The sequence below is a fragment of the Pseudophryne corroboree genome, chromosome 6, assembly GCF_028390025.1.
Source record: "Pseudophryne corroboree isolate aPseCor3 chromosome 6, aPseCor3.hap2, whole genome shotgun sequence".
Classification (NCBI taxonomy): domain Eukaryota; kingdom Metazoa; phylum Chordata; class Amphibia; order Anura; family Myobatrachidae; genus Pseudophryne; species Pseudophryne corroboree.
The window spans coordinates 595,603,881-595,675,969 of record NC_086449.1 but is presented as its reverse complement, the minus strand read 5'-3'; the positions used below and the strand labels follow the sequence as shown (position 1 = coordinate 595,675,969).

At 42.4% G+C, this 72,089-nt stretch overlaps 1 protein-coding gene across 1 annotated transcript; it reads left to right on the top strand.

Annotated features, from left to right (window-relative positions):
* The first annotated feature begins 12,375 nt into the window (after positions 1 to 12,375).
* On the top strand, positions 12,376 to 54,923 carry LOC134935487 (uncharacterized). Its single transcript, XM_063930531.1, has 10 exons — positions 12,376 to 12,449; positions 13,937 to 13,983; positions 25,160 to 25,225; positions 26,943 to 27,008; positions 27,599 to 27,652; positions 33,130 to 33,162; positions 34,754 to 34,825; positions 46,320 to 46,385; positions 47,838 to 48,242; positions 54,751 to 54,923. Exons 1-9 carry the CDS (start codon positions 12,401 to 12,403, stop codon positions 48,231 to 48,233), a joined length of 849 nt encoding a protein of 282 aa, XP_063786601.1. The 5' UTR covers positions 12,376 to 12,400; the 3' UTR covers positions 48,234 to 48,242; positions 54,751 to 54,923.
* Positions 54,924 to 72,089: the final 17,166 nt, after the last annotated feature.

The following is a 72,089-nucleotide window of genomic DNA, read 5'->3' as shown; positions in this document are numbered from 1 at the left end:
AAACACTGTCATTGAGGATGTAAGTCAGCGCTGAAGCCTGCAGCTGAGCCTGCTCTTGCTGCAGGGGAAAGAGGGGGCCAGGGCAGCGGGAATAACTTGATTATGTTACATCCTGAATAAAGCCCCCCCCCCTAAAAAAAATAAAAAATAAAAAATAAATAAATAAAATAAATAAATAAAAATAGATCAGTGGATACACTCTGGAAAAAGATGAAAAAGAGAAGAAGGGTTACATAAATATATTAGCTAAGTCAAGCAGTCTCCAGGGGGTTTTATGTGTTTCTGGCACTGCTGGGAGCATACTGTGCGGTGTAATGTGAATTTTGGCTCATACCGTGTGGCGTAATGTGAATTTCGGCTCATACTGTGTGGCGTAATATGAATTTTGACTCATACGGTGTGGCATAATGTGAGTTTTGGCACATACTGTGTGGGGTAATGTGAATTTTGGCTCATACTGTGTGGCGTAATATGAATTTTGACTCATACGGTGTGGCATATTGTGAATTTCAGCTCATACTGTGTGGGGATATGTGAATTTCGGCTCATACCTTGTGGGGTAATGTGAATTTGGCTCATACTGTGTGGCGTAATATGAATTTCGGCTCATACTGTGTGGCGTAATATGAATTTTGTCTCATACTGTGTGGCATAATGTGAGTTTTGGCTCATACTGTGTGGGGTAATGTGAATTTGGCTCATACTGTGTGGTGTTATATGAATTTTGGCTCATACTGTGTGGTGTAATGTGAACTTGGCTCATACTGTGTGGGGAAATGTGAATTTTGTCTCATACTGTGTAGTGATGAGCGAGGTTCGGTTTTACTCGGTTTTACTCGGTTTTACTCGGTTCTCAAAACGGCATCTTATTGGCTATCCAAAACACGTGACATCCGTGAGCCAATAAGATGCCGTTTTGAGAACCGAGTAAAACCGAGTAAAACCGAGTAAAACCGAATCCGCTCATCACTAATACTGTGTGGCATAATGTGAGTTTTGGCTCATACTGTGTGGCGTAATGTGAATTTTGGCTCACACTGTGTGGGGAAATGTGAATTTTGGCTCATACTGTGTGGGGTAATGTGAATCTGGCTCATACTGTGTGGCATAATGTGAATTTTGGCTAATATTGTGTGGCGTAATGTGTATTTAGTGCATACTGTGTGGTGTAATGTGAATTTCGGCTCATACTGTGTGGTGTAATGTGAATTTCTGCTCATACTGTGTGGTGTAATGTGAATCTCTGCTCATACTGTGTGGTGTAATGTGAATTTCTGCTCATACTGTGTAATGTAATGTGAATTTCAGCTCATACTGTGTGGCATAATGTGGATCTGGCTCATACTGTGTGGTGTAATGTGAATTTGGCTCATACTGTGTGGTGTAAATGTGAATTTTCGGTTCATACTATGTGGGGTAATTTGAATTTTGTCTCATACTGTGTGGTGTAATGTGAATTTCTGCTCATATTTTGTGGTGTAATGTGAATTTGGCTCATACTGTGTGGTGTAATGTGAATTTCTGCTCATACTGTGTGGTGTAATGTGAATTTTGGCTCATACTGTGTGGTGTAATGTGAATTTCTGCTCATACTGTGTGGTGTAATGTGAATTTCTGCTCATACTGTGTGGTGTAATGTGAATTTCAGCTCATACTGTGTGGCATAATGTGAATCTGGCTCATACTGTGTGGTGTAATGTGAATTTGGCTCATACTGTGTGGGGTAATGTGAATTTGGCTCATACTGTGTGGTGTTATATGAATTTTGGCTCATACTGTGTGGTGTAATGTGAACTTGGCTCATACTGTGTGGGGAAATGTGAATTTTGTCTCATACTGTGTGGCGTAATGTGAATTTTGGCTCACACTGTGTGGGGAAATGTGAATTTTGGCTCATACTGTGTGGGGTAATGTGAATCTGGCTCATACTGTGTGGCGTAATGTGAATTTTGGCTAATATTGTGTGGCGTAATGTGTATTTGGCGCATACTGTGTGGTGTAATGTGAATTTCGGCTCATACTGTGTGGTGTAATGTGAATTTGGCTCATACTATGTGGTGTAATGTGAATTTCTGCTCATACTGTGTGGTGTAATGTGAATTTTGGCTCATACTGTGTGGTGTAATGTGAATATCTGCTCATACTGTGTGGTGTAATGTGAATCTCTGCTCATACTGTGTGGTGTAATGTGAATTTCTGCTCATACTGTGTAATGTAATGTGAATTTTGGCTCATACTGTGTGGCATAATGTGGATCTGGCTCATACTGTGTGGTGTAATGTGAATTTGGCTCATACTGTGTGGTGTAAATGTGAATTTTCGGTTCATACTATGTGGGGTAATTTGAATTTTGTCTCATACTGTGTGGTGTAATGTGAATTTCTGCTCATATTTTGTGGTGTAATGTGAATTTGGCTCATACTGTGTGGTGTAATGTGAATTTCTGCTCATAGTGTGTGGTGTAATGTGAATTTTGGCTCATACTGTGTGGTGTAATGTGAATTTCTGCTCATACTGTGTGGTGTAATGTGAATTTCTGCTCATACTGTGTGGTGTAATGTGAATTTCAGCTCATACTGTGTGGCATAATGTGAATCTGGCTCATACTGTGTGGTGTAATGTGAATTTGGCTCATACTGTGTGGTGTAAATGTGAATTTTCGGCTGATACTGTGTGGGGTAATTTTAATTTTGGCTCATAATGTGTGGGGTAATGTGAATTTTGGCTTATACTGTGAGGGGTAATCTGAATTTCGGCTCATAATGTGTGACGTAAATGTGAATTTTGGCTCATATTATGTGGGGTAATGCTTTGTGTGAATTTGGCTCATATCGTGTGGCATAATGTGAATTTCCACTCATACTGTGTGGCGTAATGTGAATTGTGGCTCATACTGTGTGGCATAATATGCATTTTTGACTCCTACTATATGGTGTTAAGTGAATAAGGGGCATGGGGACATGTATGACAAATGCTGGTGTCCTGAAGAGGAGGGCTCTGATGGCATAGAAAGAGGCAGATGTGGCTCTGATGGCACATGTGTACATTTTAAACTTTACTTGTGTTATATTAAAACTGAAATGTTTAGCCCCCTAAATCTCCTGGCCCACTCAAAATCAGGGTGTAGATGCTGGGGTGCAAGGGGTGGGGTGTGTGTAAGGGGAGGGGAATGCATATGCACCTCGGCCCACCACTCTCTAGTTCCACCACTGGGTCAGGGATAGGTTGGGAAAGTGGAAGCAGCGATAGGGGGAAGCGGCAGCTAGGACTCAGGGTTATGCCGTAGTGGACAGTCAGCACCGGCCGGTGGTCACACCATTATGTTTCATTTAATTTCTCTGAGGTGTATTATATCTACTTTATTAGGAGCTAGGGAGAATTAGATTAAGCCATGTGATTTTACTAAATGTAAAATAGTGCTTGATATGTTCCTGGCCGGGCTAGACATGCCCAAAAGGCGGTGCTAGACATGTCCAAAAGGTGATGCTAGACACGCACCTTCGGCAGTGCACCCCCTAATAAAATTAGCTGCGCACGCCTATGACCACTGGACATATACAGCAGTATCACTGGAATTATATGGCAGTACCACTGGACATATATGGCAGTATCACTGGACTGGATTTATACACCAGTACCACTGGATTTATACGGCAGTACCACCGGGCATATATTGCAGTCTCACTGGATTTATATGGCAGTACCGCTGGACATATATGGCAGTTTCACTGGACTGGATTTATAGCCCATACCACTGGATTTATACAGCATTATCAATGGACATATACGGCAGTATCACTGGAATTATATTGGCAGTACCACTGGACTGGATTTATATGGCAGTATCACTGGACCTATACGGCAGTATCACTGGACTGGATTTATACGCCAGTACCACTGGACATATATGGCAGTATCACTGGATTTATATGGCAGTGCCACTAAACATATATAGCAGTATCACTGGACATATACGGCAATATCACTGGATTTATATGGCAGTACCGATGGACATATACAGCAGTATCACTGGACTGGATTTATACGCCAGTACCACTGGATATATACGGCAGTATCACTGGAATTATATGGCAGTGCCACTAAACATATATGGCAGTATCACTGGAATTATATAGCAGTACCACTGGACATATACGGCAATATCACTGGATTTATATGGCAGTACCCCTGGACATATATGGCATTATCACTGGAATTATATGGCAGTACCACTGGACTGGATTTATACGGCAGTACCGATGGACATATACGCCAGTATCACTGGACTTGATTTATACACCACTACCACTGGACATATACGTCAGTATCACTGGAATTATATGTCAGTGCCACTAAACATATATGGCAGTATCACTTGAATTATATGGCAGTACCAATGGACATACACATCAATATCCCTGGATTTATACGGCAGTACCAATGGACATATACAGCAGTATCACTGGACTGGATTTATACACCAGTACCACTGGATTTATACGGCAGCACCACTGGACATATATTATAGTCTCACTGGACTTATACGGCAGTACCGCTGGACATATACGGCAGTATCACTGGAATTATATGGCAGTACCACTGGACTGGATTTATACGCCAATATCACTGGACTTATACGGCAGTATAACTGGACTGGATTTATACGCTGTACCACTGGATTTATACAGCAGTATCACTGGACATATACGGCAGTATCACTGGATTTATACGGCAGTACCACTGGACATATACGGCAGTATCACTGGAATTATATGGCAGTACCACTGGACATGTACGTCAGTATCACTGGATTTAAATGGCAGTACCACTAGATATATACAGCAGTACCACTGGACTGGATTTATATGCAGTATCACTGGATTTATACACCAGTACCACTGGAATTATACGACAGTACCACTGGACTTATACGGCAGTACCACTGGGCTGGATTTTTACGGCAGTACCACTGTACATATACGCCAGCATCACTGAACAGTATTTATATGCCAGTACCACTGGACATATACAGCAGTGTCTCTAGAATTATATGGCAGTGCCACTAAACATATATGGCAGTATCACTGGAATTATATGGCAGTACCACTGGACATATATGGCAATATCACTGGATTTATACGGCATGTCCGATGGACATAAAGTATACAGCAGTATCACTGGACTAGATTTATACGCCAGTACCACTGGACATATACGGCAGTATCACTGGAATTATATGGCAGTGCCACTAAACATATATGGCAGTATAACTGGAATTATATTGCAGTACCACTGGACATACACAGCAATATCACTGGATTTATACGGCAGTACCGATGGACATATACAGCAGTATCACTGGACTGGATTTATACACCAGTACCACTGGATTTATACGGCAGTACCACTGGACATATATTGTAGTCTCACTGGACTTATACGGCAGTACCGCTGGACATATGCGGCATTTTCACTGGACTGGATTTATACGCCAGTACCACTAGATTTATACAGCAGTACCACTAGACATATACGGGAGTATCACAGGAATTATATGGCAGTACCACTGGACTGGATTTATATGGCAGTATCACTGGACCTATACGGCAGTATCACTGTACTGGATTTATACGCCAGTACCACTGGACATATATGCAAGTATCACTGGAATTATATGGCAGTGCCACTAAACATATATAGCAGTATCACTGGAATTATATGGCAGTACCACTGGACATATACGGCAATATCACTGGATTTATACGGCAGTACCGATGGACATATACAGCAGTATCACTGGACTGGATTTATACGCCAGTACCACTGGACATATACGGCAGTATCACTGGAATTATATGGCAGTGCCACTAAACATATATGGCAGTATCACTGGAATTATATGGCAGTACCACTGGACATAAACGGCAATATCACTGGATTTATACGGCAGTACCGATGGACATATACAGCAGTATCACTGGACTGGATTTATACGCCAGTACCACTGGATATATACGGCAGTATCACTGGAATTATATGGCAGTACCACTGGACTGAATTTATATGGCAGTATCACTGGAATTATATGGCTGTACCACTTGACATATACAGCAGTATCACTGGATTTAAATGGCAGTACCACTGTATATATACAGCATTACCACTGGACTGGATTTATATGCAGTATCACTGGACTTATACACCAGTACCACTGGAATTATACAGCAGTACCACTGGACTTATACGGCAGTATCACTGGACTGGATTTATATGGCAGTAACACTGGACATATACGCCAGTATCACTGGACTGGATTTATACACCACTACCACTGGACATATACGGCAGTATCACTGGAATTATATGGCAGTGCCACTAAACATATATGGCAGTAACACTGGAATTATATTGCAGTACCACTGGACATACACAGCAATATCACTGGATTTATACGGCAGTACCGATGGACATATACAGCAGTATCACTGGCCTGGATTTATACACCAGTACCACTGGATTTATACGGCAGTACCACTGGACATATATTGTAGTCTCACTGGACTTATACGGCAGTACCGCTGGACATATGCGGCATTTTCACTGGACTGGATTTATTTATTTATTTATTTATTTATTAACAGTTTCTTATATAGCGCAGCATATTCCTTTGCGCTTTACAATTGGAACAACAGTAATAGAACAAAACTGGGTAAAAACAGACAGAGAGGTAGGAAGGCCCTGCTCGCAAGCTTACAATCTATAGGGAAATAGGCATAGATACACAAGGATTGATGCTACCTATTGCATAATGGTCCACCAGATTGCTAGGTTCTTAATGGGTTGTATGATGATACCCCACAAAGTTATCCAAGTGTCAGGAGGGTGTGAGACTAAAGGAAGACATGATAAGTGATGTTATGAATACTCTACAGAGGATGTAATTAGATAGGGAAGCACTGAAGGTTATGTGGGTGGGTCTGGAATTTGATAGGCTTGTCTGAAGAGGTGTGTTTTCAGGGAACATTTAAAGGTTTGGAGACTAGAGGCGAGTCTTACTGTGCGTGGGAGGGCATTCCACAGAGTGGGTGAAGCCCGGATAAAGTCCTGTAATTTTGAGTGTGAACAAGTAATGCGTGTGGATGAGAGGCGTAGGTCTTGTGCAGAGCGGAGAGGTCGGGTAGGGAGATATTTTGAGATGAGTGAAGAGATGTATGTTGGTGCAGTTTGGTTAATAGCCTTGTATGTGAGTAAAAGTATTTTATATTTAATACGGTAGAATACCGGTAACCAATGGAGGGACTGACAGAGCGGATCTGCAGACGATGAACGCCTGGCAAGGAAGATTAGCCTCGCAGCTGCATTCAAAATGGATTGTAGTGGTGAGAGCTTATGTTTGGGAAGACCGGTCAGGAGACTATTACAATAATCAATGCGGGAGATAATGAGAGCATGGATTAGAGTTTTTGCTGTGTCTTGTGTAAGATAAGGGCGTATTTTGGATATGTTTCTTAGATGTATGTAACATGATCTTGAGACAGATTGAATGTGGGTAACAAAGGACAGTTCAGAGTCAAGAATGACACCTAGGCAGCGAGCTTGTGGGGTAGGGGTGATTGCAGAGTTCTCAACAGTGATAGATATATCAGGTTGGAAACTACTATTGGCAGGTTTATACGCCAGTACCACTAGATTTATACAGCAGTACCACTAGACATATACGGGAGTATCACAGGAATTATATGGCAGTACCACTGGACTGGATTTATATGGCAGTATCACTGGACCTATACGGCAGTATCACTGTACTGGATTTATACGCCAGTACCACTGGACATATATGCAAGTATCACTGGAATTATATGGCAGTGCCACTAAACATATATAGCAGTATCACTGGAATTATATGGCAGTACCACTGGACATATACGGCAATATCACTGGATTTATACGGCAGTACCGATGGACATATACAGCAGTATCACTGGACTGGATTTATACGCCAGTACCACTGGACATATACGGCAGTATTACTGGAATTATATGGCAGTGCCACTAAACATATATGGCAGTATCACTGGAATTATATGGCAGTACCACTGGACATAAACGGCAATATCACTGGATTTATACGGCAGTACCGATGGACATATACAGCAGTATCACTGGACTGGATTTATACGCCAGTTCCACTGGATATATACGGCAGTATCACTGGAATTATATGGCAGTACCACTGGACTGAATTTATATGGCAGTATCACTGGAATTATATGGCTGTACCACTTGACATATACAGCAGTATCACTGGATTTAAATGGCAGTACCACTGTATATATACAGCATTACCACTGGACTGGATTTATATGCAGTATCACTGGACTTATACACCAGTACCACTGGAATTATACAGCAGTACCACTGGACTTATACGGCAGTATCACTGGACTGGATTTATATGGCAGTAACACTGGACATATACGCCAGTATCACTGGACTGGATTTATACACCACTACCACTGGACATATACGGCAGTATCACTGGAATTATATGGCAGTGCCACTAAACATATATGGCAGTAACACTGGAATTATATTGCAGTACCACTGGACATACACAGCAATATCACTGGATTTATACGGCAGTGCCGATGGACATATACAGCAGTATCACTGGCCTGGATTTATACACCAGTACCACTGGATTTATACGGCAGTACCACTTGACATATATTGTAGTCTCACTGGACTTATACGGCAGTACCGCTGGACATATGCGGCAGTGTCACTGGGCTGGATTTATACGCCAGTACCACTGGATTTATACAGCAGTACCACTGGACATATACGAGAGTATCACTGGAATTATATGGCAGTACCACTGGACTGGATTTATACGGCAGTATCACTGGATTTATACGGCATTATCACTGGACTGGATTTATACGCTGTACCACTGGATTTTTACGGCAGTATCACTGGACATATACGGCAGTATCACTGGTTTTATACGGCAGTACCACTGGACATATACGGCAGTATCACTGGAATTATATGGCAGTACTACTGGTCATTTACGGCAGTATCACTGGACATATATGGCAGTATCACTAGACATATACGGCAGTACCACTGGACTTATACAGTAGCACCAGGACATCACCACTGGACTGATGCAGGACAACACAGCACCACTGCAATGGACTTGGCTTATACAACAGCACTGGACATATGGCAGCAGAATATACCACCCCTGTGACTGGACTGATGCAGCACAAAACACCAACACTGTACTGATACAGCACAACACAGCACCACTGGACTTGACTTATACAGCAGCACTGGACATATGGCAGCAGAGGACACCACCACTGTGACTGGACTGATGCAGCACAAAACACTACCACTATAGTGATGGAGCACAACACAGCACCACTTGACTGGATGTATACAGCAGCACTGGACATATGGCAGAGGAGGACACCACCCCTGTGACTTGACTGATGCAGCACAAGACACCACCACTGGACTGATGCAGCACAACACAGCACCACTGGACTGGACTTATACAGCAGCACTGGACATATAGCAGCAGAGGACACCACCACTGTGACTGGACTGATGCAGCATAAGACACTACCACTGTACTGATGCAGCACAACACAGCACCACTGGACTGGACTTATACAGCAGCAATGGACATATGGCAGCAGAGGACACCACCACTATGACTGGACTGATGCAGAATAAGACACTGCACTGAACTGAGCAGCACAAGACTGCACTGGAATCGTCACCCGACTTTCCTCCCGCACAGACACTGAGGACGGAGACAAGTCCAATCGCTACACTCTCCAATGCCGGAGTGAAAATGGCGGCGTTGCGCGACTCCTTATATGTAATCCAAAACCCACGAGATTCCGACAGCGGGATGATGACATTTTGCCTCATTCTGGTTTCCGAATCAGGCAGGAAAACCCGAGCCTGGCTCGGATTCTGGGTTGAGACGTGAAGTTCTGAGGGGTCCGGTTCTCAGGGAACTGAACCCGCCCATCTCTACTGAAAACGGACATGACACAATTGCATTTCCTCCCCCCCCCCAGCTCTGCGTCACTGCCCTTGGACATCCATTGCCTATCAATTACTATGCAATCACTATACGTGCGCAGACCCTTTGGACATGGCCGTGCATGCGAACAGGTCTGAATAAGGCTCTATGTTAAAAAGCAAATGGAGCAATGGGCCTTATTCAGCTTTAATTGCAAAATTGCAAATCGCCCAATATTCGCGGCTAAAGCATTGCATGTGCACGACCGGCGATTTGCGTTTTTTCTGTGATCACATATTGCCGGAATGCGATCACAGGCTGATAGACTGGAGGCAGGCATTCATGGGAGTACATTTGGCATTACAGGGAGTGGATGAGAAAACAAAGGGATGTCTTGCCCATTTTTGGGGTGTGCATCTGACATCAGCTGGGATTCTTGCGATTTAAAACATAACACCAGGTGCAACTGCATACTCATTATTCTGAATAGCTCTGGGTCATTCATCACTGTCGATGGTGCTCGATTTCTGCGTTTGCATCACAATTAAACGTCTGCATATGCACATTTGCGAATGCATCGTTGGGTGTCTTTTACCTTTCTGGGTGGCTCTTCACATGTGATTTTTAGGAGAAGCAGGGTTGAAAAAATTACAATTTCTGTCTCATTAGCGATCAAACCTGAATAATGCCCTAAACACGTCGTTTGATAGTAAGTAACAGCTGCTTTAGTATGTATTTATGATTACTGCATTTTAAGTATTTTATGTATCTTTCTATGTATATTTCCTTTGAAGACAAAATATAAGGCTTATGTCAGAATATTTATGGGTGTCTTGTAGGATCTGTATTTTTTTTATAACAATACAGGTCTTGTTATCCAGTAAATAATACAACTGAATCATTGAAATACATGTAAAAATGTAGTTCAACAGGGTATACAAAGCCCTCTCCTCTGCTAAGTAGAATAACCCGATGCCCATTAAATTCATTACAAGACCAGTCTCATGTCTATCGTTACAGTCCTGTGCCGAAGAGCGGTGGCGTAACTCCCAGAGACAATGGAGGCATTTGCCGCTGTGCTCCAGCTGTCAGAGGGGCCCTATGAAAGAAAGACCGAGGGGGCTTCTGAACTAGAAAAGATCTCTCTCCACTCATTTCATAGTGATTTGCTGCAGTCACTGCAGACTGCTGTCAAAGCTCACAAACCCCCTTTAAAGACCCCTTCAGCTGAAGAGTCTGGAATGTGTCTGATAACAGATCAAAGTGTGTACAATGAGCTACTGTGCAGCTCTGCTGTTGTGTCTTATATAAGGTATGAAAGGAGAGCAGTAATTGGTTTTAAGAAAATACACAAATTATTATAATAAAACTTTTAGGGGGGGGGGGGTATCAAACCTTGGATAGAGATACAGTGCCAACCATGAAGCTTCTGTCATTTTTCAAACACAGCCAGTAAATTGTAAGGCAGAAGCTGACTGGCTGATATTTTATCTCTCACAATTTTTTTTGCTCTCTGAGCTTTGATTAAACCGCTCCTCTGGGCTCTATTTATTATCATATGCAGCCAGCACCCAAAAATAAAGATTCCTTATCACCACAATTAGCTGCAATAAGGAATCTTTATTCTCCCAGATGTACCATTGGCAAGTCGCTGAAACATCAGCACATATGTAAGTCGGAGACACTGGGGGAGAACCACCTTTTATTTCACCTACCGGCGCCTGACATGAACTAATGCCCCTGCCCAAGAGAATCACATAATCGCTACAAGTATTCTCCAAAACAAGTCTTCTTTTCACATTTGTCACCTTTCGGCTCTTTCTTGTTAGTAGGAGCATCTTATCTGCACATTAGAAAGAATGAGAACTCACTGCTAATGTGAGAAGATTGTTGCTATGAAAGAAGACTGAAGAGGATGTGGTCAGTGGGAATGCTTCAGGTCACAGTGGGGATGTAGGTACGGCACCACACATCACTGGATGGTCGGCAGTCGGCTGCCAGTTGTTCAGCAATAATAATTGTTATATTTTGTTTAAAATGCCAAGCTGCGCAATGAAGGGATAATACAGCCCTGAATCATTTACCTAAGTACTTAACTAAATTATTTTAGAACTTAAATTAAAATTTAAAAAAATGTATCTTCTAATTCACACTGATAAATATTGACATTAAGCAGCACATCCTTGTAATTAAGTGTTGGTTTGATGTCAGTGTTTTACTCCATGCCAATCAACAAATAAGGAAAATGACAAAATCTCCCTCCAGCACTATATTCAGGTATTTAAGGAGAACACTCTTTTCATAGATCTCACACTTGTTATTGCGGTTAAGCAGGTGACAAACCATATTCTCACCATGAAGATTGCCGCTTTCTTCATCGTTATTCTGGGCCTCGCCAATGCTGGTACGTTTGCTTCTTGATCACTTTAACTAATGAATTCTAACACCCATTTTTTTCTGGTAATGCTTTTCTTTATGTGAACGTCTTTTTTCAAAATCCATTTCAAATGAGAAGCAGAAAACTAAAATATAATTGTGCACACATACGTACATACATACATACATACATACATACATACAGGGCATGGTGTTTACTGCAGTAATGGTGGCTTAGTGATCAATTGGGACATCTGTATTACTTTGCAGTGAATAACAAACTGTATGTATCTGTATGACCATATGTATATAATTAAGATAAAAGACAAAATGCAATTTGTTGTTAAATGTATGTTTTAATATAAATAAGTGAAGTACTGGAAATGTTTTAAAGAATGATTCAAGATGGTTCTTAACATTTTAATGTTAATTTTTTTCTTGCTATTTTTTTTAGAAATGTATGTAAAAGATAAAATACTGTATGCAGAGTGTGTTAGAGATGAAATACTGTATACAGAAGTGTGTTAGAGATGAAATAATGTATGCAGAGTGTGTTAGAGATGACATACTGTATGCAGAAGTGTGCTATAGATGAAATACTGTATGCAGAGTGTGTTACAGATGAAATACTGTATGCAGAGTGTGTTAAAGATGAAATACTGTATGCAGTGTGTTAGAGATGAAATACTGTATGCAGAGTGTGTTACAGATGAAATACTGTATGCAGAGTGTGTTAAAGATGAAATACTGTATGCAGAGTGTGTTAGAGATGAAATACTGTATGCAGAAGTGTGTTAGAGATGAAATACTGTATGCAGACTGTGTTAAAGATGAAATACTGTATGCAGAGTGTGTTAGAGATGAAATACTGTATGCAGAAGTGTGTTAGAGATGAAATACTGTATGCAGAGTGTGTTAGAGATGTAATGATGTATACAGAGGTGTGTTAGAGATGAAATACTGTATGCAGAGTGTGTTACAAATGAAATACTGTATGCAGAGTGTGTTAGAGATGATATACTGTATGCAGGGGTGTGTTACAGATGAAATACTGTATGCAGAAGTGTGTTAGAGATGAAATACTGTATGCAGAAGTGTGTTAGAGATGAAATATTGTATGCAGAGTGTGTTACAGATGAAATACTGTATACAGATGTGTGTTAGAGATGTAATACTGTATGCAGAGTGTGTTAGAGATGAAATACTGTATGCAGAGTGTGTTACAGATTAAATACTTTATACAAAAGTGTGTTAGAGATGAGAGGACAATTTTAGTGTATAGTTTTATATCTATGGACTGGACTCAATGATTCAAATAAGGAAATATTCTACTTTTCCCTCTCATAGCTATTTATAATATAAATACTGGAAGCATAAGCTCATGCCATTTATTTAAAAGTCCTACATGTATATGTACAGTATAAATACTGTATAAATAATTTTAACAATACTTGAACTATTGTTTTAATGCATTTATGTTGTTAATTATTTTGTATTTATTTATTTTCTATATAGATGGTGAAGCGGGCACAGCACAGCCTCCGACAGGGAAACCTTTGAGCGTAAGGAACATCTAATGTTTCTGTATAAAACAATAATGACACCACAATAACAAATGTTATTTTTAAACTGACTTTCTGGAATATACTTGTATCACTTGTAAATAAAGTAATTACACAAGTATTAGAATTGTGTGTGTGTGTGTGTGTGTGTGTGTGTGTGTGTGTGTGTGTGTGTGTGTGTGTGTGTTTATGTAATAGATATATACCACTCTTGGGTGTGCAGTCGTGCTCTGATTCAACCACCCAAGGCGTGCGTATATCAGAGAGCGACCGCAAACCCAAGAGTGGTATATCTATCTTATAAAATGGTCCCTGTTGTGACAAAATACTTCTATGTGGAGATAATGTAGGGAGGCACAGATGTTTGCTGATTCTGAAGTATCTGCTTGAATAGAGCATCATTGTACAAGTCATGTGTGATGAGGTCTGATGTGATATCATTTGAGTTATGTGGTAAATTTGGCATTTTGGGAAATGTTTCTGAAATATCAGTCATAGGGTCCACACACGGCGTGATATAGCTGCCGATCCGATGAATTGGAATAATATAGCAGCTGTATCGTTCCATGTGTGGGCATGATATCTTCCATTGTGCGCAGAGCTGGATTAAGGCATCAGGGGGCCCGGGGTACTAAAGACAGGGGGGCCCTAAGGTGTAAATGTAAAATTATTTTATATATATATATATATATATATATATATACACTCTGTATCATTTGAACTAAGGGGAGTATCGGGTAGTTTGGGTTAATTACCTATTTCATATATACATACACACACATATATACCCATACACACACACACACATACATACATACATACATACATACATACATACATACATATGGGTTGGTCTGATATGCCGGCGGTATCCGAATGATGAAAATCCTGACAGGGGCAAGGTAAGTATACTTACCTTTCCACAATGCCCCGCTAACCCTCCCCCACCTCTGCAGCCTAACCATGACCCTCCCCGGGTGTGCCTAAACCTAACCTTCCCTTCATGCAGCCTAAACCTAAACACCCCCCCACACACACAGACCCCACCCGCAGCCTAACCATAGCCCTCCCCGGGGGTGCCTAAACTAAACCTAATCTCACTGTAGCCTAAACCTAGCCACCTCTCCACAGCCTGACCATAACTCTCCCCCCCCCCCCCCCCCACCACCACCACCATGGATTACTTCTCCGGTGGCCCAGCAAACACTCGTTCGGGTTTCCAGTGGTCGGGGTTCCTAGCACTGCCGGGATCCTGACCTGATCCCATACATATATATATACACACACACACATACACACACACACACATATATATACACATACTAACATATATATATATATATATACATATATATATATACACACACACACAGTGGAAAGTTGACCAGCACTCCCTTACCATAGGTTAATTGCCCAGGTGCCATCAAACTGTAATAGAACTAAAGGACAGGTAGCGCCACTCACAGGTCCTGCGAGACCTGCGAGTGCCGTTCCCTGTCATTTAGAGGTTTTAGATAGATAGATAGAACTCAGAGCCTAACATCAAATTTAAAGCCTAACTTAAAAAATAAAAAAATTCTGACTTACAAACATAACAGGAGAGTGGGAGCTTGAATGTTCCTCTCCTTCTCTGTAGTGCACCCCGCCAGCACTAATCCCCACACGCTGCCAGGGAACTTCCTCCTTTCAGCCTGAGGCTGCAGCTTGACTTCCTCCTATTGGGCGGCTGCAGGGGCAAACGCAGGATTTACTGGGGGGTTTCCATGTTGCACACATATGCACATAGCAGACACATACATTGCACACACACACACACACACACACACACACACACACACACACATTGTACACGCATACAAAGCACACCATACTTACTGACTTTCTAGCTGCCCAGACACACATACGTAGTAGTACACCACATATATACACATTGTACACACAGCACACCACACAAATAAACACTGCACACACATAGCACACCACACACAAACACATATTGCAAACACAGGGCGGTATGTACTATCACTGATCACGGGTCATTGACGGTCATCGCAATGATGCTAATCGCATATGTACTAACATATGTGATTAGTATCGCAATGCGATGCCAGGGGTGCCCTGCGGTCAGTGGTAGTCACGAGGGGAAGCCCTGCAGCTCAGCACCCACCGCACCCTGACCTCCTGCAGCATGGAGTACGGTCTGAGACCCCCTGCCGGCACCTGCCCATCTCCCATTATATGCTCCTGCGTCCGGTCGCTACCACCATCAGCACCTGGAACCCCGGCACTACAAGCAGCTGTTTGGCCAGGGCAGGGTGCGGGGCAGCTGCAGGAAGCATGGAGTGCACCGGCTTCCGGAGGACGGGGAGGAGGAATAGGAGGACCCCCACCAGCTGCTGCAGGAGCTCGGAGGCGGGTGAGGATCCTGGAGCAGGCTGCCAGGACACTGGTGAGAGAGGGGTCAGCGTTTGGCGGCGAGTGCGGTGGATTGCGGAAAGAAGCCCATAGGCTTCTATAGGGTATCGCCATAAAAAGATGGCGATACCCTCCGCACCAATATGTGGGTCTAGGGTACATTTCAGAATGCGTAAAACCCCCAAAAACGGGGGTTTTACCGCATTTTTCCCTTAGTACATACCCCCCCAATGCATACCACAAACAAACATAGCACACCATACTCCTACACATTGCACATACACATATCACACTATACACGTACATAGTACACCATACACATTGCACACACAGCACACCACACATACAGTGCACACAAATACATAGCACACCCAACACACACACATATTCTCACCATACGCATTGCACACACGCATACATAGTACAGTACACCACATACACAGCACACATACAAAATAAATTAAGCTGTCATCATTTATTAAAGATCCCCCCCTCCCCCATTCACCTTCCCCCGCAAGACACACACACCTGTCTCCCCAAGGCAGAGCGGCTCCGGAAGACACAACCCAGCAAACCCGGGTCAGCGGGTCTCACACGGAACTGCCTAGGAGGGGCTGACGCTGCAGCTCCCCCTACAGTCAGCCAGCCAGCCTCTTTGTCAGTGTGATTAGCACTGCAGGCAGCTGCACGTTACTGACACAGCTGCCTGCGCTCCACACTGTCTCGTCCCTCTGCTTCCCCAAAAGAATCATCAGTGAGGATGGATCGGCGGGCAGGCCCCTGCGTGCGCTGCACTGAGCCATCGCTCAGTAAGCTCTGCAGTGGGGAGGGGAGCGCAATGCCCGAGGGGAGCGCAATGCCCCGCAGTGCAGTGTCGCTGATCAGATCGGATTAGAGATCTGATCTCCGGCGAGTGGAGGGGGGCCCTTTTCTGACAGGGGGGCCCGGGGTACTTAACCCCGGAGCCCCCCCCGTTAATCCGGCTCTGATTGTGCGCACCCATGGGGTCGTCCACCTGCATCGCTGATCTTTCAGCAGGCAGACGACATCCCCATGCAGGTAGGAGGGCCGGCAAAGCGGGCGGTCGAGCACCGGATCGCCCCGTGTGTGGGGACCCCCCGATATATCAGTCCTTGGACGCTCTGTCAGATCGACTGCACAAGTCGCTTCATCTGTGGGCACCTTTAGTGAAGCAGTGATGTGCTGCTTCCCTGTGAGCAGTGTCTGTGTGAGAGCTGGTTCTGTTTTACACTTGTGGAGTGATACAGCTGTGGCTTTGTGATGAGATTTCAAATTGCAGTTGGAAGTACATCAGGCCTGAGGTGTGTGGTTGTTGGGAAATAATACACTGTCATGTGATCTAATGTGTCCAATCATGTGAAATCTGTCTCAATATACCAATATGCCACAAAATTTTATATATATATATATATATATATATATATATAACCCATAGTTGTGGCAGCACTCCTCAATCACAGTGATTACTTGCCTGGTGCCCTCCTAGGTACCTCAATAGCTGTAAGGTCCAAAATAGCAGATAGACGGGCGGCACTCAGAAATGATGACATGCAACAAGCAGGGTAAAGCAACGTTTCGAAGTGTATTACTTCTTCATCAGGATAACAAATACAGTATAAAACATACCTTATATAAGCTCACCACAGCGTGTCAAACAGCTCCGGCGCGGGACGCGAGTGCAGACGCCCACAGATAACATCATCACCGCTCGCCGCGTAACCGGGGCAACTGTAAGCAAAAGACTTCACAGTTTCAGACAAGATCAGTGGAACACCGATCCGTGAACACAATATACAAACATAGTGCAATAATACATGTACAATTAAAAACATACTGAAGCTAATGGAAACATAGAAGCTGCTACCGAGCATTACTGATAGATTGCAAGGGAAGATGATAATAATTGCATACAAGAACAAAACACAGTGAAAGCCCAGGCATAAATGGCAGACTGATGTTACAACTGTAAAACACCTATAGGAAACAGTGTAATCCCAGGGATTCATTGAGACCACGAGGCACAAGAGTTTGTAATTCATGAATCCACCTGGATTCTTTTTGTAATAATCTACGGGATCTATCGCCTCCGCGAAGCCTCAGTGGTTCATGATCAATAATCATGTATTTTAAACAGGCAACACTATGTTTTGCCTGAAAAAAGTGGCGAGCAACTGGTTGGTCACTGTGGCCAGTTGCAACTGCATTCCTAATGGCTAATCTATGATTGGCAATCCTCTCGCGTAATGTGCGGTCGGTTTTGCCAACATAGTTATAGCCGCATGGACATGTAATCATGTATATGATAAATTTAGTAGTACATGTGACCCTATGCTGAATGTAATGTTTCCTACCACTAAAGGGATTGCAAAATTTTTTACCAGTAGTAAGGGCTCTACAGGTAGTACAATTAAGACACCTGAAGCACCCCTTTTGAAGTGTCAAAAAAGTGTTTTGTTCACTTTGAACGCTATCTAGGCCAGTAATGTCAGTCTTGACCACCCAGTCCCTGATGTTCCTACCTCTAGTGTATGACGACATAATGGAGGTTTCCTGTAGTTGTAGGCTGGTGTCAGTACTGACAATGGGCCATAATTTCTTTGCAGTGTGTGAAATATTGTTACTCAAGGTATTGAAATGATTAATCCAAGGTAATTTCTTATTTTTTATCAAAGGATGTCTCAAGGACAGAAGTGTTTCCCTAGTACAACACATAGCCTTAGATTTTGCCTGTTGGAGAGATTTGTACTCATAGCCCCTTTGAACAAATTTGTCAATCATCCGATCGATCTGGGCACTAGCAGTGTCAGAGTCACTGCAGATCCGTACTGCCCTAAGGAACTGAGAGTACGGCAGGCCAAATTTAAGTGGTTTGGGATGACAACTATCTGAGTGAAGGATCGTATTCCTATCCGTCGGCTTTTGATACAATTCAGTCACTAGATGTCCCTCAACTAAACGGACGAGGACATCTAAGTAACACACACTGTCAGGGCTGATGTTATACGTAAATTGTACGGGGTGTCCAGAAGAATTATGTGCCTCAATGCTCTCAATGAAAGACTCTTGGGTATTATTCCAAATGATAAATAAGTCGTCTATGTATCTAGAAAAAAATACAATAGATTCTGAAAACTGGGGATTGTCAAAGAAAATCTCTTGTTCAGCCAAAAACATGTAGGAATTAGCGTACGATGGGGCCACAGGGGACCCCATCACACAACCAGATGTCTGCAAGTAAAATTTCCCATTAAACATAAAATAATTAAATGTAAGTACCATCTGTAATAAATCAAGGAAAAAGTCTACATCTGGACCCTGATATAAGGGGTTGTTAGTAATCAATTTCCTCACTGCATTCAAGCCCTCACTGTTAGGAATCACCGTATATAAGCTTGAGATATCAATGCTGCACAGAAAGCAGCCTGGAGGTAAATCACCCAGATTTTAAGCTTATTTAAAAAAGAGGTAGTGTCTAGCAAATACCTATCATTAACAGTGATACATGGCTGCAGCATAGCATCAAGAAAAGTAGAAACTCTCTGGAACAATCCATCGCGGGCTGAGATTATTGGAGGCCCGGATGGATGAACCAGTGATTTATGCACCTTAGGCAGGGCATAAAGCACTGGTACAATAGGTGACTCAATGGTTAACGCTTTCATAAGGGTCTCAGAAATCACACCAGTTTGCAAGGCCGACAACAATTTATTATGCAATAGCTTGGAGAATTCACGAGTGGGGTCTCCCGCTAGTGCCCTATAAACACTGGTATCACTTAATTGACGTTCCAACTCAGCTTTATAATCAGAGACATTCTGAATCATGATACCCCCACCCTTATCTGCGGGGCGTATCGTGATATCAGTATAACTAGACAGATCCCTGAGAGCTTGATATTCCTCTCTACTCAAATTATTTCTAGCCACACTGGGCAACCCAGCCACCACCTGTTTAGAAACAGAATCACTTAACATTCTACCATAAGTCTTAATAGAAGAGTTATATGAAACAGGATCAAAGTGGCTGCGTCTCTGTAATCGGGCCAGTTGGGGAGGTAAGGATTCCACAGATGTATAAGTGGTGGTATTTTTAGTCCCATTGAAGTGTTCATGTAGTTTGAGCTGACGGTTCAGCTTGTATTTTTCAATTTCCCATTGATGAGATGAGAACTGTACTGTCGGCACAAATGACAAGCCTCTATTCAAAACACGCACCTCACTGGGGTCAAGGCATGATTAGAAAGATTGAAGATTATTTCCTCCTGGCCAGAGGAGGTCTGCCAACTCGCCCTCTGCCTCGCTCTTTTACACTGGCCACCTCGCCGCGTCCACCTCCTTTTCCGCCGGCAACCCGGCGGATACGAGCCCCTAAAGGGGAATTGGATCCTGAGGCCTGAATATCAAATCTAGTGTCAGAGTCACTGTTGGTGTTCCTATCACCAGATGAGTTTGATTGCCATAACTGTTTATAATTTCTTTGGCGAAATCTTTGTTGTCTTTAATTCCGGGTGCCACATGCCCAAAGATACACACGGTTTTGTTCATAGTCCGCATTAACTTTAGCAAATTTTTGACGTTTAAATTGAATCAATTCTCTTCTATAAGTGGTGATCTGTCCCTCCAATGTTTCCAACCAGTTGGTTTTGGTGTCAGCAGCAAGTGTAGATTTGAATTTGGCTTCAAAGGTAGTTATCTTATCCTGTGCAATGGATAATTCTCTTGATGATTCTTCAATCACCAATAGTAGCAAATCGAAGCTACACTTATTTAAAATCGCTATCCAGCGCTTACAAAACGTGGTATTGAACCTACCGATCGTAGGTGTATTGCGAATACGGAACCCACGCGGTATCCGTTTCTCCTTGTAATAGTCACTTAGTGTAATAGCATGATAACGGTAGTCAACTTCCTTTTGTTTTAAACTGAGCCAATCTCTATATAAAGATTCAGTGGATTGTGCATCTGCCTCATCATTTAAAGCTTGATCAAGAAGGATAGAATCAGCCTCCACCTCAGAGAAGGTAAGCATAGTTCCCTGTGTGAGCAATGCAAGATTAACAGTCTCCACAGATTCCATTATTGCTGCAGTATTCATTTCAGCCATACAATAAGCTGACAGACACACTGATGTAATGAAGCTCCCACTTGAATAAAACAGGGTGCTAGAGCCAAGAATCTTAATCCCTGCAGACCAAGAATTCAACATAAACCATAGTTGTGGCAGCACTCCTCAATCACACTTCAAAAAGGGTGCTTCAGGTGTCTTAATTGTACTACCTGTAGAGCCCTTACTACTGGTAAAAAATTTTGCAATCCCTTTAGTGGTAGGAAACATTACATTCAGCATAGGGTCACATGTACTACTAAATTTATCATATACATGATTACATGTCCATGCGGCTATAACTATGTTGGCAAAACCGACCGCACATTACGCGAGAGGATTGCCAATCATAGATTAGCCATTAGGAATGCAGTTGCAACTGGCCACAGTGACCAACCAGTTGCTCGCCACTTTTTTCAGGCAAAACATAGTGTTGCCTGTTTAAAATACATGATTATTGATCATGAACCACTGAGGCTTCGCGAAGGCGATAGATCCCGTAGATTATTACAAAAAGAATCCAGGTGGATTCATAAATTACAAACTCTTGTGCCTCGTGGTCTCAATGAATCCCTGGGATTACACTGTTTCCTATAGGTGCTTCACAGTTGTAACATCAGTCTGCCATTTATGCCTGGGCTTTCACTATATTTTGTTCTTGTATGCAATTATTATCATCTTCCCTTGCAATCTATCAGTAATGCTCGGTAGCAGCTTCTATGTTTCCATTAGCTTCAGTATGTTTTTAATTGTACAGTACATGTATTATTGCACTATGTTTGTATATTGTGTTCATGGATCGGTGTTCCACTGATCTTGTCTGAAACTGTGAAGTCTTTTGCTTACAGTTGCCCCGGTTACGCGGCGAGCGGTGATGACGTCATCTGTGGGCGTCTGCACTCGCGTCCCGCGCCGGAGCTGTTTGACACGCTGTGGTAGGCTTATATAAGGTATGTTTTATACTGTATTTGTTATCCTGATGAAGAAGTAATACACTTCGAAACGTTGCTTTACCCTGCTTGTTGCATGTCATCATTTCTGAGTGCCGCCCGTCTATCTGCTATATATATATATAAATATATATATATACACTGCTCCAAAAAATAAAGGGTATACTTAAACAACACAATGTAACGCCAAGTCAATCACACTTCTGTGAAATCAAGCTGTCCACTTAGGAAGCAACACTGATTGACAATCAATTTCACATGCTGTTGTGCAAATGGAATAGACAATAGGTGGAAATTATAGGCAAGCAATACACCCCCAATAAAGGAGTTGTTCTGCAGGTGGTGACCACAGACCACTTCTCAGCTCCTATGCTTTCTGGCTGATGTTTTGGTCACTTTTGAAAGCTGGCGGTGTTTTCACTCTAGTGGTAGCATGAGACGGACTCTACAACCGTCACAAGTGGCTCAGGTAGTGCAGCTCATCCAGGATGGCACATCAATGCGAGCTGTGGCAAGAAGGTTTGCTGTGTCTGTCAGCATAGTGTCCAGAGCATGGAGGCGCTACCAGGAGACAGTCCAGTACATCAGGAGACATGGAGGAGGCTGTAGGAGGGCAACAACCCAGCAGCAGGACCGCTACCTCTGCCTTTGTGCAAGGAGGAATAGGAGGAGCACTGCCAGAGCCCTGCAAAATGACCTCCAGCAAGCCAAAAATGTGCATTTGTCTACTCAAACGATCAGAAACAAACTCCATGAGGGTGGTATGAGGGCCCGACGTCCACAGGTGGGGGTTGTGCTTACAGCCCAACACTGTGCAGGACGTTTGGCATTTGCCAGAGAACACCAAGACTGGCAAATTCGCCACTGGCGCCCTGTGCTCTTCACAGATGAAAGCAGGTTCTCACTGAGCACATGTGACAGACGTGACGCGTCTGGAGACGCCAAGGAGAACGTTCTGCTGCCTGCAACATCCTCCAGAATGACCGGTTTGGCAGTGGGTCAGTAATGGTGTGGGGTGGCATTTCTTTGGGGGGGCCGCACAGCCCTCCATGTGCTCACCAGAGGTAACCTGACTGCCATTAGGTACCGAGATGAGATCCTCAGACCCCTTGTGAGACCATATGCTGGTGCGGTTGGCCCTGGGTTCCTCCTAATGCAAGACAATGCTAGACCTCATGTGGCTGGAGTGTGTCAGCAGTTCCTGCAAGATGAAGGCATTGATGCTATGGACTGGCCCGCCCGTTCCCCAGACCTGAATCCAATTGAGCACATCTGGGACATCATGTCTCGCTCCATCCACCAACGCCACGTTGCACCACAGACTGTCCAGGAGTTGGCAGATGCTTTAGTCCAGGTCTGGGAGGAGATCCCTCAGGAGACCATCCGCCACCTCATCAGAAGCATGCCCAGGCATTGTAGGGAGGTCATACAGGTACGTGGAGGCCACACACACTACTGAGCCTAATTTTGGCTTGGTTTAAGGATATTACATCAAAGTTGGATCAGGCTGTAGTGTGTTTTTCCACTTTAATTTTGAGTGTGACTCCAAATCCAGACCTCCATGGGTTAATAAATTTGATTTCCATTGATAATTTTTGTGTGATTTTGTTGTCAGTACATTCAACTATGTAAAGAACAAAGTATTTAATAAGAATATATCATTCATTCAGATCTAGGATGTGTTATTTTAGTGTTCCCTCTATTTCTTTGAGCAGTGTACACACACACACACACACACACACACACACACATATATATATACATACACACAGTATATATATATATATATATATATATATATATATATAAAATGCATTATGTGAGAAAAGTGCAATAAAAACAATGGGAATTACTTTATAACGCAAAACTGCAATTCCTTACTGCCACCACATTTAGTATGCAATTAAACCACTAGTACACCAAATGGGGTAGGTTGGTGGTAGAAGATCATGAACACTTACTGTAGCCCCACCCTTAACACCCAATTGTTTAAGACTACTTCACCAACTCCACAGCAACACAACCATAAAGCAATGTAAACCGACACAAAAAATGGGGTCATCAAGACCTAATTAGGTCTGATGGGTCATCAAGACCTAATATTTTAATAGGTCTTCAGACTTCAACACAGCCTTTTGTTATTCTTCAGCATTAGCAAGTTTAAGAAGATATCACCAAAGTAAAATCTTGGCAACCTTGAGTTTAAACGTTTTTATTATATACACATTTAGTATCATAACTTTACCCTAAATGTTTATTTTATCATGCACCAGCAATGCAAAATGTTATTCTTAGCAACTTGTAGGAATCACATAGATTTCGGGTCTAATATTTGAATACTCCTTTATCAGTGCCGAAATTACTAGCAGTGCAGCCGGTGGAATAAAGCGACCCACAGCCAGGGGCATTATAATGAGTAAGACTGACTCTTTACGTGCCACCCACCACTGCCGGTCTGGCCACTAGTCGTTCCATCCTGATCCAAGTAACATAGAATTTACTGCGCATGTGGACCGACTAGATTAGGGGACCCTATCCTAGAGTATAAGCGCACAATGAAAAGCTTCAGGAATTTGCTGATTATACATTTGATACAGGTTACATATATGCTTGGATGCTTTGACTCTATACTATACTATACTCTACTATATACTATATTATACTCATATCATTTTATTTTGTTTCAGAGTGACAAAGCTAACGGTTGTGCCTATCTATTCAGTTCCTGCAATCATTTTTACAATATCTATAAGGTAAATATCACACAGAATATTAAGGTGCATCCTGATATCTACTATGATACAAAAACATCATCTTAAACACAGATGGTCATTTGTGAAATCATTATTATGTAATATATTTTTATAAACTCGTAATAAATTAGTTGTTATTACTACTGCATAAAATGTGGAAATTATGCAACCTCTATGCTCAAATTAGTTTACCGTATACACCTAAAAGTACGCTGCAAAAAGCATCAAACCTAGGGCCTAAATCAGACCTGATCGTTGCTGTGCGTTTTCGCACAGCAGTCAATCAGGTCTAAACTGCGCATGCGCCGGCGCATGCCAGACAGCCGACGCCCGTCTCAGCCCTGCGATCGCCTCTGCCTGATTGACAGGCAGGGGATGTCGCTGGGTGGTAGGGGGCGGTGCAGCGGTGCATGGCCGCCATTTTAGGGGCGCAGTCTGGGCAACGCAGGCTTGCCCAGACCATGCAGGGGGCGGGCCACGGTGGCTGAGTGACATCACACGCAGCCACTGCGACCCGGAGAGCGACGGGTAGATCCCTGGCAGTGCGCAGGAGCTGCGCTGGTAGGGAGCTACTCTTCAAGTACAAAAGCATAGCCGCTCTGCAATGCTTTTGTACTTGTGTGGCGGGATAGGGCCTGACATGCGGGGCAGACTAGCCCTGTGCTGGGCGTCCCCCCACATGTCAGGGACACTGATCTTAGGTGTGCTAAATTTAGCACATCGATGATTAGGTCTAAATTAGACCCCTGGAGCGGGACACATCTGTAATTGATCTATTTGTTTTCAATTTGTTGTTCATTTCAGCATATTGTACCTACTGTATTCATACATTTTGGAAAGAAACAAAACATCTTGTTGGATTTGCTTTGAACTATCTTATTTGTAATATAACGATTATTTTGGAATTACATGGATGGAGGGTGGGGAAGTTCGGCCCAGAGGCAGAGTACCCACTGGGTGTGGAGCTGTGGATAATGTGGGTGGAGATACAGTGGGGGATGGACATCAGTAAGTTGTCATAGGTTGTGCTGTGGGGGTGGGTGTTATTATTATAACATGTCAATCTATCATATAAATGATACAATACCCTACCCTCCATCACACATATACCCTCTAACATACTCACACCCCCCAACTACCTCCCTCTGACAAACATATACCCATCCCTGCCCCAGCTACATCCCTCTCACACACACACACATATACCCCAAGTACCTACCTACCGTTCACACATATATGCTCCTGTCCCAGCCATCCCACTCTCAAACATTTAGATACCCTAGCCCATCTCAGCCACCTACCTCTCACACGTATAAACACAGCCCTGAGTTGAGTACATTTCTATACAGATATCCTCATTTGCAGCTGCCAGGGTGGCAGTCTCGGCAGCCCCCAATGCCAATTCTTTTTAGTAGTACAGTACTTATTTATTTACTAACAGTTTTTTATATAGCGCACACATATTCTGCAGTGCTTTACAGAAAATATTTGGCCAGTAGAGTTTACAATCTATATTATATTCCCTACCATATGTACATGCACACACATTCACACTAGGGTTAAGTTTAGTTTGGTGTCAATTAACCTACCAGTATATTTTTGGTTTGTGGGAGTAAACCAGAGTACCGAGAGGAAATCCATGCAAGTACGAGGAGAATATACAAAGAATATACAAACTCCGCACAGTTTATATAAATGCTTTTTATTACATTTGCAGGCCAGTCCTCAAAATGAGAAACCGGAAAAAATGAAATGTGTTGTTGACATATTGCTGCAAATAGTGGTAATTATATACTTTTTGTCTCTGTAATATGTGAGAAATACAGGAATATTTAATCATATTCATTTAAGTACTTAACTGGCCAAGATTATTTTTCCAAAATTGAAAATTTTTAAATGATAAAATTATGTAAATAAATGCTTTTTAAATCCATTTCAGCATAACTGTATTAAGAAATATACAGGTTTGTTTATAAAATCATAGTGAATAAGTGTTAAATAGCTCTTATTTACTTAATTTGATAGTTTAGAAAATCAAGAAGTTTGGGTATCTTAATAAAATTATACTTCCACTTCTTGCAGGACTTCACAGTGCCAGATGCGACAATGTCAGGGAAATCCCAGCCTGACGTGGTTGCATTAGATACAACTGTGGTAGAGTAGGTCATATTTGCATATTAGAAAATATTACTATTTTAACAGAATTTCTAATTTCCATATTTTCCCTAATTATAATTCATTGGAGCAATTAATAGCAATTTACATTGCATTTGATTAAAATTGCTTTACATGCTGATGAAAATTTACCTCAAAATTGTAAATGTATTAATGCAGATTATCATTCTCTAATTTTTTTTTTCTTGTCCTTTCCAGGGTGCGTTAGCCTCACACATTAATATTTCAGTACCAGATTTTTTATCATGTATGGTGAGTCTGTTTGTCATTTTTAATATGTTGTACAGCATTTACTCGCACGTAAAAACATTCTCTGTAATTTTCTAAAATATTGGCGTCAAATGGAGTCGTAATGCTTTTTTTTGTCATACTGCAGATTTTAATATTCATTTTTAAATAGTTTTATATATCTTTATATACAGTATGTAGTTTTTATTATTGTTGTTAGCATTACTTAGTGCCAGTATATTATTCTCTGCTGTAAAATCACAGAATACTTGCTTATTCACTTCATTTAACAATTTTTACACACACATTGTGTAATTATTTCATCATTTTCATAACACACAAATGAAGTTCAACAATTGACTGATAAGATAATTTCCACAGGATGCAGTATTAGCACAAATGTCTCCATTAGAAATGTAATGGTCGTTTCATCTTCATAAGGTATTCGTATGATCAGTCCCCTAGTGTGCATTTAGATAGTGTCTTGACTCAACAGGCTGACACAGGGGAATATATAATAAGGTACAGGTTTATAGAAGTGGAGATGGTGCATGTTTCTGATAGCAACCAATCAGATTCCAGCTATTATCTTCTAGAATTGCTAGATAAATGATAAGTAGAAACTTATTGGTTGCTATGGGAAACAACTCCACTTCTATAAACCTGCAACTCAGTTAATATAGTCCACTGTATCTAAAGTAAGTAAAACTACTCAGATGTTGCAGGATTTTAAGTATTATACATTCCTGGCAGCTGACACAAATTAACAGCTGATGGTGCGAGACTCACCTTGTCCTTAGATGCCCTTGCTTTGTTTTAGCTGAGTTTAGCTCTTCAATAGCCCAATACAAGGAAGGTAATTCAGCAGTAAAGTTTCAGAAAGACATTTTTCTTACCTGTGAAATTTTAGGTAATATTTTAGAGTTTTAGAAGTAATATTTAATAAAATTAAAGGAATTTGCCTCCTTATATTAAATTTCTTTTCAACAGATTTTTGTAGTAAACCATTAATGTATATTCACCTGAAAGGGAGTGTAGGTAGATGCTGGTATATTTTGTTTCTGGGAGAATACAGAGACAGCATTCCACAGTACTGTACAAAAAGAGAACAATACTTGTAAAATATCTTATCTAACTGGATAAGAAAAGTGAGAGACCAGGTGACAGAGAGTGCTGGTCAAGAAACTAAAGGGGTGTACACACGGAGAGATTTGTGCTTATTTTATAAGCTGCTATGTATATATGTGTATGTATGTGTATGCCCCATAGTGATAGTGATGCGCGGCCCCATGCGGCGCTATCGCTGGCTCAGATCTTGACTGCATGTAGTCATGATCTGGCTAGATCACAAGGCTCTCATTGAGCCTTGCGGTCTACAGTAGTTAGGGTCGGGCTAGCACACATTGCAGCGTGTGTACAGACAATCACAGTGATGTATGCTGAACCCACATCCGTCTCAGCACACATTGTGCTGAGCCTGAATCGGGCCGTGTGTACCCATATTAAGGATCATACCCCAAAACAAACAAGTGCCACCTTTGATTTACACCCCTAAACCACAGTCAATATTATTTATCTTACATAAGTAATTGATGTGTTGGCAGAGAATAAAGGAGCGTACTTCAGTTTGAGATGGTCCAGTGTCCATTCTTCTAGTATCTGTATATGTACTGAAACAGTACACCTGTGTCATCTCAATTACTTATCTAGTTATTAAATTTGCATATGCAAAAGCTCTTATAGACTTTTTTCCCCTTATTCCTAGCTGTCTAAATAAAGAGTAGAAAGACCACAGGGCTAGGTGCACATGCGTGTATAAAGCTCACATGTCATTCAGGGGCATATTGGTATGGGAAACCAACCCAGGAAATTTCTTAAAGCAGCCCTAAAGGGGCAGGGTCTATTGAGGGGTGGGGTTTGTGGATGGGGGCGGGATACCGTCTCATAGGGCCTGATACTGAGTTGGCCGCAGTTGCAGCCTTCCTTGCATCTTTTGCTGTAGTTGCATCTGTGACTTTATGCTAATGTTGCTACAAATCCCTTTCCTGGTATACATCTGTGCATCTGAATATGCAAGTACTGAAACACCCGCAGTGTCTACAGATGCTGTAATCATGCTTTGTGCATCTTTAGACACCACCAGCAGTCGCACCATTGAAACTTTCTCCAGCCCTATGCTAGGTGCAGATCATCTGTCTGAGTATGGCCTCCAATGTGAGCAATTCAGCATCTCTGTATGCAGTAACTATCAGTAACATGCCCATGTGAACCCAATAACACACCCATACTATGTTAGATCTGCATCTGATCAGCCAACTCCCTGTAACTGCACAGGTAAACCAAACACATCTAATAAACTTCTTGGTGCATGCGTCTGACCCTGTACTGCATCTCTACAAACACCAGTGAGATATATGTGCAGTGCAGATGCAGATAAGAAATATTACTCCACTACTGTACTGTATGTCTGACATCATTGCTGCAGACAAGCCTGTTGGAAGCTGGTTCCTGGTTTAAAATGGACTCTAACTAATAACAGACTTGATTGGCAAAGATATGCCAGTTTTAACTTTCTGATAACGTGTAATTAATCCCAAGTTAACCCCTCTGCTTTCACTACACTATGGGGGTAATTCTGAGTTGAGCGCAGCAGGAATTTTGTTAGCAGTTGGGCAAAACCATGTGCACTGCAGGGGAGGCAGATATAACATGTGCAGAGAGAGTTAGATTTGGGAGTGGTGTGTTCAATCTGCAATCTAAATTGCAATGTACAAATAAAGCAGCCAGTATTTACCCTGCACAGAAACAAAATAACCCACCCAAATCTAACTCTCTCTGCACGTTATATCTGCCTCCCCTGCAGTGCACATGGTTTTGCCCAACTGCTAACAAAATTCCTGCTGCGATCAACTCAGAATTACCCCCTATGTGCATCAACCTGCTTATTTTTATTTTTAATATATACAGATGTAGCCAGTGCCACGCTCATCCAGCCTGCAGTGTGGCTTATTCGTAGCAATGAAGGCACGGCAAGTATGCCCATGACTAGGATGCGTGAGTGAATCTATGTGCGCATGCCCATTGGAATGCATACAGTAGGCGGCGTACTCAGACGCAGCTTAATGTGTTTAGGTGCACCACTACACCTAGGTGCGGCATGTGTTCCCGTGCGGCCGAGTCGCAGGCTGGATGAGCGTGGCTACATTACATCTGTACACAAGGTGATGATTTTTCAAAGCCTACAGGTCTTTTCATCAGGTCATGCAATGTGATACAAACAGAAAATGCAGCATCACGTTGCTTGACCTGATGAAAAGGCCTATGCAACATTAAATGCCATCATTAAAGCATGTTATGCTGTAATTGAATAATATACCCCTAACATCAGTCTGCGGACTGCCGCCTTGTTTCTTCAGAGAAGTGCACTGCTCTTTCTTACGAGGAATTCCTCTCTATATGTCTATAGAGAGCTCAACAACACCCCCCCCACACACACAATACCTTTCATTGTATACACAGTGCCTTACACCATACTATTCCTCAGTATCCATAGTGCCCACCATAGTATTCCCCAGTACACACAGAACCCCCATATATGACACCCAGTTTATACAGCACCCACACATATAACACCTAGTATATACAGCTCCCCCACATTACCCCCCAATTCACAGTGCCCCCTTATTAGCTCCAATGCACACAGCACACTTGTATTACCCTTCAGTACAAAGGGCACCCCCAGCCCACATAGGTCCCCCCTATTACCCTCCAGTACATACAGTGTGAGAATATTGCCCCCAATTTGCCCATTTTACCCCCTCAGTTCATTTAGCTCACCATTACCACCAGTACATTAAACTACCCCATGTTGCCGCTGCACAACTCAGTCACCAGACATCTCCAGCGGCGGCCCCTACCTCCACTACCACTTCACATATGGTCACAGGCACAGCTCAGTGTGCTGTGCCCTAAGCTTGGTGGCAGCCCTGTCACTATGTGACAGCGTCTGCTGATGAGAGAGGGGGGTTGGCCCAGCGGTAAGTGGTCCTGGTCTCTAGGTGTCCCAATCCACCCCTGCATGTCATTCCACACAACCGGCATAGCAAGATTTTTATAGGATGAGAAGCAAATAAAGGAAAAATAGCTGCCCCAATATTTCAATGTATAAAATCCAGCAACCACTGCAGAGACGGAGGGTCATTCACACAGATAATCGGTTGCAGGTTATTGGCTACCCTACCTGACTGTGGCTTCTAGACCTAAACCATAACCTGCAGCCACCCAATATAGTTACCAGCCAAGTGGTAGCTTCTGCTCTTTTACCTGCATCAATCAAAAATAAGATCTGAAACTCAGCCAGGTACAAGTACCAAGAGCTTAGCACAGCAGGTTTTCGACCAAGTAGGACCAAGAGTAAAAAGTCCCATTGGTGACCCCCCTGCCCTTAAAAAAAAATAAAAAAATTCCCAACACATTATTGTTTTTAGTGTGTACATAATACAATGATAACCTGGACTATGGGGGTAATTCTGAGTTGATCGCAGCAGGAACTTTGTTAGCAGTTGGGCAAACCCATGTGCACTGCAGGGGAGGCAGTTATAACATGTGCAGAGAGAGTTAGATTTGGGTGGGTTATTTTGTTTCTGTGCAGGGTAAATACTGGCTGCTTTATTTTTACACTGCAATTTAGATTGCAGATTGAACACACCACACCCAAATCTAACTCTCTCTGCACATGTTATATCTGCCTCCCCTGCAGTGCACATGGTTTTGCCCAAATGCTAACAAAATTGCTGCTGCGCTCAACTCAGAATTACCCCCTCTATGGTGATTTCTCTGCAGTGGGGAATCTCTTGAGAAATTGATCCTCATTAGGCAGACAGTCTTTTATTCATTATTCGTGGACAAGTGGATATGATCCAGAAGACACCTGTTTGAATGGAAATATAACCACCAAACTACCTAGATTCAACCAGACAATACATAAAATAATTAATATTAAGTTTTTGATCAGGGCAAAATGGGAACTTTTTTGTACCTATAATGCCACCACCACGTCACTGCCAGTTGTGTGCCCCCTTTCTGCTCCTCTTCACAGCTGCTCCTCCCTTTGGCAGTGTGCCATCATGATGTAAAGTGCCTAGTGCTGCACAGCTCCACACCCCTGGCAGAAAACACCATGACCTGGATCAGAAGCAGCCATGGCCCTGCAGAGAGCACCACTGCCCACATCATCCACTGTGCTGGGTGGTACACAGGAGGCACCTTATGCCCCCTGCATCCAGCTCCTACAGTAAACCTTTTTTACAGTTTATCAGCAGGGGTTGTTGGCCCTTGTACCCCTCCTAATTATACCACTATTCCTCACAATTAGATAAGGGCTACAAATAATATAAAGTATCAAGTCACATAAGGATTTTATTTTTTAAAATACAGTTTATGACATTTTGTTTTATATTTATTTCATTTATTTATTTCTGATTTTTACGTTTTTTGTGTAGGGTATTTCATCTACAGCTGTTAATGCATATAAGGTAAGTCTTTTACAGTAATTATTATTATTATTATTATTATTATTATAGGACACTACAAGGTATCTGCAGTGCCATACATTGACAATGAAATTCCTTAATTATTGCAAGAATACATACAGTAGGACTTTTATAAATACATTTGAAAAACTAAAAACAGTGGGGATGCGTGGAGTAGAGGGTAGGATAGAGACACTTGCTAAAGCTTGAGAGAGGAAGCAATGATGGGTTGCACATTAGGGGAGTAGGGAGCAAACAGCACTGAAAGAGCGTGTAAGCAACTAAGTGTATGGACAGACAGGATAAGAGTTCAATGGTGTGAAAAATGTAAACAGGGGAACATATGCAAATAGGTGACTAGGATAGTGCTAGGAGAAGAGAACAAAGGAAAAGGGCCCTGCCCTTGACAGCTTCCAGTGGAATGGTAGCAACAAGGATGGTGAAATTACTGACTGGCTCACATGAAGGATTGCTTCTTGAGAGTCAGAAATGTAGGAGAAAGTAGAATAATTGAGGAATGTTTAGTGACAGTGACTTTTAACTTTTGTATTCTGTGTTGGATTGGAGAGCTAGTGAAGCAATGTGTAGTGGAGGAGGATGACATAGAGTGGCATTAGAGGCAAAGGAGATGGGCAGCAGCATTAATGATAGTCTGCACTGAAATAAGTTGAGTGAGAGGAAGGCCAAAGTGGAAGAGATACAGTAGCTGTAATATAGTAGTGGACGATGAGTGCATGAATGAGATATAGGTCTTATCCTTATGACGAGGGAATTGGGGGCCGGTCGGCGGCGTTTTCAGGTCAGCTGCATGATGTCACATGTAGCCGCTCTGATAGGAAAAATGGGGGCTGTCTTGCTGTGGCTGCAGGGGGTCATTCACAATTGCTGCGACCACAATCGGATTGCGTTCACATCGCAATCGGATTGCGGTTGCAGCTGCGTGGCGGGAATTAGCATGCTGGGCGGCCTTGCCCTGAGATGAGCGGCCCCCAGCATGCTACAGAAGGGATTGCAGATTCTGCTTTTTAGTAGAATCTGCAGTCAGTGCTGAATAGGGTCCACTAGCCATTAAATTATTGTAATTTTCTTTCTTATACATTACATTCTTCTTTTAATGGGCTCTAACTGAAAATCAATTGACCAAAAACGGTCATGAAATAATTACGTACAGTATGTCATATTCTTTGGGTGTAGTATGGTATGCCGGCGGCCGGGATCCTGGCGGCCAGCATACCGGCACCGGAATCCCGACCACCGGCATACCAACAGCTGGGCAAGCGCAAATGAGCCCTTGCAGGCTCGCTGCGCTCGCCACGCTGTGGGCACGGTTGCGCGCTATGCATGTCACACTATTTATTCTCCCTCCAGGTGGGTCGAGGAACCTCAAGAGGGAGAATAGTTGTCGGTATGCCGGGTGTCGGGATTCCGGTGCCGGTATACTGAGCGCTGGGATCCCAACAGCCGGCATACTGAATACCACCCATTTTCTTTGTGTTATGCATAACTATATAACTATATGAGAAAGATTTTACTGCTAAGGTGGTTCAGCAAGTAAATAATAAAAATGTCTAATAAAATAAACTTTTGTTCCCAGACTGGAGACATGAACGGATTTTATGGATCTATATCTGTTGACTTATTTTACAATACTGTTCAGACTTCTTTGGTAAGTTCACAGTACAATTTTTTACTTGTTCATTAAGTTAAACTTGATAACTTTAACTATTGGATATTACACACAAAATATTTAGATAAAGCTTCCATGCTTATTTTTTGTAAAATGTGTTATTTCTTTTTGTTAAAAAAACAAAAATGAAGTCTGAATTGTGACAACATAACTAAGAATGTGTATTAATTTTGTGCAAATTAAGCAAAATTTTACTGAAAGACCAATGTAAATAAATGACATAAATTGTTATTTGAGTGCTAATTCTCAGTTATATACCAGGTGATATGCTCAGTTATTTCATGCATCTGTAGTACTGATGATTAAATAACTGCATTTTTTATTGTCTGCTATACAACTGATGATCTGATATTACTATACTATACAATGTTTTTGTATTTAGTATAAACAAATAGAAACAAATCAGTCCCAACGTGTACACAAACTTATGCTGTCACCTAAGAAACAGGACCATTGGAATGCCAACAAATTCAACTAAACAGTACAAATTATAGACAAATGGCACTCAGTGAGGTTCCAAATTGAAAAAAAAAAGTAAATTCACCAGATCACTCAGAAAAGTTCTCCGAATATTTTGTGGAATAGTCTATCCTTGAGCTTAAGGCTGATCCCACTTTTACAGTCCAATAAGTCCACTATGGCTGAAGTCCCTTTTCCTCTAAATTGAAGAATTCAGAGCACACATCATAGCACAGTCGCTTAGATGTCCCTTATAATATGTATATCTAGTGTCACTGTATTATCTATTATAACCACCACTGCAATAGAGATTGCGACATATCCGGAAAATCCGGTGATATGAAGAAGTATTAAATATAGATAGATGATAACTACATATAGAGACCCCTTCCCCTTTGGTCATCTGTTTACTATATAAAATCTTGTAATTGAGCAGTTTCTTTTCCATCAGGTACAGTATTAATCAATACACCACATGAGCAGGGCAAGATTAAACCTTAGGGGGGCCCAGAGCACTTAAGACAGGGGGGCCCTCCCCTCTTGTCATGATTGCCGCTGGCTGTGCCCGCTGTCTGTGTACCTCCTTTGCGTGTATCTCCATTTTGTAGAAATGCAGGTCTTACCTGCAGTCCTGCATCAAGAGCCAACAAGGGCCCGGGTACTGGAGGGAGCTCATCTCACTTGTGTCTCATAGCCTCATCTCTTCCCTGTGTCTCTCAGCCTAATGTAGACTACATTACTGTAGCTGCAATGTCTCTTTATTAATGTTTTAAATCCCCAGAGCGCCACCTTGGCTTGCTTGTTTATGCATCCTCTATTTGGGCAATGGGGCCATTTGCTGTTGTGGGCACACAGACAGCGGTACTCATCCCCTGAATCCCTGCCTCCCCCCCCCCCCCCCCTCCAGTTTCAGTTATAATATGTATTATTTACAAAACACTGATATTATGCAGTGGTGCACATTGGGAGGATCCTGACACAAAGTAAGTTACATAAAATGACATGAGAAGGTTAAAATAGGTCAGAAAACGGTTAATTGAGTCTGCACAGGATCAGTTATGTAAATGCAGATGATATCAAAAATTATGCTATTAAAGCCATAGCTCTAAAATAAACCTACATATGGCCATGTATTCCAAAATAATTAGAGTTTGGCGCTGGGTTGGCGGTGCTCCCAGAAAATAGTTCAGTAAACTATTAGAAAAAATGGGGGAGATGATTCCCGTGTAGTACCGGAACCAAAGGAGAAAAGAAAGACTATGTGTCTCTTCTGGGGCACACTTATATACGTCAATTGTAAGAATATTTGTGTTATTATTGAATTAAAATATAACTTTTATTATTATACCTCCTATAATATTGGCTCAAGGCAACAAAAAACAAGAAAAGAATTACAATGTGTATAGACCAATAAAAATAGTGTCACTAATTGTAAATACTGGTGTTGTAGCTCAATGAGCAGAAATATGTATCCGATGTTAAGGATGGATCTCTTCTTCCTATTTGGTTATAATATTCACTGTAATAGAGGTATATCAGGAAGAGAGAAGGAATGTGTACTGGGCTTTAATCAATTTACTGGTGAGGTGCTGTTCTGAAAAGAATATACTGTGATACTTGGTTCTGGGTCCTGTGTCCTTGGTTAGGATAAAAATACCTGCGGTACCCGGTATTCTCTGGTGGTCTCCCAACCAGGTACTGACCTGACCCACAGTGCTTGGCTTGAAAGATCAGACGAGGTTGGGCATACTCAGTGTGGTTTGACCGCAGGTAACTATATCACACCTGATGACACTGGAAACCATGTATTGTCTTGATCTGAAATGCCTGTGGGTTAGGTTTGTTTTGTCTGGTCTGAGATCCCTGTAGAGACTCACCAGGTCATCAAAAGTGCTAAGTGCTTCAAAGAATAGTGCGAGAATACTTTAGATGGTGAAATGAAAATGCTGTGTAAAATTTTGAAAATTTAGAAAATTTGGAAAAAAGAGAATCAGGTCTGTGTTTCAAACCACTTCTGCTTTTTCATCATCTGCCCAAGCATTGAATGAAGAAATGAGAGGGTGGTAGAACATGACACTGAGACGGAAGAAAGATAGGGGAACACTTCTGCTGTCCTGTAATATGGCAACCTTGTGCTCTGTTTACATAATGCTTTGCAGAGCCCCAAGGTTGTTTGAACAGGATGAGAGAGAGTTCCAGAAATCCTATGTTAATGAAAAAGTTGCAGAACAAAAAAAGGGAAACAAGGGGTCTTTTGTTGAAAATAGGACCACTTGCTTACTAATGAAGCTATTTGGTGTTAATTCTCATAATGTTCTACAAAAGTTTATGTACAATCAGTAAATTGAAAGAAAATTAGATTTTAAGGCATTTTCCAAATGTATAGCACTTATATTATAAGAGAGGAAATTAAATATGATATAACAGTATCTCTTGTTGTAAATGTGCACAAATAGATATAAATAATCCTGTGCAAGGACTGGACCAAGTAAGAACCATCAATAATAATAAGCACCCACTTTAGTAGTTAATACTGTATTCTGGACAATGATGCGGCTCCTGCTATGACGTGATATATTCCCGTGGGTCCCTGATTGATATAAATACCAGATATTGGGGCGGATGTATTAACCTATATAGTCAAAATCTCAAGAAAAGTTAGTGCAGATCGCAAGGTGAAAGTCACCTTGCGATCCCGATGCGCGGTCCCGCCAGGTCGGCATCGCAAGAAAAGATAGACTGTGCAGGCAAGTCAATCCTTGCTAGATCGGTGTACTATCTAGTTCATCTCACATGTCAATGACATCTCACATAAGCCAAAATCTCACATAAGCCAAAATCGTATGCACACATAGTCCATATCCCAAGAAAAGTTAGTCAAAATCTGTGCTATCTGGCCTCTGGGGAGTTCAAGGGAAATCGGGCATAGCAAGAATCTCACCGTGTGTACACACCCTTAGAGGCAGTGGTGTCACAAGGGGGGTGCTGGGGGTGTGACCCATTCCCGGGTGTCACCTGCCGAGGAGTGACACCAAAATGCCGGCTCCTGTCACTGTGTAGGAGCCAACGTAGCAGGTACAGCACTCCCCGGAAGGCAGCCTGCACATCTCTCAAACCTCTCAAGTGATGAAAAACGTGCGTCGGGATGCGAAGCACCACCCCAACCATCAAAGCCCCACCCCCTTTTCAGAACCCACGTCCCGGAAAACAAGTGACGTGGCACGAAGCCCCGCCCCCACAGTGATGCCCCACCCCCTTACCATGAAGCTCCGTCTCTTTTTTTACCGCCGCACCGGGTGTCCGGAGGGTAAGTGACGCCTCTGCTTTGAGAATGGGCGTAACTGGGGAGGGGGGGGGGACACGACTAGGGGAGCATGTGACCTGGGTGCCGGCTTGGAGAAGGGCGCCGAGACTGGCACTTTAATCCTTCCTAACGCCCCTTCCTACACGGCAGCGTTTGCTTACAGACAGTGCTGCGCCGCCTATGAAGAAGCAGAGCACTGCATTGCAGAGATGAAACTAAAAATAAACTACATTTCCCAGCAGCCCTTGCTGCCGGTAGCTGTGGTTTACTTTCAGTTTCATCTTTGCAGCGTGTGATGACGTGATCGGCAGAGCAGGATTAAAGACTGAGCACAGGGGACAAGTTACCCCCTTCCCTCCCCGCCAGTGCATTTAATCATTGCAGGCAGTGCACTGCTGAACTGGTAAGAAGCATCCTGAGGTCCGAGAAGGGGGCGGGGCTAAACGGCACTGTACATGGTTGTGTCTATGTTACCTTCGTGCTAAGGACCTGGACAAAACAAGAGGGCAGGAGAGCACTTCCTCCCTTACAGCTCCTAAATGTTTTCTTTGTTCTACGTTCGTTTGGGGAATTTTTTTTTTATCTATGCAGCGTTGTACCCTCGCGGGTTCGCTTCACTCGCCACACTTCGGGCTCGGTGTCTCGCTCCGCTCGCCACACTTTTCTATTCCAAATAGATTGTGGCATGGACTCAGGGGGTTATGGGAAAGGTCCTCTCCACGAAGAGAAACTAGACGCTACCCACTGTACACAGTGCCATGCCAGCCAGGTTGTGTCTATGTTACCTTCTGACAGCCAGCCAGCCAGCCAGCAGCATGGGAAAGAGGAGAGGAAGAGAGCAGCAGCACAGACTAAATAGTGAGTATGACTCAGGGAAGGGTCACTGTGTGTGTGTGTGTGTGTGTGTGTGTGTGTGTGTGTGTGTGTGTGACTACTATATATGTATGTATGAATGTGTGCTTGCGTGTGACTGTATGTGAATAGGTGTGTGACTACATATCTGTATGTGTGCTCGTGCAGGGGCGGATCCAGAAGAAAATGAAAGGGGTGACACCATGATAGGGTAACAGTAATAGTTATATTTACATGCACCTAAGGCACGTGTGCTCCCAGATATGGGGTGTGGGGGGCGTGGCCTCACAGAATACGCCATCAGGTAATGATTGGTTGTAGGAGTGCATCCTGGTTTATTGCCAATGTTTCACCCTGATGAAAAGGCTGATTGGGCCTTGAAATGTTGGTCACCTGTTCCATTAGTTATGGGAGCCTGGTAGGCACCCCAGCACAATATAATTATTATAGTTTTTAGTTGGTGGTGGCAGGTGCAGCATACCTTGTTTTTGGCACTGCACAGTGACTCAAACTGCAGGACACGAACTACCCATCATTGATTAGCAGAAGCAGCCAGCTGGATCTCCAACAAGCAGCATAAGACATCTGCAGGACAGTCCTGTCACAATCACACGGGCCGCCTTCTCAAAGCCGAGGCTGAGTTTGACTGCACCTAGCATGGTGGTAAAGGAAGTGGAGGAGGAAGTGCTGTGAAACTGTGCTGTGCAGTGACGGCTAATGAAGCCTTCTGCGCCGTCATAAGTAACAGTCTTACTCAATGCTGGCATTTAAACCCCGTGCCTAGGCTGGACTCTGGCCTGCTGGCAGTGAGGGAGGTAGGTTCTGGTGTAAGCATGGGGAGGCTGGAGCTGCAGCTCCAGCCTCCCCATTGGTTACAACATGGACTGGCTATTAGAGCCGCAGCGGGTCCTAGTGCCTGCCAGCTCTTTTATCAAATCTGACCGACGGAAATAGCAGTAGTGTGCTGCTGTTCTCCTTTTGAAAAAAAAATAAGTCAGAAACGACCGGGGGGGCATGTGCCCGAGTGCCCCCCCTGGATCCGCCTATGTGCTTGTGTGTCACTGTATGTATACATGTCACTATATATGCATACCTTCCAACTTTTGGAAATGGCAAGGAGGGACACCAGCGTGCGCAAAGTGTGCGCCCGCCCAAAAAAGTGCGTGACCTGCTGAAAAGGGAGTGTGGCTTCACGGGAGGGCCCGCGATTGCGAGCCATGCCCCCATTTTCGTCACTGAGGGGGCATGCCCAGCGCTCTGTGAGCTGCTGGCATGTCCCCTCTCCTCCCACCTGCACTGCGTCTATTCACCGCTGCTCTTCCTCCCAACTGCCCCACCACGGGATACTGCGGCCCATGGGTCGGACAGCGGGACTGTCCTAAAAAAACGGGACTGTCCCACGAAAATCGGGACAGTTGGGAGGTATGTATATGTATGGAATGTAGTTATGTGACCGGGTCACAATACCGGAACCTACATCCCGCCCCCTGAACATCCCGACAGTCACCCATAGATTGGGAATGGAACCTGTGGCGAGGGAATAGAACCTGTGGGAATAGAACTTTTGTTGCGCTCGTCGTCATCCCCCACCCACCGCCGCCATCTTACGGCTGGGCTCCCAGTGTTGGGATGCTGACCATCAGTGAAACAGCCCCAACCCATATGTATTTATACAGGTGTGTGATTGATTGTATGTATGTATGTAAGTGAATTTATGTGTGCGTGTATGTGTTTAGGTGTGTGATTTTATGTATCAATGTATGGGTTGTTATTTTATATTTTCTTCATCTGTAGCCCATATAAATAAAAAATGAAAATAAAAAGTATGAAAATGCCTAGCTATCCCCTTTGCCCTTATGGAGTTTATATTTACAGTATATGCTGAGAACGGTGGGCGGCACTCACAGGACTCTCAATAATAATCAATCAGCACGTTGATGTGATTATTGTTGAGAGTCCTGTGAGTGCTGTTCTCTGCATATCGTATGGTGCACGCCCCAGGAGGGCACCCAGGCAAGTTGTTGTTTAACCGGAGTGCCGACCACCATTTGCATATATATATATATATATACCCACAACGATCCTGCACTCTCATCTCATAATATCCAACGTTGCGGGTGCTCCCAATAGACCCGATCGGTCCACTTGAACAACAGTGTTTCCACTAGGTGGAAGGTGCACTCTTGCTGAAATGAATATAGTCCGTTCATAAAAAGACTTTTATTGAAGTGGTCGACGTTTCGGTCCATTTAACGAACCTTTCTCAAGACCAGTAACACATTTAGGTTGACATCATTCATCAAATAATTAATGGTGTGTCTAAAATAAAAAACAAAGACAAATACACATATTAAGGGACTGAGCCTCCCAGGCCATGTGACATCCAGCTAAATCTTAAAATCAACACAACAATACCAACTCAACCCATCACCAGACAGGGACATATGTGACGGGGACCACTACTCTGGGTGAACGCACCACCTCCACCAATACAGTCACCACCCATACAGACCTTTGAAAAAGCTGCTAGCTGAACGCAGCGAAACGCGTCAGGTGTACAGGGGACCCAAAGCCAGAGACTACTAATTGGAAGACCGAACCACCCCCCACACAAATTCCGGATCGCCATATACGAATTGGAGGACTCAAATAGCAGATTGGACCGACAACTTCTACAATCCGCATTGCATGAGGAGCTCACCATTCAAAATCCAGGAGCACCAATTCCTCTAGCGGTAATTGCTATCATATGGGACACTGCTTACCTCCTAAATATTCATATATACCGGACTCAGATCGATCTGGGGGATCAATTTGGAACGGACTCTTCCATTCATCGAATAATTTCAATTCTGGCCAATTGGGTAACGCCTTTTTATTATACCTTACTATATGGTTTTATCAAGTTTTATTCATGTTGCATGCATTTTATAATATATTGATCATAAGAATCTAGTGATATTATCTGTTTATAATAAATTGTACTAGTAATATACCAATATCATTATTGTCAGAATATATTTACTTAGCGCAGCCTTCCATTTTCCTTTGTTTATCTACCTGGTGGGGGTGACTCCCCCTAATTTAAGGCAGCAGCTCGGTGAAACACCTTATACCCAAAGCGCCCGAGTACCCTTGGGTAACCAAACATTCACTTGATCGCTGTTGTGCATTTTCGCACTGCAGTGATCGGGCCTGAACTGCGCATGTGCCGCCACCGTGCCGCCGCCGCAGTGTGCCGGGGCATGCCAGACAGCCAGAGGTGGTCGCTGGCCGGGAAGCGTTTGGCCGCTGTTTAGGGGACGTGGTCCAGGCAACCCAGGCGTGCCCGAACCGTTGGGGTGCGGGCCGCGGCAGCTGCGTGACATCACATGCAGCCGCTGCGGCCTTCACAGCAACGAGTAACTCCTGCAAGCGCGCAGGAGCTGCGCTGGCAGGAAGTTACTCCTACAGTACAATAGCATTGCCGCTGTGCGGGGTAGGGCCTGACATGTGGGATGGACTAGCCCTGTGCTGGGCATCCCCCCGCATGTCAGTGTGCCTGATCGAAGCTGTGCAAAATTTTGCACAGCTACGATCAACTCTGAATCACCCCCTTAAACAATCAAGTGAATTCTACAAAAAAGTCTAAAAATTAGTAATTACACATGGTTCTTCAAAAGGATCACTGCTCACTATAATTATTTAAAACCAAAAATATTAATGCAAATTCATTATATTTTTTATAGGAAACAGGTGCACTATTTAAAACTCTTTAACTTACAGTATGATGTACTGGATGGATCTTAAATAATATTGTCAGGATATAAATCTGAATTTTAAGTAGATAATTTATTTTATGTCAGAATACTGCTGAAAAAAGGGTCTAATAATGGAACGCCAACTCACATTTGAGACTACATGTACCAGAGGCATAAACAGCTATAGATGACTATACTGTAGCGCAGATTATCAATTACATGTGTCAAGGGCATCGCTACCATAGGTGCAGGCAGTGCAGCTGCTATGGGGCCCAGAGCTGAGAGGGGCCCACCTTCCTTGTCAAAGTTACATGAGTTATATACATTTTTCGCCATTGGGTGGTACGTAGCGGTCCTTGCAAACTTTTTCCTTGGGGCCAGCAATATATCTAGGTATGCCCCTGGATCTGCTCATTGTAGTGTGGTATAAAATGAACTGGAGGGCATTTTGATGTTATTTAATATGAACCGGGGCACTGTAATGAGGCACAATATGAACGGGGAGCACTATATATCATAATGTGAATTGGGGGTACTGTGCGGCATAATGTGTACTGGCAGCTCTGAAATGTGGCATAGGATGAACTTAAGCACTACTGCAATTCATAAAAGAAACTTGGGCACTACTATGGGGCATTTCATTAAATAAGGCTCTACTATAGTTCAGAAAAATAACTAGGGCACTATTATATGGCATAAAATTAACAACTGCTGCAGAAAAGTGTCTCTTTAGAAGCATTGGGATGAAGGCCCCTTCAAAATGTTGCTATGGGGCCCACATGATAATTGCAGACTTGCTCTATGCAGTTTTGCAGTTAGGCTTTCATATAAACAGATTTCCCTGTTATTTTATGAGACATTATTTGTGAGAGTCTGTAGCATAACGACATCACATAGATCTCAATCAACAATATTTGCAGAGTTCTTTTAAAGTTTCTACTAGGATTGATTTAATGTTCTTTTTTATTATTATTATTATTATTATTATTAATACAGGGTGATTCAAAAGTCGCAGTACAGCCTTTTGTTTCAAAAACTGTGCAGGAAATGGGAAAACTGAATACTCCAGTAAGGTATGGGTGACGTGGGCTATCTTTTAGGGTATGTACCGAACATAGGCACCATCTTGAAATCGGCCATCTTTAATATTAGTTTTTTTCAAATGGAAAGGGGGCCGTGTAACATTTTAAACAACATCAGATTTGAAATAGCAGTTATGGTTCAAAAGTTACAACACTTTTTTTTGTTGCAGGTAACTGAAGATGGCTTTGACAAAAGAGGAGAGAATTGAGGTAATTTTGACATCTGGAGAATTAAGTTTCCATGTCATAGCTGCAGATTTTAACAACCGGCACCCAGAAAGACCTCCAATTTCACATAGCTGGATCATGTATGGATGCCATCGATGGGAATGAAGGATTCGTACGATCTATGACTGGCTGATTCCACATTCTGCTGACAAACATTGTGTGCTGTCTTGTGGGCTCTTCTCGAAGGATGCCAAAACTATTGTTGAGGTTGTCTCATCAGTAGCACTTTTTTGATGACCACTCCGTGATTTGTCAACAACAGTCCCAGTTTCTCGGAATTTGGAAAATAGGTACCTAGCAGTGTTATGTGAAATTGGAGGTCTTTCTGGGTGCTGGTTGTTAAAATCTGCAACTATGACACGGAAACTTAATTCTCAAGACATCAAAATGACCTCAATTCTCTCCTATTTTGTCAAAGCCATCTTCAGTTACCTGCAACAAAAAAGCGTTGTAACTTTTGAACCATAACTGCTATTTCAAATATGTTTGCAGTAATACACTTTTCAGCAAATTCTGATGTTGTTTGACATGTTACACGACCACTTTTCCATTTGGAAAAAAAATGACTTAGATTCAAGATGGCCGATTTCAACATGGCGCCAATGTTCAGTACATACTCTAAAAGATAGCCCACCTCACCCATACCTTACTGGAGTATTCAGTTTTCCCATTTCCTGCACAGTTTTTGAAACAAGAGGGTGTACTGCGACTTTTAAATCACCCTGTACATTTGATATAACTCTGAGAGGAAAAAATAATTCTGTGGCTACTCCTCAGGAAGCTATAGTACTCTAAGTACCACAGAAGAGCATGCATGGCTTTGACTAAAGAAACAGAGATTTTATGATGACAAATGGATAAAAAAGAGAAACCCTTAGTAAAGTTACCTTAGTAAATTGGTATCATGGTCATCTGAAAATCTGGTCTCAGACTTATGGGGGAAAGAGTCGGCTTGCTTTTGTTAAATTTGAGATTGTGTTCAATAGACAGTAAAATAATCACACAATCACTATTTTAACAACTTTATCATCTATAAGTGTAGTGAACATGATTTACATTACACAGAAGGAAGGATGTTTAGTGAGAGAAGCATCTGCCGGGAAAAATTCTTGAAAATGTTGGTGTATTGCTGAGAAACTTTTCTGAACATTTTGAAGCTAAAATTAGGTTAGTGTGGAAATGGATTTGAATATAGACAGACAGGACGGGTGTAGATGTGATTTCTTTGGCTTGCTCATGTGACAGCATATGAAGGAAATAAGAACAATGGCAGAAAACAGAATCAATGTAGAGGAGAAAATTAATTCAGAATCTTCCATCTGTGTTATAGATAAGGAAAGTTGAATATTACATGTTTAAGCTTAGAGATTAGACTACATTGAATGTCCAGGAGTCTTTCAATAAAGATCACCTTGCCAGTTAGGGCCTGTGGAAGTGCATGGTTTAAACATTACATTATATCTTATTTTACAGTCACTTGACTCACCAATTAGCACCATATACAGTAAATAGATTATCAAACTTTTAAACTGAATGGATATAAACTATAACATTATGTGGCATCTGCACCTTGGTGCACTTCTGAAACTGTATCAAAGTCTATTCCACCTATATGTGTGTTCTGATTTCTCCTCAGATTTTATAATAGCTGCATTTATCTTTCAAATACAGTACAAAAGTAAAGTGATGAGAATGTAATTATGTTTTGTTTTTTGTTTTTTTCAGGGAAATAAAATTAGAAAATTATATTATATTATCTATTGTCAATATACATTAACTACTCTTTATGTTTTTGTTTTCACTTACAGAAAATAATTTTCGCAGTTGGTGACAAAATCTTAGAGGATGTAATAGCGTCTGTAAACAGCGATTTGGTAATTTAAAAAAACGCTTTCAAATGAAATAACTTTTATTTTATTCACTCTGTATGCAGAATGAGTGACTGTAACCAATTGCTTAGAATGTCGCACATCATTATCTACTTTTCCCCAAACCTTTTCTACAGTGTAGTATTATTGGTAAGTGGGGAGAGAGAGAGACTGACTTTCTTGTAACCACCTACAGTTCTAGAGGAGACCACCAAATCATGTGATAATGGTGGGTAGTAAGATTCCAGTCAGAGTACAGAACAAGCTGCCTCACTATAGTGTATGCAGCACTGCTACACGCTTTTCCTAACACGTGTGTGATGTGAGTCTTTACATACTGAGTACTTTGCCCATTTCCTGATTGTCTGAGTATTCAGCTACCCACACATTGTTTGTCCCTTTGTCACTAGAACTATACTATACTATACTATAGAGAAGGTTTCACAAACTTTCTGGTGTTTCTTATTCAAATTTGTCAATTGCATGTCAGTAGCTGTTGCATCCGGTCACAGAAAGCCACAGAAAGTCAGTGGATGCGCCCAGTTATCACCATATTCTCTCTGATCTGTGTGTGAGGAGTGGAGGTACCTAGAGAACCCTGACTGCCCATATTCCAATTTACTCTGAGTTAGAGGAAATTTTTTATTTTTTTATCTCTGTCAAATATTGAGAACATTTAGGAGAACATATGGGAGCATACTACAGACAGATCACAAATGCAGGAAAAAAGCAAATTGTTAGATGATCAGAACATCTTGACCAATTTAACAGATGAGACAGGACATGTGAGGAAAAGGGAAAGAGGCAGCTGAAAAAAAATAAGCAAAGCTGCAAAAATGTACAATACCTAAACTCACTGGCCCAAAACAGAAATTTATGTGGTCAAATAAGTAATAACGGGCATGTGAGAAAGGGAAAGCGGGAATCTAAGATGCAGTTACTGTAGCTACCATTAAATCATATAGAAATTTGGTCTATTAAACACCCAAAATAAAGAATAAATCCATGTCAGTGACATTAATGAACAGAGTAAGGGTAATCATGTATTATTGGTTCTAGTAACATTTGCAGCCATTGGCCAGTGTTGTTCACAATATGCCCCATTTAGAATTCCATGTAAATTAGCTGATTTTATTTTGCACTAATGGGATGCTTGCACTTATACGTGGATGAGGGACACTGATGTGCAAGTGTAGTACAGTAAGAGCTGCTGTAACCAAGATCATTTAAGATTTATCTCTTTTTAAAATACTGTATGTTGTGAAAGTTATTGAGATAATTTGAGGCATATTTGCTTTCAATACAGTTAAAAGCAAATGTTCTGGTTGTACATATCTTAAGATGTGTTACTAAAATTAAAATGTGGATCCAAAAGTTTGTATAAATATACCATCTTTCCATAAGAACTTGTAATATATTAATCTTCAACACACCTTTATTTTATTATTATTTTTAAAGGGAATTACGCCAGACGAGGATTGCAACTGTCCCGGAAATTCACCTACTGAAATACTTGAAAAATACAAGAATAGTCTTTTGGGAGGTTTATTAACTGGACTATTCCAAGTGGCAGATGGTGTTGTTACTGGCCTTGGTGGTGTTGTTGATACCTTGAACAATATCTTGTCTGGCTCTGGGAATAATGTAGGGGGTGTCGTTGATGATCTTGGTAAAACCGTGTCTGGCTTGGTGAATAATTTAGGGGATACCCTCGGTAATGCTGGTAAAACCGTGTCTAGCGTGGTGAATACCGCAGTCAATGCCGTTGAAGGTACTGTTGGCACCGTGGGCAAAGCCTTGTCTGACAAGACGAATACCGGAAACACTGGTATCCTAACGGACCTAGGACTTTAGTGCACATAGGTAAGAAATACACCAGAAATTAATCTGCAAGTTTCTATGTTAAGAGATTTTAGTTAGATTTTTTTTTACATTTTGGTGTTCTGATTGAATTTGATGACAGTCCTTGGGGCTCATGGCTTACTTTAATGAGTTTCTTATTATTAATTTTAGATTTCATATATATATATATATATACAGTATATACATACATATATATATATACATATATATATATATATATATACACATATATATGGACTGTATATATATACAGTCCATAGCAGCCGGCACTCCCATCAATGTACACAACTCCGCCCGTGCCTGGATACAAAGCAACATAGAAATCCATGATAAAGCTAAATATTTATCTTATATAAAACCCTTTATGAGGTCTAAGAACACTGTACGCTATTTACGTATGGAGTACCGTAAGGGTACGCTCGTTGCGTAACGATCGCTTAGCCGTGGTCGAGACGCTCAAGCGTCACGTTCGCTCACAGCCAAGAGATCACAGGCAGGCACGCTATTGGCTGCCGACTAACGTAATTATTCGCTATAGCGTAGCGGACGCTCGGGACCACGAGGAGATCACCAGCGGCGCTGACGCTCACAATGTTAAACCTTTATATCTAAACCATAAACAATGTAATATGCTGTAAAACCTTAGTGTAGAGATAGGGTGTAGATGCAACACAGTGTAACCTTATTAACTTAAAAGCTGTTTGAGCGTCACCGACGCTCTGAGAATACTGAACACTATAAGAAATACACAGATACCTGGGCTTAGGGTCCAACGCCTAATAAATATATATTATGAATGATATACTTGCAAAAGAATTAATACAATACAAGTCATACACTACAATATAACATAGACTACCTAACAAGATAACTACACATGAAATACAATACAATACTATTACGTTTAAGAGAATACGAGAGAAAGAGAAGAGAGAGAGAAATGGCCCATAACCACAAGAAAGACAATATGATTGCGGAGAAAACTTACGCACAAAGGAAACGATCGCATGCGCCTCTGGACATCCAGCTCCCGATTTTCAGCAATGATAACCGTTGAAGAGTGAGAGCTGGATGTGATCGGCTTGTCTATTTATGCCCCACACACAATACAATTCAATGGTCCCTACAATCTCATTGTTCATTGGACACAGGAATTCCTCCTCGCATTATAACAAAAGGTCATAGGTTGATTCATACAGGTGGGCCGTGACTATTTCCAACAGCTCAGGTGGGAGGGAAACTGGGTTTCCCGCCGCATGGATAAGTAAGTGCAAATACAGTGAATGTTCATAAACTTCTTATGTCCATAACTATTCGCACGAGCGATTAATCCGCTTCAAACCAACACCGGAATATTGCTAATTAAATACTCTTCCGATGGGTACTAAACACCACTGTATTACTCCTGTCTGACCCTTCGTATCAAACAAAGGGGGATTTCTCTGTTCATGAACATTCTACATTAACCAAACTTTCAGAATCTATCAAAGGGACCATGATCTACAAAATACATTATATGGTGAAAATATGTAACGATTGAGTCGCACGCTACGAACACATGAACTCTACCGTAAATGCACATACCGCGCGCCCGCGGGTGCCCGCAACAGCGTGTATGCGCACGCACGGGAGAGCACACGCATGCGCAGCGCAGACCTGTGTGAGGTGCAAATATGGCAGTGTGCATAGAGATATTTTTCTGACTTTGACATCCATAACAAATGGCACTGGAGGCTTGCATATGATCAAGCGATGTACTGATAGGTAAACGTTTTCGGAGCTCATGCCTCGTCCTCAGTACCAAATACAGTATATATATTGCAAGCACTGAGTATAATGTGATTCTTCATTTGTAAAAGGTTCCACGAGTGCCGTCTTATTTATATACACACACACACACACATATATATATATATATATATATACACATACACAGTACTGTGCAAAAGTTTTAGGCAGCTATGAAAAAAATGCTGCAAAGCATGAATGTTTTCATAAATAGAAGTGTTAATAGATTATTTGTATCAATTAACACAATTAACAAAATGTACAGTGAATAAACAGAAGTGAAATCTAAATCATGCTTTCAAAGCAGCATCAGTTCTTCTAAGTACACTTGTACACAGTTTCTGAAGGAACTCAGCAGGGAGGTTTTCCCAAAGATCATGGAGAACTAACCACAGATCTTATGTGGATGTAATCTCTTACAGACTCAACTACGTTGAGAGCAGGGCTTTGTGGGGGGCATCTCATAACTTCTCAGACTCCTTGTTCTTCTTTACACTGAAGATAGTTCTTAATGACATGGTTGTATGTTTGGAGTCATTGTCCTGCTGCGCAATGAATGTGTAGCCAATCAGATGCCTCCCTGATGGTATTGTGTAATGGATAAGTACCTGCCTGTATTTCCCAGCATTGAGAAATACAATTGAAAGATGTCCAGCAATGCCATCAGCTCAGAACTGTCAGAAAACAGTGGAACCCAGGTACACCCATCCACTGTTTGGAGAAATCTGGTTAGAAGTGTTCTTCATGGAAGAATTGCAGCCAAAAAGCCATATGTTCGATGTGGAAACAAGGCCAAGCGACTCAACTATGCACGAACAGATAGGAACTGGGGTGCAGAAAAATGGCAGCAGGTGCTCAGGACTGATGAGTCAAATTGTGAAACATTTGGCTGTAAGAGAAGGCAGTTTGTTCACCGAAGGGCTTGAGAACGTTACAATAATTAGTGTCTGCAGGCAACAGTGAAGCATATTGGAGGTTGCTTGCAAGTTTGAGGCTACATTTCAGCAAATGGAGTTGGGGATTTGGACAAGATTAATGGTGTCCATGCTGAGAAATACAGGCAAGTACTTATCCATCATGCAATACCATCATGGAGGTGTCTGATTGGGTTCAAATGTTTTCTTCAGCAGTACAATGAACCAAAACATACACCCAATGTCATTATCTTCAGTGTAAAGAAGAACAAGGAGTCCTGGAAGTGATGATATGGACCCCATAGAGTTCTGATCTCAACATCATTTGCCTGGGATTACATGAAGAGACAGAAGGATTTGAGAAAATCCACATGAAGATCTGTGGTTAGTTCTGCAAGATGTTTGGAACAACTTCCCTGTCGAGTCCCTTTAAAAACTGTGTGCAAGTGTACCTAAAATAATTTGTGCTCTTTTGAAGGAAAAGGGTGGTCACACAAAAAATTGATTTGATTTAGATTTCTCTCCTGTTCATTCACTTTGCATTTTAATTGACAAAAAGAAAACTAATAACACTTCTATTTTTAAAGCATTCTTATTTTGTAGCATTTTTTCCACACCTGCCCACTGGCGGATCTAGAGGAAGGCGATGAGGGCGATTGCCCCCGGTAACATGCAGGAACTGCCACGCCCACTTACTAATCTTGTTTCAGCTCAGGGCAGTCTGTCAGTCCACCGCTGCTGTGGATAACATGAGCCCAAGCGCCATAGACAAGGCAGACCAAAAGGATTGCTACCCTGGCAGCCAGTACAGTGCAGGGCAGCAGTGACAGGCTCCAATGGCAGGGCAAGAGGGTTGGGGAAGAAGGGAGCAGTGACCACTTCCTAGAATGCTACAGTGAGTGAGGGGGGCTGCTGATACTGGCGCACCTCATACAGGAAGGAGTTTCCGTTCTGCAGTAGGAGGCCCAGCCCCGATCCCAGTGCCCATCTGCCCCCACAGTCCCCTGGTGAGATGAGTACAGCAGAGCAGCATTTATATAAAGCTCAAAGTGCTTAGCGGGCTGCTGGAGGTTGGGGAGAGAAGCACCAGAGACTTGGTGGAGACAGTCTTCAACCTGGTGAGTACTGGAAAGACATCCATGCCTCCTGCCATAATGCTGTGCTCACAAATATAACCCCCCCCTTCCCAAAAAAGAAAAAAAAAGAAAAAGAAAAGATGATGATGCAGACTAGTTGAAATGAGTTGTAATTGCTGCGTTGGGGTCACAGATCTAACTGAATAACCCCATATACATTACATAAGGGAACAGACTGTGTGACCAAACCTGCAGTTACTTCTCTCTGCCCATAAGAGGGAAATGGGAAGAAAAAAAACATGCAGTGATACTATGTCATTTGGCCTTTAAGACTGATATGGTCAGACATAGGCTATTTTATATAAATGAATCAAGTATGCCAAACTGAGGGATTAAGCAATGATTCTGTAGAAATTCTTACATTTCAAAGCAATCAGGTTAACATTTCGGAACATGATTTACAGGTAAAAATCTGTAAACACTCCATAGCAGCCAGGCTTTTATTTTATAGCAGCAATATATCCATATACTGCCCGATGCAGACAATACAGCAGATTGACAAGGAGAGAGTGACAGCCTGATAATCAGCACACCTCCATACACTGCACAACTATCGCTTATCTTACACATTTCATCTTCCTGCAGGTCACCTTACACTAGTTACTGCACCCTGCTGTTGCTGAGCCTCCCCCATCATGCACTATAGCAGCAGGTACATGTGCCTGGGCAGCTGCAATACCACATGCCTTTAACTTGCCGGGGGGCAGTTTCTCTCTCTCACAGACAGGATGATCACAGGGATGTATGCACACAGTGTACTTACTGTATACCTGGTGCTGCTGAGAGACATATACAGGATCCTGCCCTTATTGGGTCAGACTCCTGAGTTGCGTGCATCTCTGCTCTGTGGCCGATCCACAATCTCTAGCAACTGCATCTACATATGCCACGTTGACCAACTATGAGCAGTTTAGAGTTGTTTACACCTCAGCTGTATCTCCACTTGCAACTTAAGCTAGGTACACATTATACAAGTTTTAGGCCAGTTTGCCAGTAATCGGGGTGATCAGCCTGTTTATTTTTGTGTGTAGGCATGAGTGTTTGGCATAAACACCTATACAATAGTCCAAACAATTATTTAAGTCCTTCACATCAGTTCTTACCCAAATAGAGCTTGTAGTCTACAGTATGTTAACTATCACATTGACACCAGAGCTCAAAAGAGTTGGGACTGCAGATGGGAGAGACTGGAAGTGGGAGGAGTTATGATTAATTCTTAATCCATCCCTCTAAATGAAAAGCCTGGATCCGCCTTAAACTTTTGCACAATACTGTATATGTACTGTATATATCACTTAATTAGCACAATTACATTTGAATGTTAATGCACTATTGTTAATTTGTTTTGATTTGGAAAAACAATCATTACATGCCTATGATATTGTGTTGATTGTGTTGATAACTAGCAATCTGCAATAATATTATTGTATAACTGAGTGTTTATGGTTAATAGGACAACATCTTCCACAGATAGGAAAACTAAACATTTGGTAATGAGTAGTCCCAACTACTTGCCAGAACTTGTGTTACCTTGACAGTTTGCCACACTGGCGTATGACCAGTAGGTAGGCAATACTGTTTTTTAGCTTCAGCTCTATTTTCATGGCATGCCTAAATTCATATAATGCCAAACAGTAATGCCCAGTGCCCACTGTTCATATTATGCCATACAGATCTAAGTGCCTCCAGTTAATATTATGCTACACAGAGCAAAGTGCCTCTAGATAATGTGCGGGCATTATACAACATCACCAAATACATAGAGTTCCATGTAATCCTGCTAGTTCCACGTCCATTCCTGCTGCAGTAATAAAATGAAAGGGTACATGCAGGATATAAAGGGTCCTATTGGAGGAAGGCGAAGAGGGTGGGCAGGAGACCAGTGCAAATGGGTCAAATGCTTACAAAAACAAAAAAGTCAGTCAGGTGTAACTCTGTATCTGCTGTATGTAAATGTGCTAAAGCTGCAGGAGGCGTCTTGTGTAAACAGATATCTTCTCCATGCTGATATGATCCGCTGCTGCATTCAAGGATGCAGCTCCAGATCACTGTGCAAAAACATTATGTATCTGAGTAACCCTGCAGATATGCAGAATGGCCGATGTATTCACTCTGTTGGAGCCAGGAAATCTGTGTCTTCCGACTCAGACCCTAGCCTAGCCATGCCTACAACATGCCCCCCGTGTTATACAATGGTCCTTATCACCACCCCAGCTCATCCTGCCAAATGGCCACAGTATGCCAAGGATACTTCAACTTGGACACAATGCCAGCTACAATATAGAACACTCTACATGTGCACAAAGCATCAGGTTTGACTAGTACTCTGAATTACAGTGTTACTGATTTGAAAAAATCAGGCCAAATAAGTCTACACTGTTTACACGTGAGTCTTCCACACTATGTCTCCCTATCCACATGATAATTTTTGTCAATGTTAGACTTGCATAGTGACACTATGATGCTGCCCAATATGGAGAGCAGAGACTGGGATGTCATCTTGCTACTCTGCCTAAAGTGTGGTCCTGTGTATAACCAAAATATCCCATAGTTTCCACAATCTTCCACAGTGGGGTCACACCATCAGTACAAAGAACTCCATCTGTACAATTATCTGTCTGTAATATTGCAAGATTCAGCCACTAATCAGTACTTTTACGTTTGTTGCAGGTTTCGTGCATCAGTGAAACCCATTTGCCTGGCCGGAGCATGATCTAATCATACACATGAACCTGTACATCTATAATTAATCAGCAGACTATCTTTTAATTATTTTATGTAGAGAAATTAGATCTTCTGATTTTGATGCTGTGATTTACTTCTTCTCAATAAATTTCATTCTAAGCATGACTTTATAAGTGTTTCTGAAATCATTGTTATACTCCAGGTTTTAAAGAGAAAAATATGGGCATAATGCAAAAAAATAATTTTGTCACAGTTTCTTATTGTTAGTGCTCAGGATCTTTTTTTGTGTAACATCTGTTTTGACAAGTATGTCTCGTAAGGCACGTCCTCTTTTGAAACAAGGCATGATGGACGTGTCTTTTAAACAGGGTAAGGCTGGATCCATGTTGACGATAGGCCAAATAGCACGTGTGGCCCTGGAAATAACAGAGCTAGCTGTAGTGTACTCTGTGATAAGAGCCTGAGGCATGCTAGTTTTTTTTTTTTTTCAATGATCCTACAAGTAATGTGGATCTAGGTATAAACAAACATCACACAAAAAAAGATCCTGAGCTATAAACACGGATGTCATCGATGCCCTTCATGTACAACGTGTAAATATATTAACATTGGCCCATTTTTTACACACCTGAAGTCTAAGAAAACGTTTAAAATTAGACACTACGTCACTTGTACATCACAGTACATTATTTATGTCATCACCAGCCTGTATGGACTGGTCTATGTTGGGCAAACCATCCGAACCTTTAGGGAATGGATAGCCCTCCACCGATCGGCTATTAAGGTAGCTCTAGAAACATAATGACCAACCGGTCGCCCGCCATATCAAGAGCGTGCAACACCAACTACAGCACCATAGGCATATCATTGTGGACCACATCCCAGTATTTACGAGAGGGGGTAACAGAGCCAAACTGTTGGCACAAAGAGAAATAGAATGGATCCACCGCCTATCTGCTTTAGCTCCAGAAGGCCTCAACGAACATAGTGCTTGGAGTGTGTTTCTTTAGTATTACTTATTTATTAACAGTTTCTTATATAGCGCAGCAAATTCCGTTGCGCTTTACAATTTGAAATAACAATTACAAACTGGGTGATAACAGTCATAGAGGTAGGAAGGCCCTGCTCGCAAGCTTACAATCTATAGGGAAATAGGCATATGTACACAAGGAAAGGTGCTATCTATTGCATAGAATGAGAAGACATGTGAGGATATGTGTGGACTGTACAGAGTGGATGTAATTTGAGAGGAAGGTTTATGAAAGTTATGTGAGCGGTTCAGGAATTTGATACGCTTGCCTAAAGAGGTGAGTTTTGAGGGAACGCTTGAAGGTTTGGAGACTAGAGGAGAGTCTTATTGTGCGTGGTAGGGCATTCCACAGAGTGGGTGCAGCCCGATGAAAGTCCTGCAGTTGTGAGTGGGAGCGAGTAATGAGTGTGGATTAGAGACGCAGGTCTTGTGAAGAGCGAAGAGGTCGGGTTGGGAGATATTTTGTGATAAGCGAAGTGATGTACGTTGGTGTAGTATGGTTAATAGCCTTGTGTGTGAGTAAAAGTATTTTATATTGAATGCGATAGAGTACAGGTAACCAATGGAGGGACTGACAGAGCGGATCTGCAGACGATGAACATCTAGCGAGGAAGATAAGCCTCGCCGCAGCATTCAGAATGGATTGTAGTGGGGAGAGTCTCGTTTTGGGAAGACCAGTTAGGAGACTATTGCAATAATCAATGAGGGAGATAATGAGAGCGTGGATTAGAGTTTTAGCAGTGTCTTGTGTAAGGTATGGTCATATTTTGGATATGTTTTTAGATGCATGTAACATGTTCTTGAGACAGATTGAATGTGGGGAACAAAGGACAGATCAGAGTCAAGGATGACACCTAGGCAGCGAGCTTGTGGGGTAGGGTAGATAGTCGAGTTTTCAACAGTGATAGAGATATCAGGTTGGTACCTACTATTGGCCGGTGGAAATATAATTAACTCTAGTACCAGTAGATTCATATTGTTTAACTGGACATTTACTTCCTGCATTCTGATCCATCACAAGTACAGATGTAGCCACCTTTATCTTGAGTGGCTGAGGCGTTTGTCCCGATCGAGCATATGCAGCGTAGGGAGGCGCGCCTAGTCACACAGAGGCGTACCTAATCGCACGGAGGCAGACATGGCGTTTGGCGTTACCTTTACGTGTAATACCTGCGATCAGCAACCAGATGTCGCTTTTTACAATCACCACTGCGCATGCGTGTGGTCTCCCGTAAAATACAATACTGAAATACATAATAAGGACTACTTTACTAAGGCGTCTCATTACGCTGCATACAGTAAATACTCTTTACGCTGCATTATTTAATACAGTACTGTATATACGACACCGACGCAAATAGTACAGCATACAGTACTGTATATGATCCATCTACAATACTTTATGAATACTGTATGTGAGCGTCCAAGTCCCGCAGACAAAACATACAGTACTGTAAAACCAGTAGTGTACACTGTCGCAAATGGATGTGTGTTACAAGTTCACTATTGCCTCTCAAGATTAGGAATTTTGTACAGTATGTTATCGTCCTAATCCCGTAGCCATTACAGCATAATCAAAACCAATGGATTTATACATTTGTCTGCGGCGAAGTGGTGAAGTGTTTCGCTTCCTATACTCAGAGTCCCGGGTTCGATTCCTTAAGTACGAATGCATGTTAGTTTTTTCCAGACACTTTATTATTTTTTTTATTCACATAAACCAGGGCAAAGCTGCATGAGCGGTTCTATGCGATCGAGTCCGGTGTACCATAATGTGCAGGTTCTATGCAGGTTAAGGTTCTATGCTCCGTACAGTACACATACAATTCTGTAGCTGGGCAGACTGAATAGAAATGGCTACCACCTATGACTCCTTGCCCCACAGAGGCCCTAGGCTACGGAGCAAGTAATAGTCCAGATTGTACAGACTATGGGGCAATGCTGAAGGAGCGTCACAATCCCCTAGCTAAAATACACAGTATGCACATTATGGTACACCGGACTCGATCACATACAGTAGCACACTGGCAAAATGGCCGCCGCCCCTGAACCCTTGTGCAGGTTATGGGGCAATGCTGAAGGAGCGTCACAATCCCCTAGCCAAAATACACAGGGGCGATGGGGATAAGCTACTGTAGGATTGCATACAGTATTACGGTACACCGGACTCAATCGCATAGCACACTGTCAAAATGACCACTACCCCTGAACCCCCACCTCCTGAACCCCCACCTCGTGGCAGGCAGCAGTCGGGTATGGAATGAGAAATGGCAAAAGCTGTGCAGGCTACGGGGCGATGCTGAAGGAGCATCACAATCCCCTAGCCAAAATACACAGAGATAAGCGAGGTCTATGCACATTACAGTACGTTACACCGGGCTCGGTCGCATAGCAAACTGACAAAACACAAGTTTTACATACAGTAAAGCAGGCCAAAGCTGCAGGAGAGTTTCTACTGTAAAGGTTCTATGCACCGTACGGTACTGTACACATACAATTCTATAGCAGGGCAGACTCAATTGAAATGGCTACCGCCTGTGACTCCTAGCTCCTAGGAGGCACTCAGCTATGGAGCAAATAACAGCACAGATTTTGCAGGCTACGGGGCAATGCTGAAGGAGCGTCACAATCCCCTAGCTACAATACACAGGGGCGATAGAGATAATCGAGTGGCTGGAGGGGGGGTCTCCTTGATTTAAGGGGCCCCCACTCCTCCAGGGTACCCCGGCCAGGTGTGACTAGTTGGGTATTTAATTCCATGGCCGCAGGGACCGGTATAAAAGTGTCCCCCGGCTGTGCATTATCTGTCCAGCTAGTGGAGCCCAGTGCTGGTTCAAAAAATATGGGGAACCCCTACGCTTTTTTGTCCCCCTTATTTTTTGCACCAGGACCAGGCGCAGAGCCCGGTGCTGGTTCTAAAAAGATGGGGGATCCCGTGTCCATTTTTTCCATATTCCTGCCGGAATTCGACCGCAATTGTATATACTGTACCCCTTAATGTCACTGCTTACAGTATACAGTATTTAGACATGAGCTTGTGTACAGTATCTGTCATGAGGTGCTTTTTTCACTGACACTATAACTTTTTTCTATTGTAATATACTGTACAGAGGCGGCAAACTAGCCAAACGAGAATAATCAGCTTCTGCTGAATAAAATGAGATGCTACAGTACATGCCTATATTCTGTGAGTGACTGCGGCTCTATGAAATTAAATCAGAAAATGTAAATATGAAATGCATTACTAATGTGTGGCATTACTGTACTGTATGTGTATAAGGTGTACTACAATATTTTCTGGTGTAACATAAGGAAAGGGCACTACTGCATGGTCTAATGCAGTGGTTCTCAAACTCGGTCCTCAGGACCCCACACAGTGCATGTTTTGCAGGTAAACCAGCAAGTGTACAGGTGTATTAATTACTAACTGACACATTTTAGAAGGTCCATACAGTAGGTGGAGCTAATTTTTCCACTTGTGATTCTGTGAGACCTGCAAAACCTGCACTGTGTGGGGTCCTGAGGACTGAGTTTGAGAACCTGTGGTCTAATGTAAATAAAGATGAATGTGGTGGGGTGTAATGTGAATAAGGGGCATTACTGTTAGGAGTAATGTGGTACTATGATATGATGTAATGAGAATAAGAGACACCACTGCATGATATAATGTGAATAAAGTTGCAGTACTGTGTTGTGTCATTTCATCTTCGGGTATTATTGTGTTACCATGCCCCTTCCCAGCAAGAACATACTGTACACTGTTTTGGGCTGGCACTAAATGTGCACATTGTTCTTATTTAGATTATAGGGGGTAGGAGCGCCAAAATGGGTGATGGTGCTGGGAAAGGGGTGCAGGGTTAGAGGCGGAACTACGTAGCATCTGTGCAAGAGGGCATCAGCCAAAATCTAGCCTAGGGCATCATGTTGGTCAGGTTTGGCTCTGATAATACTGAATACTGTACTCTTACTGTACTTTGCATTCAATACAGATACTGTTTGCACACAGGTTTTACATGAATCATTGGCAATGCTGCAGGAGTGTCTCATTAGGCAATCTAAAATATACCACGACTATGGTTGGGGATACAGTAGGGAAGTTCTGTCACCATAAGATGTCTGCTGTGTATAGCATATTTCCATCTGAGATGCATTTGTGTGTTTGTAATAAGAAAAAAACATTTTACTGTACATTTAGTGGATACAGTATTTCTCCCCCATAATGACGTATCATACTGTACAGGTACCCTCATGTACTGTACCGTACCATACTGTAAAATTGAATATTTATTGGAAAAGCATCAATATTAATGTAAAAAAAAGTATTACAACATCCGATTCCATGTACTGCACCGATCAAAATGTACAGTACTCTTATTCAGGACTTATAAAACTGAAAATAACTGTTCATACACATCAATAACATTACTACTGTATAATATTCTACATTAGTTTATGCAATAATCAGACAAAGGCAATTTTATAATTTTTTTTAATAATGCACCAATTTAAAATTTTAAACAGAAAATACAGTACAGAACTACATATTTGTGGCTTGACCATTTCTTTCGACTACAACAGGTAATACTTTATACAGGTGATTTATATAATTATTACAATGTTCAGGTGTGAGTACTTCTAGCCAAAATTTCTTTATCCCATCCAACAGTTGCTGTTTTGTTGTTGGCTTTGCAACACTCCTAATGTACCACTTCAATTGAGCCCACACTAATTCGATTGGGTTCATGTCTGGTGATCTATATAAAAATAAAAAAAAAGCGTATAGAAAAAATTAATGACATTACAGTAAATAGAGAAAATTAAACATACAATATTGTACTGTTTATTAAACAAAAAAATAAATTTACAGTACTAGAGTGCTATCCAAAATTTTACTTGTACACTGTTTCAAAGAATACTCACTCTGGTGGTGTGCGTTCCCAATTCATACCTTTCTCTTCCATAAATTTGGCTGAGGCGGAGTGTTTAGGATCATTGTCTTGGAATATCCTATGGTGAGTTGGGTAATATTTATTCACAAATGGCACTATACATTCCTCTACTATTGTTTCTTGGAAAAATTTCTTATCCATGATCCCTACAGAAATCAAAAAATGTTGTTCATTAATAAGCAACTCCTTTTATTGTGCAGTTACATGTACTCTACAGTACAGCATGTATTTTTACAGAACACAGGCACAGAATAAAGTATAGTACTGTACCTTCGAAAAATAATAGGGGACCAGCTCCTAATCGTGATATGCCTCCCCATACATGGACTTTCAATGGATGCTTTGGGCGTGGTTTTAATGAGATATGGTTACGTTTCCTGAATGACATTCTGGAGAACCGCTCAAGGGCAACAGACGATTCATCTGTGAAAATGACATCATCAAATGTTTCACCACTCTCAATCCATCGCCGTGCCTGTTCCACTTTTTTCTTTATTCACATCTCTTATCATTGGAGATATCCCGTGAAGAGCCAAAAATAATGAAATCAGATACAGTTATGAAATTACAGATTTACAGATTACTGTATATACAGTAGACTGTATGTGCAGTATACTGTATTATATACCTACTGTATACATTAAACTGTACATACATTAAGGTACATACAGAGTAATATATATATACATACTGTACATACACACACACACACACACACACACACACACACACACACACACAGTATACAGTATGTAATCATCACAATAAGCCGGCAATGCTTCATTGCTGTCTCTGAGTGACTATACAGTAGGTATCTCTTTTGGGATAGAATATATACAGTATATACACACACACATACTGTATATAGTATAAAGTACACACTCTGTATAATGATTTATGGCATTGTTATATCACGTATCAAGGGATTATTAACAGTGCATTTACTGTATGGTTTATACTGCTTTCAGTATTTTACCTTGTTGCGCCAAAGGTCCATCCCATTTTCCGTCGCATCCTTCTGATGCTGGTGGCCGATATGTCCAGGTCATACTTGGAATGGAGAATTCGTTTTATTTGCAAAGCAGTACGCTCATCATCCTCACGAGTTAGTTCCTCCACAATTTGTTGCACTCTCCTACAGTACAATACAGTATGAAAAATATGAATTCATGAACAGCACAATCACAGTTACAATTGATGAAGTTTTTATTTTATTTCCAAAAAATTGTCTATGGTATAAAGCAAGTCATTTAAACATTACAGTAGTGTACAGTACGTACCATGTGCATTTTGTAGGAAATACAAATCTGGGCGTTGTTCTCTCGAATGCATGATAGCGCACCGTTTCTAAAGTGACTATAATGCCACTTTCCTTGAGCCATGCATGGATCTCTTTGATGGTTTTATTTTCTTTTTTCATGTTGGCGATTATCTTGCTCATCGTTTTGTTGATAGTTACTGGCATGTTGTCCAACTATAATTCCTGTATGGAGAAAAAACATTTGTGAATACTGTAGTCTAAAATTTACACATCTGAAAATGCATAAGAGTTTTATGATAGAAGTTAATACTGTACATGTTTACTATCCAGTACCTGATGTTCAAATTTAAGTATTGTATACTGTACAGTACTGAAAATACCACTTCAGTGTTATGGACTGCAATTAGTTTCCTGTATGAAACAGATACAGTACAGTAAATAACCCTCCTTGGAAGTGCATGTGCCCTGTGAGACTTACAGTAGTGTACAGCATAAGGGTCGACTGACATGATGTACAAGCATTACATACAGTACATGTCAGTACTGTATGTAAATTCTTCAATTATTGCCTAACAACAATGCTTCTTACTGTATATTAAATACTGTAGGCCTAGAAATGTGCATCTCAATATAGTAGTTAAAAACACAGGGGCCTATGTGGATAAGCGAGTTCTATGCACACTAAAAATGGCCACCGACCGTGAACCCCCAGCACGTGGCAGCGCTCGGAAATGGAGTGAGATACAGTATGGTATACATTTTACAGGCCAGGGGGCAATGCTGAAGGAGTGTCACAATCCCCTAGCTTAATTACACCGGGATAAGCGAGGTCTATGCACATTCCGTTATACCGAGCTCGATCGCTGAGCAACCTGACAAAATGGCCACCGACCGTGAACCCCCAGCACGTGGCAGCGCTCGGATATGGAGTGAGATACAGTATGGCATACATTTTACAGTCCAGGGGGCAATGCTGAAGGAGCGTCACAATCCCCTAGCTCAATTACACCGGGATAAGCGAGGTCTATGCACATTACGTTATACCGAGCTCGATCGCTGAGCAACCTGACAAAATGGCCGCCGACCGTGAACCCCCAGCACGTGGCAGCGCTCGGATATGTAGTGAGATACAGTATGGCATACATTTTACAGTCCAGGGGGCAATGCTGAAGGAGCGTCATAATCCCCTAGCTCAATTACACCGGGATAAGCGAGGTCTATGCACATTACGGTATACCGAGCTGGATCGCTTAGCAACCTGACAAAATGGCCGCCAACCGTGAACTCACAGCACGTGGCAGCGCTCGGATATGTAGTGAGATACAGTATGGCATACATTTTAAAATACACCGGGATAAATTGTACAGGCCAGGGAGCAATGCACAGGGACATTCATCATTTACGTATATAAATAATTGTAAACCGTAAATGAAAGAATTACCGGTCAAATACTGTATGACGAAACTGTGTCAATGAGCTGGAACACGTGAGCCTAGCAGAAGTTTTCGAAGGCAGAAACAGAGAGCAAATTATCAGGAGATTTCTGAAAGGTCGGAGAAGATCCACACATCAAGTCTGCTTACGAGGAAACAGCTTTGCAAAGTGGGTAGCGGGCGGTGACTGAGACGCTCTTTTATTCACATTCAAAGTACAGTATGCTCTGTGATTGGTGCATGACACGCTGCAATTACGCAGCACGATACACTGTGATACACTGCATATACTGTACACTGCATGATACTGTACACACTGCACAATCGTAGACACGTGGATTGTAAAGAACTACTGTATACTGTATAAACAAGTTTAAAAAAGTAATAATTGTTTATGTAAAACTCATGTCGATCTTCTTCCATGTCAACTTAACGACCATGTCAACCTACAGTAACTGGTGTCAACCAATTTCAAAAGCCGCACCATCTAGGTCGACACCAAAAAACAAATTGACATTTTGACCCGGGTTAATGTTTGGTCCTTGTTTAACCATTTGTTTACCACAAATACAGTGCTGTATAGACCGGATACCTGCTGCTACAGCAGCCCCTGCTATAATGTACTGTACCTGTAACTACAGTAACTTAAAGTACAGTAATCTTCAGTAATGTACAGTACTGTACTTACAATCCCTTATGGCCTGCAGGCGTCTTGGGGTCCTCCTAACGAGGTCACTCCATCTCCTCTGGAGTGACCTCACCGTTCTCCTCCGGTTATATCTCCGGAGGATGTCCCTGCTGGCCCTCCGGTACGCCCTCATTTTCTCCTCGTTGCTGGCGAGAGTTCTGTCCCGCCAGCAAACGAGGAGACGCAGCTCACCCATAGAGTAAGGACGGTCCCTTCCAGCAGCCATGACACCGTCCTTATGCTCAATGAGCGTCTCAGACGTCGTGCGTCTCAGACGTCGTGCGTTCCAGGCATTCAACGTAGTTCATGTACTGTACTTTGTGCTTCCCTTAGTTTTGAGTATGCCGTAGTGGACTCGGACGCTCATGTAATTGCATTTCAAAGGCACAGTACAGTATTTCCCATCGTCTCCCCCTACCCCCATCGCCCTTCCCCCCTGGGAGCCTGCACAGGGAGGGAATTCAGGTCATGTGCAATACACAAACGCTGAAGATATACAGTACTGTTTTGCTCAGTTAGTAGTGTCAGAATACCCTCATTTCATTCCCGCTGTTTAGTTGCATTTAGCGTAAAGAATCGCTCCTGCAGATGTACTCTGATTTATATGTAACTTGTGTGCACCTTTCCATTGACTGTCTTACAATGTAGATAAAATAATACAGTGTATTATTACAATAAAAAAAAAAAAAGAAGGCACATCACGTCTCGAACCCTGGACCCCCAGCGTGGGAGGTGGGAGCCTTCACCCCTAGCCCACGATGCCTCATGAGAGACTCCCAATTTCATGTGTGAAAGTACTGCAAACAGCGCCCGGCCCCCACCCCATTGGTGTTGGTTTATGCCTTAGAGGACTCGGACGCTCGCATTTGTAAAGCACGGTATTTTCCACCGCCTCCTGCTAGCCTATTGCCCTTCCCCCCTGGGAGCCTGCACAGATCATGCAGTAGACAGGGAGGGAATTCAGGTCATGTGCAATACACAAACGCCGAATATCTACTGTATACTGTAGTACTGTTTTGCTCACTTAGTAGCATCAGAATACACTCATTTCTACTCATTGCCGTTGTGCAGTTGCATTTAGCGTAAAGAATCGCTCCTGCAGATGTACTTTGATTTATGTGAAACCTGTGTGCATCCTTCCATTGGATGTATTAGAGAGAAAAAAATTTTTTTTTAAATGAATGTCACGGGAACACATAAAAAAAATGGTTGGCATTTCCTTCCCATTGGTGTTGGTTTACAGTATGCCGTAGTGGACTCGGACGCTCATGTAATTGCATTTCAAAGGCACAGTACAGTATTTCCCATCGTCTCCCCCTACCCCCATCGCCCTTCCCCCCTGGGAGCCTGCACAGGGAGGGAATTCAGGTCATGTGCAATACACAAACGCTGAAGATCTACAGTACTGTTTTGCTCAGTTAGTAGTGTCAGAATACCCTCATTTCATTCCCGCTGTTTAGTTGCATTTAGCGTAAAGAATCGCTCCTGCAGATGTACTCTGATTTATATGTAACTTGTGTGCACCTTTCCATTGACTGTCTTACAATGTAGATAAAATAATACAGTGTATTATTACAATAAAAAAAAAAAAAGAAGGCACATCACGTCTCGAACCCTGGACCCCCAGCGTGGGAGGTGGGAGCCTTCACCCCTAGCCCACGACGCCTCATGAGAGACTCCCAATTTCATGTGTGAAAGTACTGCAAACAGCGCCCGGCCCCCACCCCATTGGTGTTGGTTTATGCCTTAGAGGACTCGGACGCTCGCATTTGTAAAGCACGGTATTTTCCACCGCCTCCTGCTAGCCTATTACCCTTCCCCCCTGGGAGCCTGCACAGATCATGCAGTAGACAGGGAGGGAATTCAGGTCATGTGCAGTACACAAACGCCGAATATCTACTGTATACTGTAGTACTGTTTTGATCACTTAGTAGCGTCAGAATACACTCATTTCTACTCATTGCCGTTGTGCAGTTGCATTTAGCGTAAAGAATCGCTCCTGCAGATGTACTTTGATTTATGTGAAACCTGTGTGCATCCTTCCATTGGATGTATTAGAGAGAAAAAAAATTTTTTTTAAATGAATGTCACGGGAACACATAAAAAAAATGGTTGGCATTTCCTTCCCATTGGTGTTGGTTTACAGTATGCCGTAGTGGACTCGGACGCTCATGTAATTGCATTTCAAAGGCACAGTACAGTATTTCCCATTGTCTCCCCCTACCCCCATCGCCCTTCCCCCCTGGGAGCCTGCACAGGGAGGGAATTCAGGTCATGTGCAATACACAAATGCTGAAGATCTACAGTACTGTTTTGCTCAGTTAGTAGTGTCAGAATACCCTCATTTCATTCCCGCTGTTTAGTTGCATTTAGCGTAAAGAATCGCTCCTGCAGATGTACTCTGATTTATATGTAACTTGTGTGCACCTTTCCATTGACTGTCTTACAATGTAGATAAAATAATACAGTGTATTATTACAATAAAAAAAAAAAAAGAAGGCACATCACGTCTCGAACCCTGGACCCCCAGCGTGGGAGGTGGGAGCCTTCACCCCTAGCCCACGATGCCTCATGAGAGACTCCCAATTTCATGTGTGAAAGTACTGCAAACAGCGCCCGGCCCCCACCCCATTGGTGTTGGTTTATGCCTTAGAGGACTCGGACGCTCGCATTTGTAAAGCACGGTATTTTCCACCGCCTCCTGCTAGCTACTGTAGCCCTCCATTCCCAGACGCTCATGTATTTTAAAAGCACGGTGTTTATACATTGTCCTGTACATTCTTCCTTTTACACAATTACTGTAGTTGCGTCTCCATACACATACAGTACTCCATACTTTTTCCACCGCCTCCCGTTACGCCTACAGTATTGCCAGAGCTGTAGATCAATCCGCCGCTATACTGTACTATCGAAAGTACTGGATTGGTGGAGCATTAGCCACACAGTGGTGGAGATGTGTAATGCATGATGAGTATCTAGATCGCCTCAACGCGCCTACCTGTGATTAAACTCAGCTATCGCCTTAGCGTGACTAAACGCCCGTCTCGGCGGAGAAACAGTCAAGATAAAGGTGGCTACATCTGTAATTGTTTATAGTGGAAATATAGCATGTCCCTGAGTAATCATACTCATATTGTTGGCAACTATGTTTACAATCATCTTACCTCACAGAATAAATAGGATTTTAATTACCTACCGGAAAATCCTTTTCTCGTAGTCCGTAAAGGATACTGGGATCCACATTAGTACCGTGGGGTATAGACGAGTCCACTAGGAGCATTGCGCAGTTTAAGAAATTAATAGTGTGCACTGGCTCCTCCCTCTATGCCCCTCCTACCAGACTCAGTCTATAAACTATGCCGGAGGAGACAGACATTCCTTGAGAGAAGGATTAAAAGTACAGTGGTGAGATTCGAACCAGCACACACAAACCAAGAGGAAAGCCATGCTAACCAAACTTGAACAGGAACAACAACAGCTGAACCAACAACAATACTTAACCAAGTAACTGTGCAGGAAACACAAAGCACTGGGCGGGCACCCAGTATCCTCTACGGACTACGACATAAGGATTTACCTGTGGGTAATTAAAATCCTATTTTCTCTTACGTCCTAGAGGATATTGGGGTCCACATTAGTTCCATGGGGATGTACAAAAGCTCCCAAACTGGGTGGGAGAGTGCGGAGGTTCCTGCAGAACTGATTGACCAAATTGAAGGTCCTCAGTGGCCAAAGTATCAAACTTGTAGAACTTAGCAAACGTGTTCGAACCCGACCAAGTAGCTGCTCGGCAGAGCTGTAAAGCCGAGACACCCTGGGCAGCAACCCAGGAAAACCCCACTGACCTAGTAGAGTGGGCCTGCACAGATCTTGGAACCGGCAAACCTGCCGTAAAGTAAGCATGCTGGATAGTAAGCGTGATCCAGCGAGCAATAGTCTGCCTTGAAGCAGAACACCCAATTTTATTGGGATCATAGAGAACAAACAGCGAGTCCGACTTTCTGTGATGAGCTGTCCGCTTCACATAAATCTTCAAAGCCCTCACAACATCTAGGGACTTTGAGGTAGAAGAGGTGTGGGTAACCACCGGAACCACAATAGGTTGGTTGATATAAAATGCAGACACCACATTTGGAAGAAATTGCTGACAAGTTCTGAGTTCAGCTCTATTCTCATGAAAAATCAAATAGGGGCTCTTGTGAGACAATGCCCCCAGTTCCGACACCTGCCTGGTGGAAGCCAGGGCCAACAGTGTGACGGTCTTCCATGTAAAAAAACTTTACGTCCACCTCCTGTAAGGGCTCAAACCATTCTGATTGGAGGAACTGCAACACCACGTTGAGATCCCAAGGTGCCGTGGGAGGCACAAAGGGTGGTTGGATGTGCAGAACACCCTTCAAAAACATCAGAACCTCAGGGAGGGAAGCCAATTGTATCGGGAAGAAAATGGAGAAGGCCGAAATCTGGACTTTTATGGAGCCCAGGCGTAGGCCCACATCCATACCTGACTGCAGAAAAAGCAGAAAACATCCCTGTTGAAATTCCACAGCAGGAAATTTCCTGTTCTCACACCAAGAGACGTATTTTTTCCAAATACAGTGGTAATGCTTATACGTTACCCCTTTTCTGGCTTGGATCAAAGTCAAAATAACTTAATCTGGGATTCCTTTCCAGGCTAGAATTTGATGCTCGTCTTCCATGCCGTCAAACGTAGCCATGGTAAGTCTTGATAGACAAATGGACCCTGTTGCAGGAGATCCTATCGAAGAGGTAGAGGCCACGGATCCTCCAGGTGCATGTCCAGTAGATCCGCGTACCAAGCCCTTCTTGGCCAGTCCGGAGCAATGAGAATTGCTTGAACCTTTTCCCTTTTTATTCTTTTGAGAATCTTTGGGATCAATGGAAATGGCGAAAACACATACACCATCTGGTAGACCCATGGGGTCACCAGAGCATCCACCACCACTGCCTGTGTGTCCCTTGACCTGGAACAATACCGCTGGAGCTTCTTGTTTAGATGAGAGGCCATCATGTCGATTTGTGGAATGCCCCTAACAATGCAGAATTCCTTTGTCGTATAACCAACCCTTTATGAAGTCTAAGAACACTGTACGCTGTTTACTTAAGAAGTACCGTAAGGGTACGCTGGTTGCGTAACGATCGCTCAGCCGTAGGCGAGACGCTCAAGCGTCACGTTCGCTCACGGCCCAGAGATCACAGGACAGAATGATTCGCTATGGCATAGCGGTTCGCTCGAGACCACGAGGAGATCACCAGCGGCGCAGACGCTCACAACGCTATACCTTTATGTCTAAACCTTATACCAATGAAATACACAGAATACCTTAATGTGAATACAGGGTGTAAGTGCAACCTTGTGTAACCTGACTAACTACAAAGCTGCTTGAGCGTTACCGACGCTCAAGTGAACACTTAACACTATAGGAAATACACAGATGCTGGTTTAGGGTCCAAAGCCTATTAACTGTATTATGTCTAATATACTTGTAAAAAGAGAATAACAGTACAAATGATACACTACAATATAACAGAGACTTCCTAACCAAAATACAATACTATCTAATACAATACAATACTAGTCTAGGGGAGATGTGAGAGAAAAGAGAAAGGAGAGAGAGAGAGAGAGAAATTGGCTCACAGTAAGACAATGATTACGGAGAGAAACTTACGCACAAGGGGAAACGATCGCAAGCGCCTCTGGACATCCAGCTTCCTGATTATCAGCAATGAGAACCATTTGAAGAGAAGTGAAGCTGGATGTCACAGACCCGTCTTTTATGCTACTCACACAATGCAATCTAATGGTCCCTACAGTCTCACTGTCCATTGGACGCAGGAACTCGGCTTCGCATTATAACAAAGGTCATAGGTTGATTCATACAGGTAAACTGTATCAGTGGTCTTGGTTATGCAAAACAATGGGTGATAACTAACACATTCCTGTCTTCTGGAGAGCTATTGTTTGGCGAATACAAAACAGAATCCTGTCTGGGTTCTGTTCTATATTCATGATGTCCACTTTCAGTTGAGACAATGACGTCTCAGCCCTTATTTTCCTGTATACAAATCCAGCCCCATTTGTAAACACAGGTGTTGGCCTTCTTCATTGAGTCTCAAAGCTCAGTGTAATTAAAGGCTATTGCACTCCGTCTGCGGGAAAGATACTGATTTGGAGTACAATTGATCTTCAATTACTATTCCTGTGTTTACCTTATGCATGTGTAGATAGGAGGCCCTCTTAACATGCAAACTATTGTTTGGGGGATCTCTGAGGTCAAAGAGCCATTTGAGACCCACTGATGCCTGTCTCCAACTGTTCAGATGCATGACTAAGTAAGAACAAATAAAATGGACATAACTTCTTATGTCCATAACTATTCGCACGAGCGATTAATACGCTCCAAACCAACACCGGAATATCGCTAATTAAATACTCTTCCGATGGGTACCAAACACTGCTGTATGATTCCTGTTAGACCCTTCGTACAATACAAAGAGGGATTCCTCTGCTCAGGGACATTCTATATTAACCAAACTTTCAGAATCTATCAAAGGGACCATGATCTACAAACTACATTAATTGTAAAAATATGTAACGAATGAGTCGCACGCTACGACTACATAAACTCTACCGTAAATACGCATACCGCGCCTGCGAGTGCACGCTATTGCGGGTATGCGCCTTCACGGGAGAGCGTACGCATGCGCAGCGCGGACCAGTGTGCGGTGCAAATATGGCAACGTGCATAGAGACATTTTTCTGACTTTGACAGTCCACCCTTTGGCAGTCAATAATAACTGCCACCTTCTAAAACATTTCAAAAGGAGAAAAATGTAAGTCAGGGGTTAATTGATTTCCATGGTGGGGAAAGGAAGAAGAGTGGAGTAGGTGTGAAGAGGGTATGACCTAGTGAGAAAGCAGAAGCATGTGTGTATGAGTCCATGTTTGGAGGGTCATGTATCATCGTGCCGTACGTGTGGTAAATCAAGCTTCGAGGTATTGCGAAGTATACATTTGAATTCCTTCTTATCCCGTACTAAGGGTCTGTGGATGGGCTGTCAAACTCTACCGAGCTCATTTCGGCTGTGGTTGTAACAAAATGGGGATGCACATTTTAGTTGATGATACATGAATGGGGGAGGTATGTGGTTGCTGATATCTGTGCCTGTATTCCCTATCGTCTATGTGTGTCGTTACCTGAGGGTTGTAGAGATGAAGATAAAGAACACTTACGAAAAATGCAATGATATCCTATGTCAGGTAAATGTACATCTGTCGTCGAAGTTTTGTTCGGTATCTGTTGAAAGTCGTCTTCTTTGCGCTGTTTTGCTCATTAGGTGTGAGCAATAAGCTTTGTCAATGCCATCAGATGTACAGAAAATGTTGGGCTAGCGTGAGTTTAAAAATACTAGGGAAACTGGGGATCCATGGCAAAGTTCATCAAGTGTCCATATTTAAAGTTGTCAAATCTTCTTCTTTGGTCAATCCGTTGTCTGTATACATCTCGTCTCGTCAGCTTCCTCGTCCAAGGGGGTCTTTGTATCTTGGAGAAAAGCAGAAAAACAGGTGAAAGAAACGGACCGTATAATCGCATTTTCATCACATTCTGGTTTCTATCATTGGGTCATAAATCAAATCCAGGTTAATTACGGTTTCCTCACTCCTCAAGCTCATCACTTTTGTACTTTGTTTGCACCTCATTAAAGCCTGCCCGCATCTAAATATCAATCCAATCGATATAACGACACCCAAGATACATAGTAGAAACTTTCCAACATCCATTATGACTCCTTGAGCCCAGTCTCCTAAACCGGAGAACCAATTTCGCGGGTTCAACCATGACACCCAACCAGTCAGCTCATTACCTACAGCAGCAAGGGTGAGATTGTGTTTTCGGCGAAATTCCCACTTCAATTGGAGAATATCGTCCATCTTTTGATC

Coding starts and splice junctions, on each gene's coding strand:
- LOC134935487 (XM_063930531.1), top strand. CDS start 12,401: ATGAAGATTGCCGCTTTCTTCATCGTTATTCTGGGCCTCGCCAATGCT. Junction 13,984..25,159: donor CGACAGGGAAACCTTTGAGC/GTAAGGAACATC, acceptor ATTTTGTTTCAG/AGTGACAAAGCTAACGGTTG. Junction 46,386..47,837: donor CGTCTGTAAACAGCGATTTG/GTAATTTAAAAA, acceptor TTATTTTTAAAG/GGAATTACGCCAGACGAGGA.